Source organism: Miscanthus floridulus, chromosome 15, assembly GCF_019320115.1.
Source record: "Miscanthus floridulus cultivar M001 chromosome 15, ASM1932011v1, whole genome shotgun sequence".
In the NCBI taxonomy this organism is placed as follows: Eukaryota; Viridiplantae; Streptophyta; class Magnoliopsida; order Poales; family Poaceae; genus Miscanthus; species Miscanthus floridulus.
This window is the reverse complement of record NC_089594.1, coordinates 9,985,465-10,057,331: the sequence shown is the minus strand read 5'-3', so window position 1 is coordinate 10,057,331 and position 71,867 is coordinate 9,985,465. Positions and strand designations below refer to the sequence as shown.

The 71,867-nt window shown below is 46.5% G+C and overlaps 4 protein-coding genes and 2 long non-coding RNA genes across 6 annotated transcripts; 2 read left to right on the top strand and 4 right to left on the bottom strand.

Moving 5' to 3' along the window:
• Positions 1 to 12,376: 12,376 nt before the first annotated feature.
• LOC136506971 (protein LURP-one-related 8-like) lies at positions 12,377 to 12,893 on the bottom strand (the record flags this gene model as incomplete). The annotated part of the gene is given in 2 exon segments (XM_066501841.1): positions 12,377 to 12,836; positions 12,838 to 12,893. Coding segments are annotated over 2 exon segments (516 nt in total), but the record flags the coding sequence as incomplete, so codon positions are not given.
• A 15,992-nt stretch (positions 12,894 to 28,885) lies between these two features.
• On the bottom strand, positions 28,886 to 29,568 carry LOC136508145 (uncharacterized). Its single transcript, XR_010771891.1, has 3 exons — positions 29,392 to 29,568; positions 29,104 to 29,298; positions 28,886 to 29,021 (listed from the first exon to the last, which is right to left on the bottom strand). It is a non-coding gene; the product is annotated as an uncharacterized lncRNA (long non-coding RNA).
• An 8,625-nt stretch (positions 29,569 to 38,193) lies between these two features.
• On the top strand, positions 38,194 to 38,790 carry LOC136506970 (uncharacterized). Its single transcript, XM_066501840.1, has one exon. It carries the CDS (start codon positions 38,194 to 38,196, stop codon positions 38,788 to 38,790), a length of 597 nt encoding a protein of 198 aa, XP_066357937.1.
• A 115-nt stretch (positions 38,791 to 38,905) lies between these two features.
• LOC136506969 (uncharacterized) lies at positions 38,906 to 42,424 on the bottom strand. The gene is made up of 5 exons (XM_066501839.1): positions 42,319 to 42,424; positions 41,952 to 42,128; positions 40,912 to 41,046; positions 39,688 to 39,827; positions 38,906 to 38,914 (listed from the first exon to the last, which is right to left on the bottom strand). Exons 1-5 carry the CDS (start codon positions 42,398 to 42,400, stop codon positions 38,906 to 38,908), a joined length of 543 nt encoding a protein of 180 aa, XP_066357936.1. The 5' UTR covers positions 42,401 to 42,424.
• A 2,288-nt stretch (positions 42,425 to 44,712) lies between these two features.
• On the bottom strand, positions 44,713 to 45,857 carry LOC136506968 (protein LURP-one-related 8-like). Its single transcript, XM_066501838.1, has one exon. It carries the CDS (start codon positions 45,855 to 45,857, stop codon positions 44,970 to 44,972), a length of 888 nt encoding a protein of 295 aa, XP_066357935.1. The 3' UTR covers positions 44,713 to 44,969.
• Positions 45,858 to 48,063: 2,206 nt separating this feature from the next.
• LOC136509417 (uncharacterized) lies at positions 48,064 to 48,598 on the top strand. Its single transcript, XR_010772346.1, has 2 exons — positions 48,064 to 48,207; positions 48,293 to 48,598. It is a non-coding gene; the product is annotated as an uncharacterized lncRNA (long non-coding RNA).
• Positions 48,599 to 71,867: the final 23,269 nt, after the last annotated feature.

Sequence of the window (71,867 nt, the reverse complement as noted above, 5' to 3'; positions counted from 1 at the left end):
TGTGCACTTTTGCCGCCGCCTAATCTTCTCCCCTCCGTCCCATCGTCCTTAGCTTCCGACCTTGCGTGCATGAGTACTTGATTAGACACAGGAAGGGACAGAGAGGCAGGAGGCAAGCAAGTCGTACATGCGTCTGGCTTGGTGCACGCTCGCCGGCGCCTGTGCATACATGATCCGAAGCTCGCCGGCCGCTGCCTTTCCGGCCGTCAGCTTCCAGTGCATGCTGCATGCATTTGCAAGGTACGTGGACATCAGCTAAGACCAAACGTGGTCAGTGCAGCACGCCACGGAGAATTTTACTGCATGATGCTCACGTTCCGGAAGGTGGCAATACACACATACTGACATACATGTACACATACTGACTATGGCAAAATCGTATGTATACGACCCAGCTCTAGCTCTTTGGCAATACACACATACTGACAATGACATACATATAAAGGCCGGCAAAAGATATAGGTTGCTATTGGACAGGACAGATGTCTTGGTTGGATGGCCACAAGTCAACATCAGCGCATGAATAACGCATGTCAACGCAACACTAGCCTGTGGGCAGGCTAACAGCCTTTGTATATACCAAGCAATGCATACCAGTGTACCACTACCTACTACGGGATACAGGAGCTTTGCCGGTGACACTCAAACGGTTTAACGGCAAACGCTGTTTTGCCGAGTGTTTTTTGTCTGGCACTCGGCAAGCACCAGCCACCGGCCGCCACCACCACCCATGCCGCCACCCCGCAGCCGCGTCGTCCTCCCCGCGACGCCCGACGTAGCCGCGCCACCTCCCCATGGTCCCGCCGTCCTCCCATGCTGGATCTGCCGCTACCGTGCTAGATCCCGCCGTGCTCGCCGTTGTTGAAGCCATCGAGCCAGATCCGCGCCGCCACCGAGCGAGGGAGGGAGTCTGGGCCCGCGCCTCCGTGCCGAGCGACGGCGTGGCCGCCTTCCCTACCCTGGATCTGCGGCCACCTTCTCTTCCCTGGATCCACGCCGCCGTGCTGAGCGAACGAGGGAGGGAGCTGGATCTGGCCACCCCGCTCGCACCGGCGCTGGCCACCGCCTCCGTGGGTGGGGGTCGCCCCGCCATGGATCTGCACCGCCGACGCTGGTGGGGGCCGGCCCGCCCTGGATCCGTGTCGCGGGAGACAGCTGCCGCGAGGACCCATGCTCGCCGCCCACCGCCTCGAATTTTTTTTAATTTTAACCCTTTTTTGAATATAATTTTAAATCTAACACTGTCAGTTTTTTTTAAACTAACACTTTTGGCCGCGCCTATTGCCATGGCGCGGCCAAATGCAAGTGCCGCGCCATGCATGGCGGCGCGGCAGACGCGTTACGTGGCGGCGACCATCACCGTTGACTGCAGACGTGGCAAGGCTTTGCCGCGCCACCGATCTTGGCGCGGCAGAGCCCGGTATAAACGCCGCCGCTTCCTCTTGCCCGAGCAGTCGGCGTTCCGCGAGAAATAGAGCAAGGCAGTGCCGCCGCGCCCGCCTTCGCCCGCGCCTGCCCGCGGCCGAGGACGCCGTCCGCCGTGGCCGCGGCCGCCCATGCCAGCTATCCCGCCCGCGCCAGCAAGCCAGCCGAGGCAGTAAGCGAGCCACGCCTGCTAGGCCGCCGGCCGCCCGGTGCAGCCACCGCGCCCGCTCACAGGCGCGCCTCCCTCTCCGGCCAGAACCTCCGGTCACACAGGGCGGCTGCCCGCCTAGGTGCTGCAGCGAGGTACTCCACTAATATAGTTAGCGCAGTTAATAAAGTTAGTAAAATTATCAAAGTATAGCTAATATAGTTAGTAAAGTTAGTTAGTTTAGTTAGTATACGTAATATAATAAGTTAGTATAGGTAGTAAAGTAAGGTAGTTTAGTTAGTACAGTTATTTACTATAGTTGTACATTGGATTTAGTCTAATAAGTTGTTGTAGTTAGCCTTGTATAGATGTTAATATTTGATTAGTTAGTATAGTTATAGTTAGAAAATGTAATAATGTTAGTATGGACATTACGTACGATGATTTCGACGACTTCATGAAGTTTCTTTAAATGCTTTTGCAGATGGATTGTTGTATTAGAGTTTTGTTCGGAGGAAGTGTTAGGAGAGAAGATGGTATGTTTGAGGATATGGAAGAAGAATTGGAATGGTTTGATGAACCTCCTAGCTTCAACGACCTTTGTGTCTGTTTGAATACAAAGTTTGGGGGTGATTTCACACTCAAGGGGAGGTTTGATACTGGGAAGACTAGGGCACACTATGTCCTTATGCCCTTGCGTGACCTTGCTCACTGGTCCCGCTACACAAGGGTTCTTCAAGGTTCCAATGTGCCCATGGCTGAGGTGGTGGTGGAGAATGGGTACAGGATGTATGGTGTGCAGGACGGCCCGTCCATTGATGGTTTTGAAGGCAATGAACAAGAATTATGTGTCGAAGGGGAAGCAAGTCAGGATAACATGGATTTAGACGGTCAGTTGACGCAGGAACAGTTTCATTCAACTGCAGTAGGCTGTATAAGCAATGACTTCGATGTGAATGAGTTCGAACAGGAAGAGAAGGAGCAGGAGGAGGAGGACAGGATCAGTGATGTAGTTAGCATTGATTCAGACGATTCTGATGATGACCAAGGAGGTACAGATGTTGTGGCAACACCGGCTGATGCCATGCCAGTACCGGTTCATACTATGCCATTACCAGTACGAACCGAGGTTTTACATGGTGTCCATGTTCAGGGTAGACAAGTCACAGATTTGGCTGCAGATGATAACCCCTATGATTCATGGGCCAGAATTAGCGAAGCGCAACAGTATGTTCCACCACCACCTTACACAGCGACTGAGCTTGAGCAACTAAGGTCCAAGAACGTACCTTTCAGGGCGTTCCGAACTATAGGGATGTCAGCATGATGGATATGGCAGTCTGTGATACCGATCTCCAGCTGTGTAGGAATTAATTGTATAACCATGAGAAAGAACCCCTTAGGAAGGGGATGATATTCAACACAATGCCAGAGATGAAACTCTTCCTTCAGGACTATGCTGTGTACCATCATAGACCGTACACTATAACTCATTGGGACCAGGAGTTGAGGTACCACTTGATATGCAAAAATGGTTGTCTATGGAGGTTAAATGCACGAAGGAGACAGAGTGATGGCAAGTGGAGGATAACTAAAGTTGTTGAACCCCACACTTGCCTAGACAATAGGGGGAAGGAAAATCATCAGCAGCTCACTGCACGTTACCTTGCCCGTCGTATATTGGGCCTCATTGATGACAATAATGAGGTGTCTTCTTTACAACAGTCCATATCTAGATCCATTAGGTACGATGTGTCGTACAGAAAGGCTTGACGTGCTAAGCAAATCGCTCTCGCGATTCGATGGGGTACTTGGGAGGAAGCATACAACAGGGTGCCCCGCATCTTATGTGCAATGCATTATTACAACCCTGGCTTGAAATGGTTTGTGGACACTAGAGGGATGTATTTTCGGGACCTATTAAGGCATGTCCTCTATCGTGTGTTCTGGTCGTTCGCGCAAATAGAACATGCATTCCAGTTTTGTCGGCCAGTCATACTTGTTGATGGCACTTTTCTGACAGGAAAGTATAGGGGCACCTTGATGATGGCTGCTGCTGTTGATCTTGAGGACCAGATAGTACCCGTGGCTTTTGCTTTGGCAGAGGGAGAGAACAATGAATCGTGGTCTTGGTTCATGCGGCTACTACGTGTCCAAGTGCTTGGCCCAACTCGCACTATATGTTTGATCTCCGGCCGTCACGTAGGGCTTCTTACTGCTACAGGTGAGCAAATAGATGGGTTCCCGCCTCTAGTACATAGATGGTGCATGAGACACTTTGCCGTAAATTGCTGGCGGCGTCAACGGAAGAAGGAGGTATGTGACAAAGTAAAGGCTCTATGTTGTGTACGTACAGAGCACGAGTTCAAGGAGACAAAGAGAGAAGTTGACAAGATGGTAAATGCAGCGGGAAAGGCCTGGTTAGAGGAGCAGATGGAACTGAAGGCTCAGTGGGCGTTAGCATATGACGAGGGGGTTTCAGGTATGGCATCATGACTACTAACTCCTCAGAGTCCTTCAACCGTGTATTCAGCAGAGTTCGATCGTTGCCTGTGTCTGGAATTGTTGAGTTCTCCTTTCATAAGTGCAATGAATATTTTGTGAAGAGGTGGGAACTTGCACAGAGGAATATAGCAGAGCAGGGGCGTTTTGGAAAGGCCGGAGCTAAACATTTGAAGGAGGCCGAGGAATTGGCCAAGCAGCACACCGCCGAGCCGTATGGACCCCGCCGCCATATCTTTAGTGTACGGGGCAAGGGTGGCACAAGTTTGGACGGCGAACGTTATGGTGGACGAAACTACCGAGTTGATCTTGAGAAGGTAGAGTGCAGTTGCAACGTCCCTCAGATCATGTATGCCCCTTGCTCCCGAAACATGTCTTCCATAACTGCTCCCGAAACATGTCTTCCATCTAATAAAACGGTTCAAATTAAACATCAATCAAAACAACGCAAATTAATGAAAAATGTAATCATTTGCAATGGAACTAAAATATTATAAACAACAATTATAGCAACAAAAAATTACATGGCAAACATACTTCTAACTAAATAATTAACCTTAACATTGACAAACTCAAACTTATATCTTCACCATAGTTCCCAAATAAAAATTTTCTGCTAACCTTAACACCATTCATAATATCATATCCATTATTCAAACGAAAATAAAATATGCATCAGAACCTTAAACGAGAACGAGGAGGGATGGAGGCGGCCGGAGGGGGAGGCGCGCCTGCGTGCGGGCGCGGTGGCGGCGTCCTCGGCCGCGGCTAGGCGCGGGCGAAGGCGGGCGCGGCGGCACTGCCTTACCTTGCTCTATTTCTCGTGGAACGCCGACTGCTCGGGCAAGAGGAAGCGGCGGCGTTTATACCAGGCTCTGCCGCGCCATGGATCAGGGCGCGGCTCTGCCACGCCAAGATCGGTGGCGCGGCAGAGCCTTGCCACGTCAGCGGTCAGCGGTGATGGTCGCCGACACGTAACGTGTCTGCCGCGCCGCCATGCATGGCGCGGCACAGGCATTTGGCCGCGCCATGGCAATAGGCGCGGCCAAAAGTGTTAGTTTTAAAAAAAATGACAGTGTTAGATTTAAAATTATATTAAAAAGGTTAAAATTAAAAAAATCACCGCCTCCGCCCGCTGCCACCGTGGATCTGAGCACCGGCGAGGTAGAGAGGCCGCGCCATGCCACGCCATGCCCACAAAGCCACGCCGCCGTGCCGCGCCTGCAACGTCGGGCCACCCCTCCACCACGCCTGCGAAACAGCCCTGGTGTGCCCGCGCCGCCGTGCCCTCCACCGAGAGAAGTGAGGGAGAGGAAAGAGTGAGAGAGGTGATGGAGAGACGGGGAGACGGGAGAGAAGTGAGGGCGTGACTGGGAGACGGGAGGGGTGGGTTAAGTACGATATTTTTTGTTTGCCGAGTGTTCCAGATCGGGGCACTCGGCAAAGTTTTTTTTATTTTTTTCTTCTCCTTCTTTTCCAGAAAAAATTTTTTATTTCTTTGCCGAGTGTTCTAGATCTGAACACTTGGCAAAGTTTTTTTTTCATTTTTTTTCTTCTCCTTCATTTCTAGAAAAAAGATTTTATTTATTTGCCGAGTTTTTTTTTGACACTCGGCAAACCCCCACTTTGCCGAGTGTTTTTTTTGACACTCGGCAAACCACATCTTTGCCGAGTGTTTTTAGCGCAGCACTCGGCAAAGATCTTGCTCGCCGAGTGTCCGAGGAAATACACTCGGCAAACATAAAAATACTCCGCAAATTTGAGGATTTCGGTAGTGACCACAGCAGCGGTAGTACTGTCCTTTTCAATATATTGATTCTCTGCTGACTGGATGCATGCGAAGAAGGGTGCACTTTCAAGAAGTCCATTTTTTCCTGAGTGGAAAGAGTGACTTATACGTTACCTTCATTCTGATTGTTCGCACACAAAAAAAACCTTCGTTCTGATTGGAACAAAATTAAGATTGTACACAGATGCGTTCTCCCCTCCCCTGTATTCCCCACATGCATAATGGCACGGCCAATTGGCCCTGTTCGCTTGAAGTTATCAGCCTGGCTTATCAGTCATGATACAGTATTTTTCTCTCGCAACAAATCACTCGGTCGTATATAGAGGGACATAAGCTAAGAACCATCAGTCAAACAGCTCCGTGCCATCGATGTCCGCTGCCTCCACCATGGATGTGTGCCATGGATCCACTTACCATGGACGACACACACATCAAGTTGTTGAAGCCGCCCATATCACAAGCCGGGTGATGTGCAGTATATATAGAGGGACAGAGTGAGGGGGAGACATATATATAGAGGCGACCGTCAGCACAAGACACCGCCGATCCAGAAGGAGACTAGGATGAGATAGGGAAGGGAATTGCAATGGTGCCATTAAGAGCTGTTGCCGCCACTAGATCTATGGTGGTGGCAATAGAGGAGCGTTGGTGGGGCCAGAGACTTAGAGATGGCAAGGCGATGTATATAAAACTACCTATATAAAAAATAAACATGGGGAGGACGCCGTCTGGGTTTTTTTACTACTTCTCCCATTTCATATGGAGAAGTGCAAAAGTGTTTCCTCAAAAAAAATGCAAAAATGCAACACCTGAAAATGATGGTTCGTTGCTCAAAGTCATGCATCATGCTCGTATATTTCTTTGGCAAATGGAATCATCTAACCTATATACTAATCGTTCCACGCACAATTCCATTTGTCATGATTAGTCATCGCATGCACGGGTAGCTAGATTAATTTGCTTGGCTAAACTGCCATTGTATGTAACAGCCCTCTGTCGGTCCTACTTAATTCTGCATGATGTAACGTGTACCAGCCACGTCCACCAACAAGGCCCCTTTAGTAGTATCCTCCCTTCTAAATTATATAGTTCACTCTATCTCTCATAATAGGTAAAGCTTTTCTAATTTTAACCAATTTTTTAGAAAAATATATATATATACTAACATCTATAAGCTGAACCAAATTTTCATAGAGAATTTAAGGAAAGTAATCTGATGCTCTGGATGTTAACATCAATATTACTGTAATTTTTCCACAAACATGGTCAAAATCGAAGAGATGCGACTTAGAACCAAGCCAAAGCAATTTGTATTTTAGATTGGAGAGAATAAAAGTTACATGACTGACACGATCATTCCTCTGATTGCAACATGCGCGAATGGTGCAGAATTGCTGATGCAAGGCATTGCTGCTGTTTTTTGAAATATCTGCTGCTGGTTACATATGCATATGCATGCATGGTGAACAACTCGAGACACATTCATTTTGTCCATGTCATGCTGCCATGCGCTCATAATAATCAGGAGGCATAGTCATTTGGAAAAAGGAAAATCCATATATATATATATATATATATAACTCAAAGTGGCTATAGAATAAGTTATTCTGTAGCCAGCTACAGGATAGTAGTTCTATATATATATATATATATATATATATATATATATATATAGAACTACTATCCTGTAGCTGGCTACAGAATAACTTATTCTATAGCCACTTTGAGTTATGATAATTACTATATTAATTTACGAGATTATAGTAACTCCTTACTAAGTGGTTTAATATAACGTTATGGTAAATATCCCCATATGTTATAGTAACCCAACTATCGTAAATATGTATTGACATTATGGTAAATTAGTATATAAAATTATAGTAAATAGAGGTGGCTACAAAATAACTTATTTTGTAGCCGGCTACTGAATAGCCTCTCCATATATATATATATATATATATATATATATATATATATATATATATATATATATATATATATATATATATATATATATATATATATATATATATATATAAGCGAATGCGTCGTTGTTCCTCCTACTACGTACGCATGGCATGACGCATAATGACACACATTGCAGGACTTTGGATGCACCTCAGCACGTACACGGGAAACAAACCTTGAACGTGAAACTAACCACCAGCTGTGTTCTTCGTATGTACGTGGTCCTTGTTGACACGTTTGTTTCGTTTCAGGTGTCCACTATATATACCTTGTGAACAGAGCTCACTCTTGGCACAACGTACGCACTCAAATATGCAAGCATGCAGTTTCTTTCGAGCTTCATTCCGTCCGCATCACAGGACAGCTTTAGTTTTCTCAAGACAAAAGTTATCAAATTTGGCCCACATACTTGAAGAAGTTCAAAAGATTACACCATCGAAGGTACAATACGGATGGACATGCAGAGAAACTGTGGCTACAAGAGAACCAAGGCCACGCGGGTTAACGTCTCCTTCCTTGCACAGAGCAAAGGACATGTGTACGAGGATCACGGACAATATGTTAGGCAACAAAAGTGCACGCACTTTCCTATGCAAGTTCATCCATTTATTTAGTAGGCTAGAAAAAAGTGCAAAAGTTCACCGCCTAAAAACGATCACTATGCCATAAAAGCACATTAGTGACGCATCTAGACAACACGGAAAAAATGCGCCACTTATATTGCATCTGATGTGAACATACCAGTGACACGTAAAAACACGTCACTAATGACCCTTCATTAGAGATGCGTTCAGACAATAAGTGTCACTATGATCCACCAAAAGTGATGTGTTCAGCTAAGACGCGTCACTGATGACCCGCCAACAGCGATTCGTTCATCAGCTAAGCCACGTCATCATCTAACGATCGTTGCATGTTTTTCTTTATACACAAACACAGACGCCCATAAATGGGAATGTGCACTCATTCTCTATGAACACATACACGCAGACCCTATGTCCTCACTCCATGAGACTGGGCCAATAGAGTTTGAGGTTAACAAAGTCATCGCAGATGTCTCATCGTTGATGGGCAAGTCATCTATCACTAAAAGATAACACGGCTGGACTAAAAAAATATAGGCACCCATATCAAATAGGGATTCATACCTGGGTAGATAATTATGGTGTATTAACACTAGCAGGTCCCAGGTCGTGTCTTTGCTATTAGAACTTAATTATGAGTTGTAAACACACGATCATAATCCCCTAGCTCCACATAGAACTCCTAGATCTTAGACATTAGAGATTTCGCTATACTTAGCTCATACCTTTTAGATCAGAAAGATGCCCAGAGGGCCGCTGACGTCCACGTGTGAAAGGTCCTAATGGCTAGAGAGGGTGAATAGCCTATTAAAAAAATCTACAACAACACTAAACTAAGTGATTAGTAAATAAGATGGCGAAGCGAGTGTTGCGCTAGTCTACTACAAATGCAAGCCACCTACCCATAATTCTAGTTGCTATGATCACTATATCATACAAAGGTTAAGTCACTACTCTCTAAGTTAGTGAGCTTTCAAAGACTAACTAAAGAGCCTCACTAACCAAACTAACAAGCTCTCAAAACTAGTTACACTAAAGAGCTTGACTAAACAAGAATATGAAAGTAAGTGCAAGAGAGGTAGTGAGGGTTATACCGCCGTGGCAAGATACAATCAATCAATCACAATGAATACCAATGAAATCCTCGAGACAAGATGACAATGATTTTTCACCAAGATTCACTTGCTTGCCGGCAAGCTAGTTCCTGTTGTGGAGATTCACCCACTTGGAGGTTCATGCGCAAATAGGCATCACACGCCTAACCCGCAAATCAGGTGCCGCACAACCAACACAAGATGGGGATCCATAAGCCACGAGCAATCCACTAAAGTACCTTTTGGCTCTCCACCGGGGAAAGAGGTCAAGAACCCCTCACAATCACTATGATCAAAGCTGGAGAAAATAACCACCATCCGCTCGATGATCCTCGCTGCATCAAGCCATCTAGGTGGCGGCAACCACCAAGAGTAACAAGCGAATCCAGCAGCGAAACACAATCACTAAGTGCCTCTAGATGCAATCACTCAAAGCAATGCACTTGAATGCTCTTCAATCTCACCAAATGATGAATCAATCAATCTAGATGAGTGAGAGAGGAATGGCTAGGCTCACTAGGATGTATTCTCAATAGAAATGACCAAGAGAGTGAGCCCAAGCTGGCCAACCACTATTTATAGAGGGCCAAACGAAATAGAGCCGTTGGCGCCCCACTGCACTGAATTTCGGGGCGACTAGACGCGCAGGTCAAAGTGACCAGACACACGGCCCCACAGCAACTGGTCACGCGATGCAAGCCACATGTCCCTACGTTCAATCTTCACCGCGCGATTCCAATGGTCGACTTCACCCGCGCACACGCGTTAAGTCAGGATCGAACGCACCCACGCGGTGACCGGACGCACCCGAGCCGCGTCAGGTCGCGCGTGCACCCGCGCCCTCGAGCCACCGAACTAACGCACCGTAGAATGTCCGGACGCACCCGCGAGCAGAGTCTGGTCACTTCCAGTAAGCATCCAAAGAGGAATTTTCATGGCCAGACACGTCTGGTCAGGGGTGACCTCACGCGCTCAGCGTCCCATCCTCTCTGGCCGATTTCCTGAGCGCCACGTCACATCGACCGGACGCGGTAACAGTGTTCCCCGTGTGTCCAGTCGCTTTCCTTCTTCAGCGTCCGGTCACTAGACCGACAACGCCCCTCACTACACAGAGAAGACCGGACGCAGGCACCGAGTCCGGTTACTGTCAATGCAGCGTCCAGTCACCTCAAGACACCTCCACTTCTCAAACTTCAACACCCTCGCTCCCAAGTGCTAACCACCAAGTGTATCACCATTGTGCACTTGTGTTAGCATTTTCACAAAGCATTTTCAATGGTGTTAGCACTCACTAGAATCTAAATGCATATGCAATGAGTTAGAACATCTAGTGACACTTTGATAACCACATTTCACGACGAGTTTCACCCCTCTTAATAGTATGGCTATCTATCCTAAATATGATCACACTCACTATGTGTCTTGATCACCAAAACAAAATGGCTCTATCAAATATACCTTTACCTTGAGCCCATTTTGTTTTTCTCTTTCTTCTTTTCCAAGTCCGGAGCTTGATCATCATCACATGTCCAACACCATCACCATGGTCTTCATCTTTGCTCCACACATGGCTTGGACCAACCTATCTCAATTTCACACTTAGAGCATAGGGTTAGTCCAAATGGGTTTTATCAATTCACTAAAACCAAACTAGAGCTTTTAACGTGCCTGCTCAGGTATATAGCAGGCGTAGGTAGATCTTCTCGAGTGGGCGTCGGCGATGAGGACGCCGGCACATAGATGGCCGGCGGCTGGCTCCTAATCTTTAGGGGATCACCGATCTTACCTTGACCGTAGGTTGTTAGGGAGGCTAATCACAGTTTTAGCACGCCTTAATTAGGTACCATGACTCGTATCTTTTAGCTCGGGAACCCTGGTACTAGGCCAGTGGACATTGAGTCCATTGGTCATTGACTGGTTAGTGGACCGTTAAGTCCCTAAGACTGTCTCCAACAACCGTGACCCAAAATACAAGACACATTCGTCCTTTGAATAGCGCTATAGGTAAAGCGTTCAATACCTATTTTTAGTCGTCTCCAACAACAAGGCCCAAAAGACAACACTTTCTGCAAATGGGTCTTTAGGAGAGAGGATACTCAGATTTGGGTTATGCCTCTCCTGGCACTTAAAATGGGTCTTCCATATAGGTACTATGTTAGAGGCTATAGGTATTGTGTTGGAAACCCATTTTGGGTTTGGGTTCCGCAATGAGTCTCCTGTTGGAGACAGCCTAATAACTCGGTCAGTCAAAAGACTAAGCCGAGATCATTCCAACATTTGCTTCCACTCACTGGTCACTACTACAGTAGACGTGGAGTTGAGCAGCATTGGAATTAATTGGATGATGGTCATACATGGCGGGCGATTTCCCAATTCGCATGCATTCCTCATTGGTCATTGTTATTTCCTAAAATTAGTTTGTTGGAACAAAAAGCAAGGCAATTGCAAGTTAGTTTGAGGACATCACGAAACAAAATGAAGAAATTACATGTTATGTGAACAAAAAAAAATTAACACCTAACATATAGGAGAAGTGAAGAACTTAATTTTGTTATTGAAAGCAAGTGAGGCTAGCTTAGCTGGTTGAGGTGAAAATAAAGTGTGTTAGTCGTACACAAATCTTAGCATTCACGTTCGATCCATTTTCAACTCTGAATTTAGGCACCGTCGAATGTAGAGTACTAGCTGGGCGGTTTGGGTGAAGTTCAAATAACTGGAGTAGTCTTTCTTATCTTGTCTCAATTTAAAAAGTTGAATCGATTAACAAATTGAATCTAAAAAATGCAGCCTGCTGCGCTGACTATACCGCTGTATACATGCAAGCAGGGGACCTTGGCAGTAGCGTTTCGCTGCTACGCCTACGCGGCTACGCCGCATGTCCTTCCCAGCAGGGACAGCCGGACAGGGACCTGCTAGCGGCCGAGCGCCCACCGGTGAACATCTCGTCGAGGGCGATGACAAGGCCCATGGCGAGCATCGCGCCGAGGCGGGGGTCCGCCACCAGGTCGAACACATCGTCGCCCACCACGGCCTCCTTCCGGCGGACCTCGGCCACCACGGCGTCCCCGCGCGCGTGCTCACGCGCGGCGCTGGCCCGCAGACCGTACGAGCCCTCCACCACGTACGATGCCTCGGCGGCGGTGCGGCGATAGCCTGATGACGAGGAGGAGGCTGGCAGGGGCGTCACGTAGGCCAGCGCCTTCTTCGACGACCCCCTTTTGTGGCGGCGCACGGAGAGGAGCGGCTTGCTGTTGCTGCCCTCCGCCTCCGCGTCGTCCGCGGCGGCGTCGCCGTCCTAGATGACGCAGCGCTCCGCCAGCACGCCGCGCGAGCCTCCTCTTGCGGCGCACGGTCAGCAGCGGGGTACCCGAGGCGTTGGGAATTTATACAGGATCGATCGTCGTCGCGGTGGTGGGAAGCTGGGGAAATTGGTCTCGGTCGGTTGGGTGCGTGGGCGGCTGCGGCCACAATAATTCTGGGGAAACGGGTTCACTGAATCTTAGATAATAGTCAATTTAGTGGAGTATAAGGGATCACAAATCTATATTGATGGCTCTGAAGGGATTGCATAGTTTATGATGGCAAGTAAGGGATGCTTATAAGTTTTAATGGCATACAGGGGATTTTCTATCCATAGCTCTAAATTGTGACATTTTGCTCATGCTTTATAGCCCGTTTCATTGTGTATATGTAATCTGCCTTAGGGCCGGGCATCCTTGTAATATGTGTTCCCGGTCCTAGCCTTAAGCTGATACACACACGTGATGAGTATTTCTCTTACGTACAAAGGTTCATGTGGGTGTTAAGGTGGGAGGAAAAAGTCTACTTAACCCCCACCTTTCATACATGGTCTACTTCACCCCCCAATTATGAAACCGTCTGTTTTACCCCCTCAATTTTTCAAAACCGTCTATTTTACCCCCCGGGCGGTTTTTGACAGCGGTTTTGCTACAGTAACAGTGGGTTTGACTTTTCTTTTTTTTATTTTCGGTGAATCTTTGAAAAATCACAGTAAATCATAGAAAAATCATAAAATAAAAAATCTAATTTTGTTGAACTCCACATGAGTAGATCTACATAGTGAATATATAATACGGTATACTTTAGCACAAATTTTTTACTGTAGCCTTAGATTAATTGGAAAATCTAATTTTGTCTGTAATTAATTGGAATAATTCATAGCTGCAGCTTCTATGGTCCAATTGTGGTGAAATTTTTATGGTACGCTAATTATTGTATGCTTGAACTATAGTAAAAATTTCATACTCATTGGACTATATATAACTTAGTTATAGATAAATTCTAATTAATTACAGACAAAATTAGATTTTCCAATTAATCTAAAGCTACAAAAAAAAAATTTACTAAAGCATACCATATTATATATTCACTGTGTAGATCTACTCATGTGAAGTCCAATAAAATTAGATTTTTCGTTTTATGATTTTTCTATGATTTTTCAAAAATTCACCGAAAATAAATATAAAAAAAGAAAATTCAAAACCACCCGCACTGTAGCAAACCCACAGCTGCTGTAACAGACCCGCTGTTACTGTAGCAAACCGCCGCTGAAAACCGCCTAGGGGGTAAAATAGACGGTTTTAGAAAGTTCAGGGGGTAAAACAGACGGTTTCATAGTTAGAGGGGTGAAGTAGACCAAGTATGAAAGGTGGGGGTTAAGTAGACTTTTTCCTAAGGTGGGATCCACATACATGCACGAAACAATCTCCTCTTCCTCTTCTCGTCCTCATATCATCACGACCACAACTGCACTCCGTAGGGCAGAGGTGGCTCCCTATAGAGGGCCCTGTCAGATCCACCAACCGCGAGGTGCCTCTGAAAATATATTTTTAGAGACGGCTGCTCGCCTTTCAGAGACGATTGAGATTCTCAATCACCTCTAAAAATGGCAATTACTATAGGCTGCTGGGAACTATGATGATGGCCTTCATTTTAAGAGTCGGTTGGGATTCCTAGCAGACTCTAGAGATATACATTTCTATATACCCTCCTCTATTAATGTCTCCACTATAAATTATAGTCTCCTTCTCCCCCCTCGGGACATATATACTATAGTCTGAGAAGGAAGGAAGGAGGAGTTTGGACAACTTTCGAAAAAATATAGATGTAAGGGGAAAGGTTCTGACTTTGATTCCTTGGGAGGAGGAGACTCTTAGGGGTAAGTAAATGCTATTATTAACATGTTTTTGAAGGTTTAGTGGAAGATTACTTGCTTAATTAGGTTTTTTTATTTTCTCCCTCTTGCATGGTGGTTGAGGCATTCATAAAATAAATTAGACCAAAATTTTAAGGTCCTAGGTTATTTACTAGGAGAAAAAGATTCTACCCATATTTAATGGGCACGTCTTAAGTTTTATGGTCTATTAGTTAGTTTTTAAATAGGGATTAGATTTAGAACTAGATCTAGATCTAGATCTTGATGTAGAATTAGTTTTTTTTTTGCTCAACATCCATAATATTTTTGTTTTACAAAGATGATTAAGTGCATCAACAATGGGTATATGAGTTGGTTTTTATGGTCCATTATTAGTTAGTTTTAATGGTCTATTACTTTGTTTTTAAATAGGGATTAGGTTTCTATGAACAATCTGTTCAATATTAATAGTTTTCAACAAATTTATTTCAATTTTGTTGATTATGATTGTAAAGTGCATATTAAATAATTATTTAGTTAGGTGTTATTATTTGTGAACTAGTTATTGTTACGTATATGAATTATTTTCTCTTTGATGTATTAAAAGATGGACAAGAACTCATGGATGTATGGTTTTAACATGGTGGAAGACACTTTTTTGTGATGAAGTGAATAAACTCATTAAAGCCGCAAAGAAGTATGCGGTTTGGCCAAGAATAAAACTAAAATTCATTGTCCATGTATACGGTTCATTTCAGAAAGGATTGCAGCCCTGCCCTTGCACCCGTGTAGTTTTGGAGGTGGGGTGCGACTCGACTAATGACTAACAAAGAAGAAGATTAGATACCAATTACTAAACTACCCATCCTTATACAAAATCAATTTTTTTACAAGAATCTAGCCAATTTTAGACGAGAGGAGCCAAGGTAAGAAGATAAATTGATTGTATCTTGATGCTTTTACCAACAGGGGCAGATCCGTCCCCTATCCATCAATAGAGAGGGCGTTGGAGGGGAGATGATGTGGTGGGCGAAGATCACATTGGACTGCGTGCTGGTAACCACCGATCAACACCACCTCGACAGATGACGAGCGGCAGTGGGTACGACGTTTTGTTTATTTTTCCAGTATACGTCGCAGTGGGTTGTGAGCTGTGACTGTGGGAAAAAACTATTGTGAGTTGTGAGCTGTGGGAAAGCTGCTGTGGGCTGTAGAAAAGCTGAAAGCTGTTTGGTTAAACAAGTATAAAATATACCTTCTATCTTTATCTCTCTTAAAACAACTATGGAAGAGCTTTTTATTCTACCAATTTTAAAAAGCAGAAAGCCAAAAGCCAAAAACAGGGTTAAACCAGCTTTCAAAAATGTACTACGGAAAAGTTGATGCTTCGGAAAAAAACAGTCTTTAAAAGCGGCCCCTTTGGTTGAGCTTTTGGCTTTGAGGGCCAAAAGCCCAACCAAACGGACCCTTAGAATGTGCATAGTGCCTGTGTACCAATATATATTGTTTATTTATATTTATATTGGTGGAAATCCCTGTTTTCTGTTCATGTACACAACTAAAGACATGGGCGTCGCCGCGTCGGGGATCAAGTGCATGATTTACAAACAGTTATTGACCTTGTTCTGCAATATTTTGTTTTACACATAAAGAGAAATTGATGGTCCCCAGAGTTTTACTCCCTTCCCGTATGTAAGGTCACATCGATGAATGTTCATCTTTGTTAACAATTGGGGCGAATCCAACTTGTTTGGATTTTTTTCTTTTTGTTGTTGTTGTTATTGGGGCCGGCTAGGCCAGTTTTTACAGGCAGCCCTGCAATACCATATATGCAAACCGGCTTAGGCCAGTTTTTATTGTCTGCTTATAAATTTGGCCAAATTTATCTGTTTTTATTGTCTGCTTACAAATTTGGCCAAATTTAACTTCTTTTTATTGCATTTTGTATATGCACGCGACTTTTCAATCCATCTTCAACTCTTCAATCATATATTTTTGTTGTCAACAACATGTGTCGGGGTTATGATACCCTAGGTATCTCAGGACACCGATTAGTTAGCCGCATAGGCGGCCCAAGACAAACAAGCTAGTACACGGCCAAGCAACCGTGGCCCAACTAAGCTACGCAGGCCTAGGCCAAACGCTAAGATAGGGAGTCTGCCACGACCTCTTCCCTCTCCCTTCACTACGCGCCGCCCAGTGCTGCACGACCTCTCCTCCGTCCCGACCCCTGGAGGGAACGGAGAGGGATCGAGTTCCACCAAGTATGCTTGTCCTGACAAAGACAGGCACGCTTGCTCAGTCCGCCAGGATCGAAGGGACAGCCGTCTCGGAGCAGGCGCCATCTCTACGCCACGCTGCAGACTAGACAGGACCGCCGAGCGGTGACGACAGGTACGGTGAACCACCGTCCAAATACGGCACGACGAGATGGGCGTACGGCTACACCCACTATGGGATGAGGCTCATGACTACGTTCTTGATTTTCAAGGCCAACCGAGCGAGCGAAGGCTGCGACCCCGGAGCTCAGGATCATGGTCAATGGCTCCACGACCAGCATGACAACCGATGACCCGGGAGCAGCTACCTACTCCTATACGACGCCCCCGGGAGAATATGAGACAATGACGAAGGGCACGGCGAGACCACATCGCACAGGACGGCTGGCGAACCACCACCATGCCAACAGTGCCATCACAACTGGCACTGTAGCACCACACCACCCCATGCCACGACGTGGGCACAAGACCATGACGACAACCACGTTCGGGCATACGCTGACACCAAGACAAGATGGCCTTCTTTGCGAGCCAAGATAACTAGTTTCACCTCCCTCAGGCTCACGATCACTCGGTCGGGAGAACCTAACTCTTTGTACATGGCCTGGCCCCTGACTCTATATAAGGGCAGCCAGGACACTCTCGAGACTTCATTCGGGCAGTCCCTCTCCACTCTTCTACCTCTTCCACACTTCTTGCATACTCCATTGTAAGAACTTCATAGCATTCAACCGAGGAACACGCACTCGATCTTTCTCTGAGACTAGACGTAGGGCTTCGGCCTGAACTAGTATAATTCCTTGTGTCTTTGGATGCTACCATCGTCTTCCTAAAGCAGCGCGACATACATATTGGTGGGACAAGCGTCCCGAACAGGTTGGAGAGGTGGAGGCTCCTTGGTGCGGAGAAGGTCAGCCGATGAAGGCTTGGCCGGAGAAGGCTCCGACGAAGGCCCGGCCGGAGGAGGCTCCGACGATGGCTCGGCCGGAGAAGGCTCACGACGAAGGCCTGGCCGAAGGAGGCTCCGACAAAGGCCTAGCTGGAGAAGGCTGGCGATGAAGGTCCAGCTAGAGAAGGTTGGCGATGAAGGCCTGACCAGAGAAGGCTCCAATGAAGGCCTGGCCAAAGGAGGCTCCGACGAAGGCTTGGCCGGAGAAGGCCAGGAACGAAGGTTTAGGACGAAAGTCCAGGGCGAAGGCCCAAAACGAAGGTCTCATACGAAGGCCTGATGATTGTTTTGTATAAGGCCTCTACGGAGAAGGCTCCATGATGGAGGCTCCATGGAGAAGGCTCTATAATGATGGTCTAGTGCGGAGGTTCCGCGGACAAGGCCCTTCAACGAGAGTCTAGTGCAGAGGATCCACGGAGAAGGTCCACCGACGAAGGCTCCAACACGCGAGGAGGGGAGAGTGAGGCGACGGCTAGGGTTTGCAAAAAAATAGTGGGAGAAGAGAGAGCCCCCCTCGCCCTGATGTTCTTGGCATTATATAGGCAAGCGGAAATTTACAAGCGACCCCTCGGTGGGGGTGGGTTTTACATGCCACTCCAATGGTGCTAGTTGGTCCTCTTCTAGGGGAGTTAACCTATATAAATATGACATGTCCCAACAGTAGCACCTCATCTACTAGGTTATGGCTGGTACTACATGACCTAGTAGAAGCTCATACTAGAAGAGGTACAATACAACTCCAACCTTGGTTGCGAGGACTGCCCTTCGCAAACCACACGTGCACGTCTCACCAAAAACTCCATCCCAAAAACCCTTTGGGAAAAAAGGGCATGGAGAAAAGAGCACGTGCACGACTCTAACCTATACATGTTCTAAGTCCTGAGGTGTCTACCTCTGAGTGCCTTGTTCTTCCAGGTGTCTTCACCTTTGGGCTTTGGCTTCTTTCTCCACCTCTATGACATGGTTCCTTGGCTTTCCTTAGCGCATAGGCCTTCTTCTTCAAGGCCTTCTCCTCCAACATCTTCCCGATGCGCAGGTCTCCACCTTTGAGATCTTGGCACATTGGTTTTTATTTGAGCCTTTCTCGGTATGGAGGTCTTTATCTTCAAGGCCTTCTCATGAGCGTCGGGCAAAAAGACTTCGCATTCCGGAGTTGTTGGGTCCTCCGATGTGCTCCCCTAGCCCCTCTTGGCTGGTGCTCGTGATGAAGGTGTAGTCGATGTAGTTGTAGTAGTGGAAGTGGAAGTTCGGACTAGAGTTGCCGATGAGCCCCTTGAGTCGAAGTGGTTGACGAAGGTATGGTAGACCTTGGTGTTGAAAGAGTTGATGAAGCCCCTTGATCTGGCGATGATGATAAGTCATTGTGGGCATTGATGCTGGTGGTGTAGATATTGGTGTTGACGACGAAGGTGTCGGTGAAGCCCCTTGTGACGATGTATTAGCAGAGGCGAGTCATCCTGGTTCACCATGACTATTTGCAAAGACCCTCCTACAAAGGTGTTTGGCGGAGGCGAGGTTGGTGTAGATGCCGAAGGTGATGGTGAAGGCCCTCCTGCAAAGTTGTTTGGAGAAGGCCCTCCTGAAAAATGGTGATTTGGCGGAGGCGATGTTGATGAAGTCACTGAAGATGGTGGCGAAGCTCGTCATGCCGGAGGCGATGCCAATGTAGGCACCGACGTTGCATGCCGAAGGCCGGAGAAGTCGCGTGAAAATGCACTTGAGTTGATCTCCAGCATTTTTTAGGGACTTAGGTTGCGAGTTATAGCTTCGTCGAATATCAACTTGCTTGCAAGTCTTTCAACACTCAAAAAGACACTGGCTTTCTACTAGCTGCAAAAGATGGTTAGTCATTCATATAATATGCAAGAGGTGAAGTTTTTTTTGAAGCTTTTGAAAGAGCGAAGGTCCCGATGCCTGTTGCAGATAGGTCTTCGTCGGGTAAAGCTTTTTGAAGATTTTGAGAGTGATGGTCCCGATGCCTGATCATGGACAGGTCTTTGTCGAGTTATCGCAGTATAATGCATTTATGTAATGCATGTATGTATGTGATGATGCAAGTAAGTGCATTTGCATGAAAATATTAAAAGGAATAAACATATCATACACCCTGCAAAAAATGATGTTATGCTTGAACAAAACATTGGCTCTGCATATAAGAAATAATACCCTCGAATGAGAGGTTGTAGTTTTGGATGGCTAGCGAAGGCTGCCATTCAAGAACTTGCATGGGTATAGATGTGACTTGTAACATTGAAAATAAAGAGGATCAGTTCCCTACGAAGGTTAGCTTAGATAAAATTTGGTTAATGCATATTTTAAAATCCTAAAAAAATGAACAATATAACCTGCAAAAAAGAGAAAAACATGTTGGTGTTTGTGGGTACGAAGGTTGGGTATGTATCGAAAGGCTACTAACATACGAAGGCTGCTGAATGACGAAGGCTGCCAACTGACTAAGACTGCTGAACAACGAAGGCTGCTGACAGACGAAGGCTGCTGAATAACAAAGGCTACTGAATGACAAAGGCTGCTGAATGACGAAGGCCAATTACTGATGAAGGCTACTGACCGACGAAGGCTTCTGGTTGATGAAGGCCAATAACTGACGAACGCTGCTGACGGATGACACCCAATGATAGATGAAGGCCACTAACTGATGAATGCCGATGACCGACGAATGTTATATATTGATGATACCCTGTGATAGATGAATGCCACTGACTAGTGAAGGCAATTGACTGACGAAGGTTGTTGACTAGCGAAGGCTCCTGAGAGCCAATGATAGATGAGGGCCACTGGCAAATGATGAAAGCCAATAATTGACAAAGGCTGCTGACAGACGAAGGCCGTTGACTGATGAAAATCATTGACTGATAGAGGATCACTGAGATATCTAATGAGGGTTGAATATTTCATGAGAACCGCCGATTGATGGAGAGTACTGTCTGGCGAAGGCAAATGATTGACCAAGACCACTGACTGACGAAGATCAATAACTGATGAAGACCACTGGTTGATGAAGGTGAAGCCACTGACTAACGAACGTCACTGACTGATGAATTCTGATAACTGACAAAGGTCGTCGACTGACGAAGGCTGATAACTAACGAAGGTCGTTGACTGACGAAGGCCGGTAACTGACGAAGGTCGTTGACTGACGAAGGCTAATAACTGACGAAGGCCATTGACTGACGAAGGCTGATAACTAACAAAGGCCGCTGAGTGACGAAGGTTGAATTTCATGGGGGCTACTATCTAATGTAAACTATGTATCTTGGGATTGTAAAAAACGTGCATACAACGAAGAAAATATACTCTATGGGAGAGTTAGTTTGGAAGTATAAGGGATACTTATAGTGGTGATGACCTACATGTTAGTAACAAAAAGAGATTCAACAAAAATTGGAAAAGTGTTTTATGTTAGCCAGGTTAGGGCCAAGCATGTATAGCCATTCAGGCCATGCCTTTGGTGTGACAAAAAAGTCGCGACAACTTTGTTGGTCACATTGGTGACAAGTTGTGTGCACGAAGGTTAACATTTGAAAAATTGCTCCGAGGTTAGATTGAAATTGTGTCGAAGTAAATCACAAGTGCAAAAATTATTAGACATTACGAGCTGGTGTGAATTTATATGTTGATGAGAAATACTCACTTGTATTGACTTGGTTCCTTGTTTTAGAGGCGTACGTACGTGTTGCTGCGAAGGACATTCTCAATTAAGACATGCACACTTGATGAGTAACTGATATACATAGTATATTCAAATGCAACGTCGAAGGTTAGACAATTATATCTTGGTATAACTGGTTAGCGCCATATAATATATGATCAAATGTTATGTCACGAGATTTGAAACATATGGTTAGATTACTTACTAGTACTTATATCTGCCGAAGGGCCAAGTGAACCTTCGGGAAGGTGAGAGCCTCCGCCATCAATGGACGGGCCAGGACTCCTTCATCAGGTTTGTCAAGAGACCTGAAGCTTCGCAAAAATTGTCTTCGCCAGGATTCAGCGAAGATGTTCCAGCTTCACAAATGAAAAATTCTGAGAATTCCATCCACGCAAGAAAATGAGCTTCCAACGAATCAGAGTGATGAAAAATCACGAAGGTATTCCAGCTTCGCGAAATAAATAGCTTCCAGCTTCACAAATAGAAACCCAGCTCGCAAATGACAAGTTTCAGCTTGTCAAAATCAGGAGCACGGAGGTTTCGGCTTCTGGTGCCCAATGGTCTTAGCAAATAATCTGCAAATGTCAGGGGGAAAACTTGCATGGCCTTTTGGTTAGCACATAAAAAAGATGCCTATGCTGGAGGTCCCAGGCTTGAAGCTCGGGTGACGCTATTTGTTTTAGCAAGCGATGATACGGTATATATAGTAAACAATAAAAAAGTACTCCGTTGCCGCGAGATACGAGAGTTCAAACCTTGGCTTGTCGGTTGGCAAATAGGCCAGCTTACCTTTGGTGGCCAGGGCAAAAGTGTGGAGCAATATCAGGGAATCGCACCAGCCTTCGGTGGCCAAGGCCTACGGGAGGTCGGAGTTTCACGGCGCACTGCGTCTTCACATGCGCGGGTCCTTGGCGGGTAGCCCGGGGCTGGGCCTCCGGCTCGACATGCTGGTCGATGTCGGAGGTCAGACCGTGCCGTCGCTGCGAAGGGTCTGTTTGGCGGCTAGGCACGAGGTCGAGAGTGCCGTGGTCGACGTCGCTCGGCGCTTCGGGTCATCGTCATGCGGCGAGGTCGAGCGAGCTTGGCTCGATGAGGAGTGCCTTCTCCTCCTCGGCTTGGGGCGTCCCGCCTCACCAGGCGAGCTCGGCGCCGCTGCGAGGGCGTGGACGGGATCGTTGAGGTTGTTGCGACGCTTGGAGTTGTCGCTCGAATTTGTTATGGGCTCAGGTTCATGATCGTGGTCGGCGTTGTAGACAACGCTCCTGAAGCAGCGTCCACAGATGACGCGGCACCTTCGTCGGGATGACGCGGCGCCAGCCTACGTGCTTGCGTTCTGGCCAGAGGCCCTGCCGAGGACGACGGCCGTGTGAAGTTGCTGGCGGCTCGGAGTGCCCAAGGCCTTTCCTTGACATTGCTCCAGGACGGGAGAGAATGAAGATGAGACCTGCATATTCTCAACCAAAAGGCTTCGCCCGAAGGTTCTTATTATCCCCCGAGGTTCTCACAGATTGAAACCTTCGTTCTGCTGATGAAGGCTGCTGAAGAAGGTTGGCTTTACCAACGAAGGCGGCTGATGAGTTGCCGGTTCGGGTCTTCTCACAAGTTCAAGCTCTCTCTCAAAAAGTTTACTCAAGCCGAGCACGGTGGGCGTCAATGTTGGGACAAGCGTCCCGAACAGTTTGGAGAAGTGGAGGCTCCTTGGTGTGGAGAAGTGACCACCGCCCAAGGTCCCAAAGCAACACGGCCACATGCGCCGAGGTGACCACCACCTGCCCCCGCCCCATCTCCTCCTTCCCCGTGTTGGCGAGTGTCAAAGAGGGGCACAGTCCCTATCTCCTTTCCCAAAGCTTGCTTTATGCCCGATCGAGATGATGGCACCTTCTGGCTAGCTTCCACGGCTTCTAGTCTTGCTCAACTCAGCAAGTAGGATTGCCGGAATCAAATCATGCTATTCATGTGTACCTTCACCTGATTCAATGGCGTAGCAATTGGAATGTGGGGGACGAGCTACTTCTTTTGTACATGTGTTGCTGGTTTTGGAGACCGTGTGCTTGATGATGCAAACGCCATTCCCTTGGTCTACTTCATGGTGTTGGATCGACATGGGTTGTCGTCTTCGCCCTTGCCACGCGCCTCCCCATGCAACTGTCAACTTCACAAGGGCAACGACTTGCATCTCGTCAAGCTCATGTGAGCGGGAGACTAGAAGCAGAAAAGAGGGTGGGAGGGGAAGAGAGGTGGCGGGACGCAAGCGAGGTAGTGGCGGCGAGCGCGGTGGTGGGAGGGGAAGATGAGCTATTTGTGTCTTGCAATCAAATTGTAAACTTTCAAAAGAAATGGAAAATTTTCAGAAGAAATGGGGCTCCAACAGTTTTGTTATCCAGCGTTCCAAAATAAAGTCGTATATCTCGAACTTCTCGCTTCCAACATGTAAAGGGAGTTAAAGAATTTAAAGAAGACGGTCAATCTCCATAGGAGTCAGACGAGAACTCACAATAACAGGATATGTATTATCAGATCCAAGAAACTCATATCTCAAATGCTCAGGAAGAGGTTTCAGATCTACCTTAGGAGCTGAAGATGGTATAAGATCATAAGTAAGAGAAGCCTCCTGAGAAGAATCAATTAGAGCTACAGGAGATGGATCAATAGAAGTAAGTTCTCATACCACTGCAATAGCACTTCTCTCTAAGCCTAAAAAACATTTTGAGGCTCCCCAATATAACTTCTTTTAGGGCAGAGTATTCTCAGGGGCATTTTGGTAGAGCTCTCAAATCAGCTTCCATGCTGAATCCAGGAGAAGCTCTGCCAAATATTTTTTACTAAGAATTGATTATTTGCTGATTCTGTAAAATGATTCTCTGAAATAAACTACCTATCTGGGAGCTAGAAAAAATAGCTTCTCCTGATTCACTAAGCTGCTGTTACACGTTTTGTAGCCGAGGAAGCCACGCAGTGCGCGGAGGGTCCGCGGTCTGGGCCAGCTTTGCACGATGTCAATCTTGGCCGGATCCATGGCCACACCTGCCTCAGAGATGAAGTGGCCAAGGTAGTCCACCCGGCGCTCTGCGAATGAGCACTTTGAGCGCTTCAGGAACAGGCTGTGGGCACGCAGAGTGGTGAGGATGGCGCGGATGTGTTGCAGGTGCTCGGCGAAGGAGTTGTTGTAGATCAGAATATCGTCAAAGAACACGAGCACAAAGCGGCGAAGAAAGGGGCGAAGAACCTCGTTCATGAGGGACTAGAACATCGCCGGGGTATTGGTCAAGCCGAAGGCCATGACCACGAACTCGAAATGCCCGTGGTGAGTCCAAAACGCTGTCTTGTGGATATCATCGGCGTGCATGCGGACTTGGTGATAGCCGCTGCGAACATCGAGCTGGGTGAAGTAGGTGGCGCCGTGGAATTTGTCCAGCAGCTCATCGACGACGGGGATGGGGAAGACGTCGCGCACTGTCTTGGCGTTGAGCGCGCGGTAGTCGATGCAGAACCTCTAGGAGTCGTCCTTGCACACGAGGAGGACGGTCGATGATAATGCCGAGGTACTCGGGCTGATTAGGCCCTGCTGGAGCAAGTCGGCGCACTGCCTCTCCATCTCATCTTTGAGCAGCTAGGGGTAGCGGTACGGACGTACCGCGACGAGGCCCATGCCCGAAAGGAGGTGAATCTGATGATCCCAGGCACGAACCGGAGGCAGTGCTGATGGTGTGTTGAAGATGTCGCCAAACTCCACCAGGAGCAGTTGTAGGAGGTCTAGGCGTTCAGCAGCGTGGAGTGCAGGAGCCTTGGTGGCTGTGACGCCGGTCCAGTGAATGTGGCGATCCTGGTGCCGGAACGCCGTGGTCTGACAGTCGAGGTCCCAGAGAGTGGGGCCCAGCGACTGAAGCCAGTGGCAGCCCAGCACAAGCTCGTAGTTGGGGAGGGGCAAGACGAAGAGGTCGATACGGAACTCCTCGGTGCCGATGGTGACGAGAACGCCAGCGCAGACCCCGACGGATGGGACATGCTCCCCGTTGGTGACACCTACTGTGAGGCCGAGATGCGGCACGAGCTGGAGCCCGAGGCGGCGTGCGGTGTCCGCGGCGAGGAAGGAGTGGGTGGACCCTGAGTCCACGAGGGCGCGGACGGACGTGCCTGCAATGGAGGCGGCCGGATGCATGGTGTTGGCCGTCTTGATGCCTGTGAGGGCGTTGAGGGAGATCGCGATGTGTGGAATTTTTGCATTTTGTCCTTTTTTAAAACATTTTTTATAAAAAGACCCCTGCCAAAACTTTTGCTACAAATAGACCATTTTTAAGCGTCTTAGGAAATCACGCTGAGGTATGAAGGTCGGCGTTGACTGACATGACACCGAGTCCTTGCCATGTCACCGACGACTCCGGGGCTGGTGCATGGGGCCCAGTACGTCGGCGTCGTGTCAGCCAACGCCACAGGCCTAACTTCGGCGCGGTGGGGAGTCACGCCGAGCTCTTGGCACCATCTGGCGTGCGGCCTAGGCAGCCCAACAACGCTTCGTGGGCCAAGAGGTCGGCATGCGATCAGCTGACACCGAGACGCTAACCTCGGCGCGACCCGACTCAGCGCCGAGGTTCGGTTAGTTGAGGCCGCGCCGCGACCCCCTTCTTCCTCCTCACTCCATTCAAAACCAACAGGTGGCCATTCAGAACCAACAGGTGGCCCTTCTTCCTCCTCCCTCCTTCAATCTCCTAAGGCATGCTAGGTTTAGTTTGCAACATGCCATTGTTAGTTTTCATGTGTGTAATCGTAGTACCTTTGCAACGTCTGTGTCACTTGTTTTTTTCAATCCCATAAGGCATAGTAGGTTTAGTTTGCGACATGCCATTGTTAGTTTTGATGTGAGTGTAATCGTTGTGCATTCGCTATTTCATAAATTGCAGTTTACCTATCTCTAAGTTTCATGTACTATGGTTGATTCCCAAACTAAAAAAAAGATTTGACCCTCTCTAAAAATAGGGGATTGAAATCGAACCAACCTTTGGTTTTTCCTACAGGAACAAACATAAATATAGCATGTCTACTCTTATTAGTATAACTCATGTTAGTAGAAGAGGAATCGTTGAGAAAGATTTTTCATTTGAATCATGCAAATAGGATTTCAACTTATACCAAAGGTTTAGAAGACCTCTGTCTTTAATACTTTATTCTTTCTTTTTTATGATTTATAGTCTCGACGTCAAGTCGGACGACGCCGAGGTAGACCATGGCGTTGATTCAGCCCACGCTAACCCTAGGGTTTGGCTCGGCCGTTTACGTGAAGTGTTGGGCTGAGGCTCGGCGTCGAGTCGGCCCACGCCAACCCTAGGGTTTGGATCACCAAGGCCCACGCTAGGTTTGGGCCGAACCTCGGCATTGAGTTGGCCCACGCCGAGATCGGACAGCTAGGCACCGAGTCGAGCCACGCTGACGTTTGGGCCACGGGCGTCGTCGGGTCAGCCCACACGCCTACCTCGGCGTTTAATATTTTCACCCCGAGATTAACGGCTCGGCGTCAATTTATGGAACGCCGAGCTTGGGCACCTCGTCGCTTCGAGGCAAAGGATTCTAGTATGCACCAGGGGTCGGCGTCAATTGACTAAACGCCGAGGTGTCCACCCTCGGCGTGTGTTCAATTGACGCCGAGCTCCTGGGTTCACCAAAAAACAATGAACTGAGCATACACATAACACATAATACACAGAATACATGACATAATACATGAGCATATAGAATTTCACATAACAAATGACCACACCGACATACACATTCATTCAACATCCATACATACATAAGGTCCAACACATTCAACATCCAACATAGTCCAACAGATTCAACATCCATACATAGTCCATACATATGCTTCATCAATCATCCAACATAGTCCAAACATAGTACAAGGTCCATACATAGTGCATTACAAAAGGTCCAATGCATACATAGTCCATGCACAAAAGAAGCATATGAAGTCTTTGGATCTTTTAGCTCGCTCCTTGTCTAATGCTCCATCATTTTCTCATTGTCTCTCTGTTTTCCTACAGTAGTCCATTTTCATAACTTTTAGCGGATATTGAGCTAAGTTAGAAACCATTCATGAGACTACCTTCACATAGCTATTTGGTGTTTGCTAAAACCTGAGCCAAGTATCATGATTACCATATCAAAAGATGTACCTTAATGTGGATGGTCAGCGCAACGCTTTCCCCTCCCAAACGGATAGGTACCTGGAGTGTACCTGTCCACTGGTCTGAGCATCCTCTGTGGACGTCCAGAACCGGAGGGGCCTTGAGTTCCTTGGGGTGCATCTTCAAGCTGGGACATGCCAATCTCATCATACTAATGCTCATACTCATAGTACTCTCCCTGTCCTTCATCATCTTCTCCCTGGTGTTCTCCTTCATCAACATAAGGACCATGTCCTTGACCACCCTCTACACTAGTTGCTGCACCATGTGAAGAAGAAGTCTCGCCAACATGTGCACCATGTGAAGATGAAGTCCCTCCAACATGTGCAGTAGAAGGTCCAGCACCAAGCTGTTGTGGGACTGCCACATTCGGGGCACGTCTACATCCAAGGCGTGCAGCTACCTTTCGGAGGCGATGCATGGCACACTGCATTTTGAAAGCACTATTAGTAAGTGGGGTTGGTCGCAAAACTATATAAAGATGTAACATCAACTGAATGACAGGAGACTACCTGAATGTGCTGTCGTAACATGGAGGCCTCATCAGGATCACCCACATGAATCACCAATGCCCTTCCTTGCTCGGCCATTGTCCTCATTATCTCCGTGCTCTATGCAACAAAAACAAGAATTTAAGTCTCCATCACAGTAAAGACCTCAGAGATGGAAATAGTTGTATCACTTACAGCTCTGGCTAACGCAGGGGCGATCTCAACTTGCCTGCCTTCTCAGGTAGCTTGGTCATATGGGTTGTTGCCCTCATCCTCGCTCGCAATGTCAGCAATGTCTTGCTCCGTCCAAGCGGGCCTCAATTGAAGCCTTGTTCGTTGACCAAGCCAAACAAGGTAATCATCGAATGCCTTGTCACGATGGACGGTGTGGATGCCCATGTTATTCTGCTCCATCAACATCCACTCATCAATGTAGCGCTAGTGCTCCAGCTGCCAGTTGGTGATCTTCTTCTTTTTTTGTCTGCTGAACCTGCAAATTTTACACCATAGCGGCAATATGAAGGCCTACTCAATGATTCATTCATGTGAAACGAACAAAATATTGCATGTTACGTACTTGTGGAACTGCCAACCAGTGGAGAAATCCTCGGGCGGAGAAGGCTGTAGCCTACCAAACTGCCGTGCTACACGGTGAGGGAGATGGTACTCCACTGCATAGAAACAAATAAGGGGGTCCTCATCGTCCAGATGTCCTCGTCTGCCGTACACAAGGAGCTCAAGTTGAGATCCATGACTTGCCTCCGCCGATATGGGCGTCATTCAACCTGTACACAACGTCGTCATCAACTAGTCGACGCTCAATTTGTGCACATATCCTCGATTAGGCCAAAAGGGTGGGAAACATACATGATGTGGCAAAAGGGTGTCTAGCTCAATGGTGAAGCTGATGTACGCGTGACGTGACACGTGGTAAGTTCCGTGGGCTCGCTCGTAGAGGTGTGCCACGGTAGGGGCGACCACTGCGTCTCCTTGAGGAAACCAAGGTTGTGGGGGATCAAGCTGATGCGGTCTCCCAACTGGAAGCCTCTCCCACATCCAAATCTACAAAAAAGAGGGGAAACTTGCATGTCAATCACTTTTGTTAAGAAAAAACATTGAATTGTAGTGGAAACTTATACAACTTTGCTTTATTACCTAGAATAGTGTGATGCACCCTGACATTGTAGCGTGCGCGCCTCTAGGACGGCGACAAGCCTCGCAAAGCTGACGGTACAGGAAGGCAAGTATAGCCGAGCCCCAACTCCTATTGCCGGCATCCTCCCAGTTCCAAAGGCACGGGATGTACATCCAGGACGCCGTGTCTCTAGTGCCGTCAGGGAAGAAAATCGTACCAAACAAGTGCAGGACGTAGGCCCGACAGTAGTATGTCATGGTCTGGGCGTCTACGTTGGGTGGGCACTCCCGAAACTGCTGACGAAGCCACCTCAGGGACACCCCACTGCTGTGTCGTTTCTTGCCAGCCTCAACTGAATTTTTTGCATTTTGGTCCCTTTTGAAAACATTTTTTACAAACGTTTGCTGAAAATAGACCATTTTTTAGGCGTCTTAGAACATGACGCCAAGGTATGAGGGTCGGCGTCGACTGACACGACGCCGAGGTCTTGCCACGTCACGGACGACCCTAGTCGACGACGACACGGTGGCGCATGGGGTCCGACACGTCGGCATTGTGTCAGCCAACGCCACAGGCCCAACCTCGGCGCGGTGGGACTACACGCCGAGCTATTGACACCATCCGGCGTGCGGCCCAGGCGGCCCGACAACGCTTCGTGGCCCAATAGCTCGGCGCGGGGTCACTTAACGCCGAGCCACCAGACTCGACGCGGCTCGACTCAACGCCGAGGTCTGGACTCTTGAAGCCGCGCCGCGGCCCCCTTCTTCTTCCTCCCTCCATTCTGAAAGCGCCAGCTCTGCTCTCTGTTCGTCTCCCCCATGGCCCCCATGAAACCCTTACCCCCAAATGCGACCCTAGGTGCCTGTATCTCGTCTCCCGAAGCTTCCTCGAGGTAATGGTCCCTCCCCTCCTCCAATCTATCCACGTAGATGTGCTTGCATTGTGTCTAATCATGTGGAATCATGGGTGTATGGTGTTTTGGTATATGTGTATTTGCATTTGCAAAATGTATGGCTTAGGTTGATTGAGTGCATTGTTGTTTAACTATTTTATGTGCTGAACATGTTAGGTTAGTTTGGTTTCTAGTTATTTTGGTCATTAGGGTTCTTTGTTTATTGTAGGTGTCATTAGGGTTAGTTATTTGTTGGTCATTAGGGTTAGTATGTATTTTAGTTATTTGTTGGTCATTAGATTTCAATTTTTTATGACTAGAAATGATTATGTTGTTGGGGTTGAAAAAGATGAAATGATATATTTTAGTTTATACTTATTGGATTGAAACTCGCATGATATATTTTAGTTTCTACTTATACTAATGCTTTGGCATTCCTTATGTTGCAAGATGGATCGGTTCCCCCTTCTTGATCCAAGGTTCGATGAGCACCACCGGGCTCGGAGGATCGAGAACGGAGAGGTATATTCAATAATTCGTATGAAATAGTGCATTGTTCATCTTTTGCTCTATAGTACATGCTCTTTATAAAGTGACATGAACTAATACTTTTTCATGCTTGTCTTTTTTTTGCAGGTTTTGAATGTGCTGAGGCCAATGACACATGAGGCCTCTACGACCATGGTCTATGATGAGAGGTACATGCCCCTCCTGAAGCTGGTGAACCTTGCTACCGTTGCTCGTGTTTGTCGTCGAGGCACGCCACCTTTCAACCCAGCGGTGCTGACGGTGTTGATAGATCGGTGGCATTCGGAGACACAGCTTTCACCTACCGTGTGGGGAGATGACAGTCACGCTCGAGGACGTTGCCATGATCCTTGGAGTCAAAATCCGAGGATTCCCAGTGACAGGAGACACGGAGTCTGAAGGATGGCAGCAGCGGGTTGAGCACTTCTTGGGACGTCCCGTAGCGCCAGTTGAGGCTGGCAAGAAACGACGCAGCAGTGGGGTGTCCCTGAGGTGGCTTCGTCAGTAGTTTCGGGAGTGCCCACCCAACGTAGACGCCCAGACCATGACATACTACTATCGGGCCTACATCCTGCACATGTTTGGTACGGTTTTCTTCCCTAACGGCACTGGAGACATGGCGTCCTGGATGTACATCCCGTGCCTTTGGAACTGGGAGGATGCCGGCAATAGGAGTTGGGGCTCGGCTATACTTGCCTTCCTGTACCGTCAGCTTTGCGAGGCTTGTCGCCGTCCTAGAGGCACGCACGCTACAATGTTAGGGTGCATCACACTCTTCCAGGTAATAAAGCAAAGTTGTATAAGTTTCCACTACAATTCAATGTTTTTTCTTAACAAAAGTGATTGACATGCAAGTTTCCCCTCTTTTTTGTAGATTTGGATGTGGGAGAGGCTTCCAGTTGGGAGACCGCATCAGCTTGATCCCCCACAACCTTGGTTTCCTCAAGGAGACGCAGTGGTCGCCCCTACCATGGCACACCTCTACGAGCGAACCCACGGAACTTACCACGTGTCACGCCACGCGTACATCAGCTTCACCAACGAGCTAGACACCCTTTTGCCACATCATGTATGTTTCCCACCCTTTTGGCCTAATCGAGGATATGTGCACAAATTGAGCATCGACTAGTTGATGACGACGTGTACAGGTTGAATGGCGCCCATATCGGTGGAGGCAAGTCATGGATCTCAACTTGAGCTCCTTGTGCACGGCAGACAAGGACGTCTGGACGATGAGGACCCCCTTATTTGTTTCTATACAGTGGAGTACCATCTCCCTCACCGTGTAGCACGGCAGTTTGGTAGGCTGCAGCCTTCTCCGCCCGAGGATTTCTCCACTGGTTGGCAGTTCCACAAGTACGTAACATGCAATATTTTGTTCGTTTCACATGAATGAATCATTGAGTAGGCCTTCATATTGCCACTATGGTGTAAAATTTGCAGGTTCAGCAGACAAAAAAAGAAGAAGATCACCAACTGGCAGCTGGAGCACTAGCGCTACATTGATGAGTGGATGTTGATGGAGCAGAATAACATGGGCATCCACGCCGTCCATCGTGACAAGGCATTCGATGATTACCTTGTTTGGCTTGGTCAACGAACAAGGCTTCAATTGAGGCCCGCTTGGACGGAGCAAGACATTGCTGACATTGCGAGCGAGGATGAGGGCAACAACCCATATGACCAAGCTACCTGAGAAGGCAGGCAAGTTGAGATCGCCCCTGCGTTAGCCAGAGCTATAAGTGATACAACTATTTCCATCTCTGAGGTCTTTACTGTGATGGAGACTTAAATTCTTGTTTTTGTTGCATAGAGCACGGAGATAATGAGGACAGTGGCCGAGCAAGCAAGGGCATTGATGATTCATGTGGGCGATCCTGATGAAGCCTCCATGTTACGATAGCACATTCAGGTAGTCTCCTGTCATTCAGTTGATGTTACATCTTTATATAGTTTTGCGACCAACCCCACTTACTAATAGTGCTTTCAAAATGCAGCGTGCCATGCATCGCCTCTGAAAGGTAGCTGCATGCCTTGGATGTAGACGTGCCCCGAATGTGGCAGTCCCACAACAGCTTGGTGCTGGACCTTCTACTGCACATGTTGGAGGGACTTCATCTTCACATGGTGCACATGTTGGTGAGACTTCTTCTTCACATGGTGCAGCAACTAGTGCAGAGGGTGGTCAAGGACATGGTCCTTATGATGATGAAGGAGAACACCAGGGAGAAGATGATGAAGGACAGGGAGAGTACTATGAGTATGAGCATTAGTATGATGAGATTGGCATGTTCTAGCTTGAAGATGCACCCCAAGGAACTCAAGGCCCCTCCGGTTCTGGACATCCACAGAGGACGCTCAGACTAGTGGACAGGTACACTCCAGGTACCTATCCGTTTGGGAGGGGAAAGCATTGCGCTGACCATCCATGTTAAGGTACATCTTTTGATATGGTAATCATGATACTTGGCTCAGGTTTTAGCAAACACCAAATAGCTATGTGAAGGTAGTCTCATGAATGGTTTCTAACTTAGCTCAATATCCGCTAAAAGTTGTGAAAATGGACTACTGTAGGAAAACAGAGAGACAATGAGAAAATGATGGAGCATTAGACAAGGAGCGAGCTAAAAGATCCAAAGACTTCATATGCTTCTTTTGTGCATGGACTATGTATGCATTGGACCTTTTGTAATGCACTATGTATGGACCTTGTACTATGTTGTATGATTGATGAAGCATATGTATGGACTATGTATGGATGTTGAATGTGTTGGACTTTGTTGGATGTTGAATGTGTTGGACCTTATGTATGTATGGATGTTGAATGAATGTGTATGTCGGTGTGGTCATTTGTTATGTGAAATTCTATATGCTCATGTATTATGTCATGTATTCTGTGTATTATGTGTTATGTGTATGCTCAGTTCATTGTTTTTTGGTGAACCTAGGAGCTCGGCGTCAATTGAACACACGCCGAGGGTGGACACCTCGGCGTTTAGTCAATTGACGCCGACCCCTGGTGCATACTAGAATCCTTTGCCTCGAAGCGACGAGGTGCCCAAGCTCGGCGTTCCGTAAATTGACGCCGAGCCGTTAATCTCGGTGTGAAAATATTAAACGCCGAGGTAGGCGTGTGGGCTGACCCGACGACGCCCATGGCCCAAATGTCAGTGTGGCTCAACTCGGCGCCTAGCTGTCCGATCTCGGCGTGGGCCGACTCAGTGCCGAGGTTCGGCCCAAACCTGGCGTGGGCCGTGGTGATCCAAACCCTAGGGTTGGCGTGGGCCGACTCGACGCCGAGCCTCAGCCCAACACTTCACGTAAACGGCCGAGCCAAACCCTAGGGTTAGCGTGGGCCGAATCAATGCCATGGTCTACCTCGGCGTCGTCCGACTTGACGCCGAGACTATAAATCATAAAAAAGAAAGAATAAAGTATTAAAGACAGAGGTCTTCTCAACCTTTGGTATAAGTTGAAATCCTATTTGCATGATTCAAATGAAAAATCTTTCTCAACGATTCCTCTTCTACTAACATGAGTTATACTAATAAGAGTAGACATGTTATATTTATGTTTGTTCCTGCAGGAAAAACCGAAGGTTGGTTCGATTTCAATCCACTATTTTTAGAGAGAGTCAAATCTTTTATTTAGTTTGGGAATCAACCATAGTACATGAAACTTAGAGATAGGTAAACTGCAATTTATGAAATAGCGAATGCACAACGATTACACTCACATCAAAACTAACAATGGCATGTCACAAACTAAACCTACCATGCCTTATGGGATTGAAAAAAACAAGTGACACAGACGTTGCAAAGGTACTACAATTACACACATGAAAACTAACAATGGCATGTTGAAAACTAACAATTACACTGACCGAACCTCGGCGCTGAGTTGGGTTGCGCCGAGGTTAGCATCTCGGCGTCAGCTGATCGCATGTCGACCTCTTGGCCCATGAAGCGTTGTTGGGCCGCCTGGGCCGCGCGTCGGATGGTGCTAAGAGCTCGGCGTGACTCCCCACCGCGCCGAAGTTAGGCCTATGGCATTGGCTGACACGACGCCGACGTACTGGGCCCCATGCACCAGCCCCGGAGTCGTCGATGACATGGCAAGGACTCAGTGTCGTGTCAGTCAACGCCGACCTTCATACCTCAGCGTGATTTCCTAAGACGCTTAAAAATGGTCTATTTGTAGCAAAAGTTTTGGCAGGGGTCTTTTTGTAAAAAATGTTTTAAAAAGGGACCAAAATGCAAAAATTCCACACATCGCGATCTCCGTCCACGCCCTCACAGGCATCAAGACGGCCAACACCATGCATCCGGCCGCCTCCATTGCAGGCGCGTCCATCCGCGCCCTCGTGGACTCAGGGTCCACCCACTCCTTCCTCGCCGCGGACACCGCACGCCGCCTCGTGCTCCAGCTCGTGCCGCATCTCGGCCTCACAGTAGGCGTCGCCAATGGGGAGCATGTCCCATCCGTCAGGGTCTACGTTGGCGTTCTCGTCACCATCGGCACCGAGGAGTTCCATATCGACCTCTTCGTCTTGCCCCTCCCCAACTACGAGCTTGTGCTGGGCTACCACTGGCTTCAGTCGCTGGGCCCCACTCTCTAGGACCTCGACTCTCAGACCACGGCGTTTTGGCACTAGGATCGCCACGTTCACTAGACCGGCGTCACAGCCACCAAGGCTCCTGCACTCCACGCTGCTGAACGCCTGGACCTCCCACAACTGCTCCTGGTGGAGTTTGGCGACATCTTCAACACACCATCAGCACTGCCTCCGGTTCGTGCCTAGGATCATCGGATTCACCTCCTTTCGGGCATGGGCCTCGTCGCGGTACGTCCGTACCGCTACCCCTAGCTGCTCAAAGATGAGATGGAGAGGCAGTGCGCCGACTTGCTCTAGCAGGGCCTAATCAGCCCGAGTACCTCGGCATTATCATCGCCCGTCCTCCTCGTGTGCAAGGACGACTCCTAGAGGTTCTGTATCGACTACTGCGTGCTCAACGCCAAGACAGTGCGTGACGTCTTCCCCATCCCCGTCGTCGATGAGCTGCTGGACAAATTCCACGGCGCCACCTACTTCACCCAGCTCGATGTTCGCAGCGGCTATCACCAAGTCCGCATGCACGCCGATGATATCCACAAGATAGCGTTTTGGACTCACCACGGGCATTTCGAGTTCATGGTCATGGCCTTCGGCTTGAACAATACCCCGGCGATGTTCTAGTCCCTCATGAACGAGGTTCTTCGCCCCTTTCTTCGCCGCTTTGTGCTCGTGTTCTTTGACGATATTCTGATCTACAACAACTCCTTCGCCGAGCACCCGCAACACATCCGCGCCGTCCTCACCACTCTGCGTGCCCACAGCCTATTCCTGAAGCGCTCAAAGTGCTCATTCGCAGAGCGCCGGGTGGACTACCTTGGCCACTTCATCTCTGAGGCAGGTGTGGCCATGGACCCGGCCAAGATTGACATCGTGCAAAGCTGGCCCAGACCACGGACCCTCCGCGCACTACGTGGCTTCCTCGGCTTCACAGGCTACTACCGTTGTTTCATCCACAATTGCAGGACGCTTTTTGCTGGACCGACGCTGCCACCACCGCCTTCGATGATCTCAAGGCAGCACTGACCTCTGGGCCGGTGCTGCAACTCTCGGACTTCACGGCGCTCTTCGCCATCGACTGCGATGCCTCTGGCTCTAGTTTCAGTGATGTCCTCCACCAGAGTACCGGACCGATCGCATTCTTCAGCCGCGCCGTGGCTCCCTAGCACGCCAAGCTAGCTGCCTATGAGCATGAGCTCATCGGCTTGGTGAAAGCCGTGCGGCACTGGCAGCCGTATGTTTGGGCGTACCCATTCACCATTCGCATAGACCACTTTGCCCTCAAGTTCCTCCTGGACCAGCGCCTCTCCACCATCCCCCAACACACTTGGGTAAGCAAGTTGTTTGGCTATGATTTCAAGGTGGAGTACAAGCCCGGGCGCCAGAACGCAGCTGCCGATGTCCTATCACGCCGTGACGAGGACGCCGCTACACTATCCACCTGCAAGCTCTCTCGGCCAGACCTCGATTTGTTCAACGAGTTCCGCGCCGAGGCTGACACCCTGCCGGATATCATCACCAAGCGCCAGGAGATCGCCCAAGTCCTTGCTAGGGTGAATTGGACGACCGCCGACGGCTTCGTTCTACATCGGGGCCACATCTTTGTCCCTGACACATCAGCTCTGTGGCCTCAGATCCTAGCCATAGCGCACGGCGTCGGCCACGAGGGCATCCAGAAGACACTGCATTGCCTGCGCACCTCCTTCTACAGCCCCCACCCAACCGGCTTGTCCGTGACTTTGTGCGGGGTTGCTCTGTCTACCAGCGGAACAAGACGGAGCACCTCGATCTGGCTGGCCTGCTGCAGCCGCTGGACGTTCCACACACTGTCTGGGCCGACATCCCCCGGATTTTGTTGAAGGGTTCCCCAAGGTCAACGGCAAATCAGTGGTCCTCATGGTGGTGGACCGCTTCTCCAAGTATGTGCACTTCATCGCCCTCGGCCACCCCTACAGCGCCACGTCCGTCGCTCAAGCATTCTTCGATCAAATTGTATGGCTCCATGGGCTGCCATGCTCTATCATGAGTGATAGGGACCCGGTCTTCACCAGCGCCTTCTGGACCAAGCTCTTCCGCTTGTGGGGGGTCACACTACGCCTCAGCTCCTCCTTCCACCCCCAGACCGATGGATAGTCGGAGGTGACCAACCGTGTTCTTGGCGTCTACCGGCACTGCCTCGCCGGCGATCGTCCGCGGAGCTGGCTGCTGTGGCTAAGGCTGGATAACGAGCTCATTCGGCTCGTTCTGGCTCGTTAAGATAACGAGCTAGCACGGCTCGGCTCGTTATCCTAACGAGCCAGAAAGCCAGCTCGGCTCGGCTCGTTAAAAAGCTCGAGCTGGCTCGTTAAGCTCGCGAGCCAGGTATAAAAATACACAAAATATAATATTTGTATTTATTTAAAGTTTGAGAATAATAATAATATAAAAGAAATGCATCTAGACTAGTTACCAGTCAATTTATAGGATCTAGACCAGTTGTCGGTCAATTGTAAAGTGCAAGACATGAAGTAATACAAAAACTAATATAAGTTTTGATACTTTTTTTCCTGGAAACTTGGCTCGTTTGACTCGCGAGCGGCTCGCGAGCTGGCTCGAGTTGGCTCGTTATAGCTAACGAGCTAAAATTTTGGCTCGGCTCGGCTCGTTATCATAACGAGCCGAGCCGAGCCGAGTCGAGCCAGCCACGAGCCGAGCGAGCTAACGAGCTTCGAGTTTTACGTCTAGCCTTAGCTGTGGCTGCCGTGGGCCGAGTTCTGCTACAATTCATCACACCAGATGACACTGCAGACGATGTCGTTTGAGGTGGTTTATGGCCGGCCTCCACCGACCATGGCTTCTTACCAGCCGGGCCTCTCTAGGGTGGCTGCCTTGGACAAGCAGCTGACCAACAGGGATGAGTTCCTGTCTGCTACCCGGGAACGGCTCCTTCAAACTCAGAGCATCATGAAGCTAAGCCATGATGCCAGTCACCGGGATGTCTCCTTCAGTGTGGATGACTGGGTGTGGCTTCGTCTACACCAGCGGGCTGCGACGGCCAACAAGAGCAGCCATAATGCCAAGCTTGTTCCACCCCGCTACTACGGGCCCTTCAAGGTGATCGAGTGCATTGGCTTGGTTGCTTATCGCCTCCAACTTTCCGACAAGGCGTGCATCCACAATGTTTTCCATGTGGTGTTCCTGAAGAAGTACCACGGCACTGCACCAACGGACATTGTTCCACTGCCCATGGTCGTCCATGGCCACGCTGTTCCGGAGCCTGGTCATATTGTTCGCACACGCCTAAACCATGGTGTGTGGGAGATTTTGGTGCACTGGCTCGGCCAGAGTTCCGCTGATTCCACTTGGGAGCTGCTCAACGACTTCAAGACCACCTACCCCAAGTTCTAGCTCGAGGACGAGCTGTTTCGAAAGGAGGGTAGAAGTGTTGTGGACGCTTTCATTGGAAAGCAGTACACTAGGAAGAAGAAGAAGGCGTCAGCTGCCTCTAGTGGCTAGAATTAGTCTAAGCTAGCTGAGATTAGACATGCAGGAATAACAGGACTAAGATTAGACATGCAGGACCAATACCAGCCGCATGTGGGGGATTATAACCACTGTGCGGCTGGGCATTAGGGGCAAGCATAAGGAGAGTTAGTCGATCAGTGCCTCCCAGGGAGGGCGATCCCCTCTGCTGCTGCTGCTGCTATCTAGTTCATCCAGCCTCTGTAATCTCCACCAGTTCATCAATCAAGAGCACCCAGATTACTACCCATATCAAGAGCAACAAAATCAAAGGAAGTTTAACTGAAATGGATCATGTTAGGCTTATTAAATGTGCTATTGTTCAATTCAACAAGTACAAGTTTTTGGTTCAAAAAATAAGTACAAGTTTCATAACTTCATTAATGTTTCCTCATTATTTGTCGCAAAGCCATGTGGACCAGACAAGCATTGGGAAATGGAGGTAGTACTAGATTTTTATTCTGAAATACTATTATAAAAGTATAATTTTATTAGTATGTATTGATACAAGCATATAAAGTTTAGTTCTAGAAGACATAAAGAAAGTGAAAAACATCAAATAGGTGTAACAATGTACAGAAAATAAAGATAGATTATACAGATTAATTAAACAAACCAAATGACCATAATTATATTCATAGCAGTAACACATTTCTGGCAAAAAGTTACTAACCATTCTTTCATAAACAAGGATGAAAACAATTTAGTATAGTTGATGACATGGGTAACCGTATCAGCACGTGAAAACAAGAAATGTGCAATTGTGAATGTCATAAACCTTACATCTGCATTGTAGTCTAGTAAAATCTTCATAACAGCACTATGATTTTCCATTGCAGCAACATGCAGCGGCGTCCCGCCGCAAGACAAAGAATTAACATCAGCTCCTTTTGAGAGCAAGAGCTCTACCATTACACATATTCCTGTATTAAATATATACATATAAACGAATATTAAGGTTTAACGAACCATTATGCCACATCCTCATATAACCAAACATGCACATTTGAGCACGTGTTTCCAATGCCACTAGATCCAATATTTATTAGTTCTAGACAGATTATTAGAAAATCCATAATTAGCATCAACTAAAGCTATATAGTGACAGTGTAATACAATACATGCGCTAAAGTTGAACAAAATAAACCATTGCGATATGATTAGTAAGAGAAACATATTGAATACTTGTTTGAGTAGATTTTTTTAATTATTAGTGGTTTTGCAACAACCTGTTATTATTTATAAATTTCATGTGGATTCATTGAGACATATCTATTATTCAATTATATGTAACCTGGATCGGCATATTAAATCAAATAGAAGACAATGATGTTTAAGCTGGTGTCCTGCCTATATGTACCTAGACATTGAAAGAATGTCTTAATTCATTAAGGAAATTAACTATTGATGGTAATAGTGACTTAAACATTCTAAAATTTCAAATGAACCCAACGGTCATAGTGTCAGAAGGTTTAGCTGAAAACAGTGCTTTATTCTCTTGCCAAGTTTAGATACTTTATGGGTTTGGATAGGAATTAAAATGTTGGGAAAGCTAAGATTGTTACCATCCACTAAAGAATTTGATATTAGCTAACAAACAATATTTTTTCTACCACAGTGACACTAAGCCTTTCTTCTAACAATCTGTGCACAAAATGTATGTAACTGGATTGGATTAATAACATACCAATATTATTATCAGATTGATTTAGAGACGTTAAGCAATTCAAGTGTTAGTAAAAATAAGAATTTTTTGCTCATTTGTGGGAATCTCTCTCTCTGAAAAAATTGGAACCAATAAAACTAAGTATATCCTAATTAAATGTGACATATATGGCATGCATTCTCTGTTTTGGTATCCATGATGGATATCCAACAAGTTGTGTAGCACATTCCGTGAGCCTTTTAAAAGGAATTTATTAATTAATACAAAGTTATTAATAAGTAATGACATAACCACATATAATACATAAGAACAATGAGATGTGTATGCATGATATGTTGTACCTTTTCCAACTGAGATACTTAGTGGGGTACACCCATGATGCACATGCTTATTTGGATCAGCATCATGATCTAGAAGATACCTCACAGCATCCACATTTTTTTTGGAACGAACTGCATAGGTGAGAGGTGTATCACCTACAAAATCATCATTACAATAAAGTTTCATACAAAATCATCATTAAATCTCCTTAATTATAACAAATAAACATCAGCAAGTTTTCTATGATGACATGCTATGTACACAAATAAAATAGAAATCTAAAGATTTTAAATAACAATAACATGTTGAGAGATTAAATGACACCACTGGGACCTCAAACATTGCATTATATTCATGCTAAACGTACTTTTCAGCTTGTTTTTTCAGCCGGTACAGTGTTTTTCTCTCACAACAAATCAGCCAGAACAGTGTTTCGGCTTGTTTTTTCAGCGAAGCGAATGGGGTCATAGTCCATGAAAAACATCATGATGCATTGCATAGACATTTTTTTTTTTGCATTTGGTGTGCTTCCATGAATGAAGTATGTATTTGTAGTTTTCAGGTGCATAAATACACAAATAATATATGAAAACAATATCTTAAATACTTGGAAATGTGCCTAGCTATTTTATGTAAAGCGCACAACCATGTTCAAATATTTGGGTTATAAGAAATAATGAACAATTAATGAGAGCCTGATTTCAAAGTACGTGCAACACAAGAGGAATGTGGAATTAGATAATTTATTAAGCTGAAGTTGAATAAGCCGGATTCAGAAGCCATTCGCGATATATATAGTGGTTAATTTGCAAAAAAAAAAAAATGTGACGCTGTGTATATGTGAATTGCATAAAGAATAGTACTTTCATTCCATTTCTATGTATATAATTCCAAAATAGGGCCTACTTAGCCTAGTTTCATGTATAATCCCAAGAATTCTTTGCATTGCGCGCGGCGGCGTCCCCGTCCCCGGATGAAACATCCACCTCAGCATACTGCTTGCCACCACCTTGCATCGCTGAGAGTAAGAGTAGGACATCAAGATGGAGTGGAGTAGCACCTGACAGGACGGCAGTATCGTTGACATCCATCTGAAGCTCCTCTACTAGGTAAGCACACACCCGTGTCCTCCCGTGCGCGGCGGCGACGTGTAGTGCTCCGGCGCCGTTGCCGTCCCAGACGGCCTCCACCACCTCCCTGATTCGGCCCTTCCCGCCGTCAAGCGCGCTCGCGATCCCTGATCGAGAGGCACGAGACGTTCGATCGACGATCAGATAGTAAAAATAATAAATTTACATTCAAAAAGTAAAAATAATAAATTAAATCAGCTAGCGCCCTGTTAGCTCGTTCAATTCGCTGAGCACACAAAATTAAATAAAAGAACACGGCTGGCCGGCCGGCCGCGCGCGAATTCGAAGATGACGCACTCTTGAAGCGGCGGAGGTCACCATAGGCCGCCGCCCGGAGGAGCCGATGGTGCAGCTTACCACAGACGAGGGGCGGCGCCATGTCTGGCTGTTATGTTAATTCGAGAGCGAGGCAGGTTGGTTGGTGTGGAAGGGATTTTGGTGGGGGAAGATAAATCGATCGAGGAGCTAGCGGTTATGTACTGATGTTAGTGGTGGAAGTGGAAGAGGCGCGCGGGAAGGCCAGCGGTTCGTCGGAGGGGTCGTGGTGGCAGGCGTTTCGGACGGAGGAATTGCATCGATCGTTTCCTCTCCACGTACGCTGGCCGTCTCCGTCTGTTCATCTCCTCCTCCGCATGCAAGCAACACGTCGTCCCAAGTTTTATCTTTGGATTTCTCATTTATACCGGAGACCAATTTTTTTACTATTAGTATACCGGAGACCATTGAGAGAGGATTGTCTCCATTAACAGTTACTTCCTCCGTTTTATTTACATGTCACATTATCTTTATCCTAAGTTAAACATTACTATCTTTAACCATCCATTTCAAAAAATATTTATAGTTTCACAATATATAAATTATAGACTATGAAAGTATTCCTTGTAGTGAGTCTAAAAACATAAATCCCGCTATGTCATGAATTTATTTAAATTTTATGAAATCGATGTTTGACTAAGGACATAGCTAACATGACATGTAAGTTAAAACAGAGGGAATATCTACTCGCAATACTTACCACGTTGATTTTTACCATGGCCTTGCAAGCATATGCTTGTTTGCTTGCCTCTTATCTAGGCTCCAACAATACAGGTTGGAATTGTTTGGTTGCTTGATACCGACCACACTAAAACCAGGCTCGCTGGAAACGCGATGGATAGGTTGTGCTAGAAAGTTGTACTGCATTGCCTCACTGCCCACTTATGCTCCTGCACCATGCCGCTGGCCCGCCCACCCGCCCTTCACACCCCGCTGCATGTGGAATCACTGGCACACCGGATTCTGACCCGCCTGCCCCAACACATCCGACGAGTCAGCGGAGCACATAAGAGTCGTGGTCCTCGAGCAACATGGAACGTTTGTGCACACCAAAGTGTTCACCGCCCAAGGTCCCTACACTAATAGAAAACAAAATATCCTTGGGGCTAGCAATTATCTTGAGGGGTGAAATTGAAACCCCAAGGATATATCATTACCATGGGGTCATATGAAACCTCCAAGAAAATGCATATTCTTGAGTGCTAACCCAAACCGCCAAGGTAATATCACATTTCGTTGATTGCTAGTCCAAGCCGCCAAAGATAATTCCATGTTTCCTTAAGTGTTGTTACTGGCCGCCAAGGTATTTCCTCATTTGCTTGAGTGCTATTTAAAGCTGTCAAGGTAATTCATATTTAATTTCCTTGAGTGTTATTAGAAACCACCAAAGTAATCCACATTTCCTTAGGTGTAACTGAAAACCGCTAAGGCTGTGAATTAGAGAATGCATATTGGCGTACAATTTTATGTTGTTATGCATTAGAGAATGCATATTGGCACTTAGCTTGAGATTTCTAGTTAGTTTTTTAGCTAGGATGCAACATATTAATATCATATGAAGGCAAAGTTTATATCAAAGTTATGGATCTCGAAGCCATATACAACTTTGCAGTTGATGGCTTTTTTATTTAAAATTAATTAAAGTCCACAAACTATGTTCTAAGTTCTTAGAGTTTCAAAATCCAATTTGTTTTGAATTTGTTAAACGGCCTCATATGGTCATATTCCAAGATGTTACATTCTTGTGTTATCATTTATGCTAAAGGATATATGATAACATTGTGTTAAATATTACAAATAAACAAGTTGCGATCAACAATATACCACTTGGTATAATTTGTCCGTTGTTCATTTGAAAATTGAAACATTATTACTCGCATCTGCTCAAGACATTTTGTAACGTTCAGGGATGTTCAATGCGTATTCATTCCATCTATATATATTTGAGGATATCAATGAGAAACCATGCACATCCAGAGGACTCTTTGAATCGTGTAAGTGCATTGTAAGTATACCTTCATTGACATATAGGTATATCAACAGTAATATAAATATGAAAAATTATTGACTATGCCATGTACAATGCTAACCATGCAGATCCGTGCTACATGGACATGGTTCACTACATGTGCATGAGCATGAAGTTGAACAACAAATATCTTGGGAGTGTTCGGCTGCCATTATAAGCTATGGTACAGTATTTTTCTCTTCCAAAAAATCAGCCATTCAAATCAGCACAAACGGCTTTACGAGCAGCCGAATAGAGCCAAGGGTAGAGTTTAAGCATGCGAACATAAAGCATAGGTAGAGTGTTGTAATAAAAGAAAAAAAAAAGAGCAAAGATAGAGAATTTGACTCTTCTGCGCTTTAGCCGGATGAATCTGATACGGCATACTTTGGGTTAGCCTAGCTGCAGCCTGCATTATCAACTCTGCTGACGCTGACAACTGGGGCCGGTAGGCCCCATCTCTGTGTAGAGAGGTCCACACTCTACACTGTACGGTAGGATACAGACTTTGCCCTGACACTGACACGTTGGCTCCCTTGGCTTGTACTAAGTGTACACTACCTATCCTAGCACGCGCCTGTACATGGGCGCCTTTCGGTTCTACATGTACACTGCCTATCCTATCCTAGCACGGGCCGCGCAGCCACGAGCGCGCCGAGCCGCGGCCGCCGAACATCTCGTCGAGGGCGATGACGAGCCCCATGGCGAGCGGCGCGCCGAGGCGGGGACTCACCACGAGCCTGAACACGTCGTCGCCCACGGCCTCCTTGCGCCGCACCTCGGCCACGACGTCGCCGCGCGCGTCGCGCACGGCGCAGGCACGCCGGCCGTACGAGCCCTCGACCACGAACGCCTCGGATGTGGCGGTGGGCATGACGACGCGCGCCAGCGTCTTGCCGCTGCCGGAGGAGTGGAGGCCGCCGACGTGGCGGCAGACGGAGAGGAGAGGGCGAGGCGGCGGCGTGGTGCCGGCGTCGGCGCCGTCGTAGATGAGCCAGCGTTCCGCCAGGCTGAGCCTCTTGCGGCGCACCGTGAGGAGTGGCGCCCCCGCGGCGTCCATGAGCACGACCTCGGCGCGCCTCCGGGAGGCGGCGTAGCAGTCGACGCGGAAGGCGAGGTCGCCCCTGGCGTCGTAGACGGTGAAGCCGTCGCAGTAGAAGAGCAGCGACTTGCACCATACTGTCAGCACCGTGGGCGGTTCCGTTTCTTGGTCCGCAACAGGTCGGGTGGTGGTGGTGGTAGTGGGTGTGGCGAGCTCTGCCGCGACGGCGGCGGCGTTGGTGGTAGTGGGTATTGCTCTCCTCTGCTTCTGCTTGTTGGAACTTGGGATTGCTTGGTTGGAGGTGCAGAGATGAGACGTGGGGGGATTTATCCCCGACGAGTGGCATGCGTGGGTGGCTGGGCTTGCGCGGGCGCGGCGGAGACGGCGAATGGCATGTGGATGTGGCCTACTGGCCTCGGCCTCTGTCTGCTCTGCTCCTGGCCCGGTGCCAGTGTGCCACTGCCAGAACATATCGAGCTGCAGATATACTAGTACCCGAGTAGTAGTAGCTGGTAATTCTTAGGCATTCAGCTAGCATTTAGGTGGAAGGAGAATTGATTCTTGGCCACCCCGCACCGCATACCGACTTGTCAATATAATGCTCCGTCCACTTTTGTTTCGTCACTTCACTTCATCATGCACGTCAAGGTTACGCTTTCGGCCATCCCTGTCCACACGTCCATCGCACTTTGCCTCTCTTCTTGGGCGATCAATTGCATCGACAAGCTGCTGCGGAGAGCGTTCTTTTGGGCGGGCGCAGACTCGGTTTCTAAGGGCGTTGCAAGGTCGCCTGGCCAACGGTCTGTAGACCGCGCGACCTAGGTGGCCTCGGCATAGCGGACCTTCGCCGCGCCGGTGTGGCGCTCCGGGTTCGGTGGCCATGGCTCCGTCGCATCGACTCTGAGCGTTCTTGGGGGTCCCTACCAGAACGCGATTAACGCATGGTCGCAGCAGTCTTCGAGGCGGCCACGCTCTCTGTCTTGGGGAACAGCGAGTCCACACTCTTCTGGCTGGACAACTGGCTCCAGGGGTCCAGCGTGCGACGCATCACGCCGGCGGTGTTCGCGGCGGTGCCAAAGAGAAGACGACAAACCTCCGTCGCTGAGGCGCTCCATGGAAGAGCCTGGGTGCACCACATCACCGGGCCAAGGACCATGAGGCTCATCACTGAATTCATCAACCTATGGAACATGGTGGAGCAGGTGCAGTAGTCGCCCCGCGTGCCTGACACGTTCAGCTGGCGGCTCACGGCGGACAGACAGTACTCCACGTCGTCGGCCTATGGCGCGATGTTCGTTGGTTCTTCTAGACCGCTTGGGGCGAAGTTGATCTGGAAGACGTCGGCGACTCCGCGTGTCAAGTTTTTCTTTTGGTTGGTCATGCATGGGCGCTGCTGGACGGCGCACAGGCATGGTTTGCAGGACAGTGACACCTGCATTATCTGTGACCAAGCTGCGGAGACGATGGACCATCTAATCCTCAGCTGTGTCTTCAGCCGCGAGGTTTGGGATTCATGCCTCCAAAGTTTCCTCCTGCATGATCTGGTCATCGTTCAGCAGGAGGACATCATGTGGTGGTGGACGACACTACTGGAAAACTGTACTTTGCCGAGTGCCTGATACTTTGCCGAGTGCAAAATATCGTGGCACTCGGCAAAGCAATATTTTGCCGAGTGTAGCACTCGGCAAAATTTTGCACTCGGCAAAGCAGGCTTTGCCGAGTGCCAGACACTCGGCAAAGTCAGGCACTCGGCAAATCTGGACTTTGCCGAGTGCCTGGCACTCGGGAAAGCCAGGTGCTCGGCAAAATTTAGCCAGACCGTGACGGCGGCCACCTACCGTCAGATTTTGCCGAGTGCCAGTCATCATGCACTCGGCAAATTTTTTTTTTTAAAAAAAAACTTTGCCGAGTGCCATCCTTAGGCACTCGGCAAAATGTTTTTTTATTTTCTGAAAACAAATTTTGCCGAGTGCCTCCTGGGCCCGGCACTCGGCAAAGACATTTTTGCCGAGTGCTTGCCATGGCACTCGGCAAAATATATATATATATTTTTTGATTTTGGACCCAATTTTTTTTGTGTAGCCTTGTGACAGTATTTAAAGCTCTACTCTAAAATTTGGTGAAATTTTGACTTTTTAGGTATATTTTATTAATTTATTTCGTTTCGTTGATTTTTTCGGCGTATTTCAAATTTGAACTGCATGGAATTTGGTCATCCAAAAATTGATATTCATGATATTTAGCGTATGTTGAGGCCATATGCAGGGAGTCACATGAAATCTCGAGCATCTCATTGACGTAACATGTCGAGTTAGTTGCGGGAAAAGTGAATTTAAATTATATAAAATCTAAACGAAGTCCGAAAATCACGAAACTTGTGGAGGCATCGTGTTATCGCATGTGGAGGTTGTGGTAAAAAATTGAGAAGATTTCGAGCAAGTAGTGACGTCGGATGCCAAAAACCCAGACATCTCCACATGTGATCACTTCGTTTCACATGTGATCACTTTGTTTTTGGCATCCGACATCACTACTTGCTCGAAATCTTCTCAATTTTTTTACCACAGCCTCCACATGCGATAACACGACGCCTCCACAAGTTTCGTGATTTTCGGACTTCGTTTGGATTTTATATAATTTAAATTCACTTTTCCCACAAGTTATATTATATTCTATGATGATGCCATGACGTTTCTTATTAACAAGTGATATTACTTGTCAGGATGGTCCTCAAGCTGGCCAAACAGTTGCACATGTCCACATTCACCTCATCCCGAGGAAGAAAGGGGATTTTGAGAAAAATGATGAAATATATGACGCGGTTTGTGGCCCATTTTTCTATTAATCTGGTTATTTTATTACAATATCCAATCAAACAAAGCTTACCCTTTTCCTTGCTATGATAGATTGATGTGAAAGAGAAAGAACTGAAGGAGAAGCTTGATCTGGACATTGAGAGGAAAGATAGAACCATGGATGAAATGGCTCAGGAGGCCAATGAGTACCGTGCTCTTTTCTCCTAGAATTACATGATAGTATAGTAGTTAGTTTCTAAGTTGAGCTGACTGTTTGCTAGAAATAAGGCTTGCTACTTGTCCTTCGTTGTTGCAGTTCAGTTATGATTGCGCACTGACATTGTGATGGTGTCCAGTTCTGGTGTTATGTTCTGTACTGTGGAGAAATAATCATTTGTTGCAAGGAATGCATTCCTAGTGCCAACTCTTTTAGATAGATTAGAAACTATTTTTTTGTGTGTACTACAGAGCGTCAACTGTTTTCTGGAAGAATTATGTCTTTACTGCAATCTTTTTCTTTGTGGAATTGTAAGAGAGGATGTACCATTAGTCACAAATTACCCCTTCAGCAGTTTATGCAGGATTAGTTAAATTAGATGTCCATCTACTGTTAAACAGAATTGATTAGGACAGAAAGATTGTGTTTAGTTCTTTAGTAGCGTGCTAAAGTTTTATTCTAGTGCCAACTGTCCATTATGTTTTGTTCTGTGCTAGGAGAATATTGGTTGACTGTAGCCTTTTCACTGACTAAGTTATTTATTTGGATGATGCTACTGTCCAAATATCAAAAGTTGATCTGATTCATGAATGCAAGATTCTGATCCTCTCTAGCTGTTGTAGGCCTAGTTAAGCTTTATTCCATGCCCCCTGCTGATGCTTATGTTGTACAGTAAGTTCTTGACAACTCAAATGTTCTGATTAAAATCATGCTGATTGTTTCAGCTTTATGTCTTTTGTAGCAGTCCTTTGAAAAACATTGATCATAGCTTTTCACTTTTTGTTTTCTTTGTCTTTATTGTTGTCTTATCCTGAAAACTTTTTTTGGGGGGTGGAGAGGTTATGGTCCGTTGATCACAGTTGATGTGATATAAGAATGTAAAGAGGGCACTGGCTTTGCTTTGTCTTGAATGTTAACACTTGGGTTTGCTTTACACATACGTGAGCACATCTCTTGTAACTGGATAGATCTTCAACACCCCCCCCCCCCCCCCCCCCAACTTTTACTGATTTGCGTCTTGGATTTCATTGACTTTAGTCACTTTCATCCTTTCCGTTGCGCTCTGTTTGCTTGGTATCTGGAATTCGAACTTTGTTTTATTGGATTGGATGCCCCTTGCTGTGCAGGCCATTGTCCATTGTCATGATGGGATGGCCTGGGCTAAATAACTCTTAATCCATCAAGCTTTGTGTCGCGAATAGCGGTCTGGCACCATTTGTAGTGATGAAAATGTACATGTTGCCAAATGGCCAGTCTATTGGTCAGGGTCAGGGTGTTGCTATGCTGTCTCCTGTCGCCATCAGAAGACATTGCCGCTGGACTAGGTCACCTGCAACTGCAAGCCTGCAACAACTAGTTTCTGGTTACAATTGTGTGCTTGCCCTGGCGTACTTGACATGTGCAAACAAGTGGTTGCTTTTGTGGTGGGAATCGCAATGGAATGTAATTTTTTTTTTGCAATTCTCGGGGTCTTTGCCGAGTGCCATGGGCAAGGCACTCGGCAAAGATTTTTCAAAAAAAATATATATATAATTTCTTTGCCGAGTGCCTCGCCGCGGCACTCGGCAAAGTATTTTTTTAAAAAAAATTCAGAAATTCTTTGCTGAGTGCCTAAACAGGGGCACTCGGCAAAGAAATTATTTAAAAAAATAAAAAAAACTTTGCCGAGTGCCTGGGCAGGGGCACTCGGCAAAGTAATTTTTAAAAAAAATAAAAAAAAACTTTGCCGAGTGCCTGGGCTGGGGCACTCGGCAAAGTAATTTTAAAAAAAATAAAAAAAAAACTTTGCCGAGTGCCTGGGCTGGGGCACTCGGCAAAATAACAGTTAACGGCCGGTGCCGCAACGGCCGAAAATATTTTGCCAAGTGCCACCCCAAGCACTCGGCAATTTTTTTTTTATTTTGCCGAGTGCCCCGATAAAAAGCACTCGGCAAAGACCCTTTGCCGAGAAAAATTTTGCCGAGCGGACTTTGCCGAGTGCTACACTCGGCAAAGCCTTTGCCGAGTGCAAAGGGATCTTTGCCGAGTGTAAAAACACTCGGCAAAGCCGCGGCCTCCAGTAGTGCGACCTCCAGGAAGCGGCTGCCCAAGGAGTTGCACCGTGGTTTCGACTCATTTTTGCTTCTCGTCGGCTGGCTCCTGTGGAAGGAAAGAAACGCTAGAACGTTCAACCACGTCGCTTCGTCACCGGCGCAGCTGTTGGAGTCCATTGAGCAGGAGGTCTCGTTTTGGTGCGCGGCCAGGTACAGGCAGCTGGGAGCACTTGACTCGCGGCGCCGATCCGTCTGTTTATGTAGTTCTCTCTAGTCGCAAAATTAGTGCCATGTAACCACAATCACGTGCGAGTTTTTGGAGGGCGAGGGCTTGGGCTTTGGTAATCTTAGGTTTACCATATCCCACACTTTTGTAAGAAAACTTCTCAATCCTGCTTAATGAAAAACGTGCCAATGCACGCTCTGGAAAAAAAAACTTCATCGTGCACTCAGCATATACACAAAGTTATTCTCAACTGATAATGGTCGGCAAAAATAAAGCAATAATGCAACAAAGGAAGCTATGACATAACCCAAGTAGCGTTGTGGGGGAGATCGAGTAAAGCTGTTTCATTCCGAATCAATTACAGGGTCAACTGATAATGTTGTGCTTGTTACAGTTCAGTTAGATCTACCTTTTTGCTTTTTGTGATCTCATTAGGTCATGACCTTTAGGTTTGATAAGGATTTGTACGTGATTCGGGCTTAAGATTGTTGTCACTGTCACAAATGGGTTTGTGACATGTAAGACAAGATGCTGAGAAAAATTATGACCTATCATAGTTGCGGCGGTCAACATTCGTGTAAGATCAAGATGTGGTGATGGCATCGACAAATTAAAACTAGGTAGGCATCCACATGTTATCGTGTGCTTTGTTGGGATGGCTGCTAGCAGCGAAGCATAGAGGCTGGCTCCACATATGGCACGGCAAATGCAGTGAGGAACTACATCAAAAGATGGTGCTTGCAACAACGATGGCGTAGAACTACAAGGCTTGCAGCAGACTATGACGACTACATGGCTAGGGTTATCGTCGAAAGACAGCTGATGCGTGGGGACATACGTAGGAAATAAAACCTATTGGCAACATAACTGATATGGTAGGTATCATTGGCAACCTATATCAAGTCTTATTGGTATTGTTTTATTTATAATTTGTCAGCGATTTCTTCCTTTTTGTACTTAATCTAGGTAGATACTATATGTTTTTCAGATGTAACCTATATCAAGTCTTAGTGGTATTGTTTTATTTATTAGTCAGCGATTTCTTCCTTTTGTACTTAAACTAGGTAGATACTACATGTTTTTCAGATGTAATCTTGACCATGAGTGGAATCACTGGATCCATCGACCCAACATGCTCTACATGCAAAATGAATTATGCTTAATTACTTTGGCTACGTACCTAAGGCCATCCGCAATGTTGTTTTCGAGTGAATCTATAAAAGGACAAAGAGTTTAGTTATCACTTGACACGTTGTAAATAGTAATACTAGAGCTAGCAAAACTAGAAGCGGTGAAGGTCCTTGGGCCAAATGCCTACGCAGTAGAGAGAGAAGTAGAACCGGGATGTGGAGAAAAGCATCTGACGACTTTTTGGTAGAGAGAAGAGCATGCAACAGCCTTTGGGTGATGCTAGCACATAGTACTGACATACCGTGATCTTTGATACAAGATGCCGACACTTCTTCTTTGTGGGACCTGTTTTTTACACTGCACAACTAGGGCACTAGGGCCTAAAAGGCATATGCATGTCCATGATGGATGGGCTATCTCCGTGCCTCCTCTGCCTGCACACATACCGGTGAATAATGGAAACACGCATATCCGAATTTTTGCGTGAAAACTGAAAAAAAGGAGAGGCTAGAGCATACATGCATACCACCGGAGATGGATGTACAAGTTCCCCTCCTCTAATAATAATAAATTAAGCCATGCTAAATAGAAGTTGTTGCAATTAATTAAAAAATTGCACCAAAAGAAAAGGGTGTGATGAGTACTACGTTTTTGATTCGTATAAACAACCAGCTTGATCTGCACAGGAGTTGGGAAGGGTGGCTACACATTTTGAGGCTACCTAGTAGTGTCCCTCCGATCCGACCCGTTCCATCGTCGGCGGCTCCATCTTAATTTATTTGCCCAGCGAACAAGTCGCTGCTAGTTACTAGACAAATAATGACACACGTGTCCAGACTTAGACAAGGCGGCGGCACACGCGAGAGCTTTGCTGCGTTTATTGTTCCCTTGCAAGCAAACACGCACAGTCAGTGATGTCGACTTGCCCAGCTAACAACACTGCAGCTAGCTAGACAAGCAAGGACCTTTTTCCATGTTCATGCATGCGTGCGTTGCCAAAGTTTGCGCGACTACATACTCCGTACATGTGCGTTTTGTATGCAGTGATATGATCGAACCGATTGGCACCTACTCTGTCTCTGTACAACAGAGGTTCCAAGAGATCAGACCTGTCGCCTGCCCAGCTAAACTTCCAACAACAGTCACATGTAAGACAACTGGACAAGCAATACACAGAGCACACAGCATGTAAATTTGGCAGGGAACAGAGGCTGAACTAGCTAACCACTGCGAGATGCTAGCTGTCAACCCAAGCCCATGTGGCCATTCCAACAGTTTTTTTTTTTTTTTAAACGGAACACAGAACAGAGTTCCATTAGCCACGTGTTCCTGGCAAATCGCCGAAGATGTTCCAGAAGGGTTGGTAAGATAGCCAAACACATCTATGCATGTGTGTTTGTGTTACTTAATGCTCTTCTGTGTTGCAAAATAGCCGTCAGTACCACAAATTTGATTTTAGGAGATAGAAGCTTACTACATACGCATAAAAAGAAATATAGACTTACCAAGTGGGATATTCTTTGTAAACCAAAGTGCGTGGGAGGCTGGGTATCTTGAATTTGGAAGTCCAGAATACATGTCTTCTTAGTAAGTGGTTGCTTAAGATGATGAACGAGGACGGTCTTTGGCAGGAGGTTAACAGCATTTGAAAAACAAAACTTTATCACAAATAGTAACACAACCAGGCGATTCTCACTTTAGGGCTAGGCTTATGAAAGTTAAAGACCCTTTTTTTAGAAAAAAGATATATTTAATGCTAATAATGGTGACCAAACAAGATTTTGGGAATTTCATTATTAGTTAGTACTGAACCCTTAAGTCTTAGGTATCTAGACCTTTAGGTGGTGTTTGGGAAATATAAAATGAGGATTGGGATAGGGAAAGGAAGGGTGGGATAAATTTTATCCAATGTTTTGAATGGCTATACTCGTTCAATCATGGATATTGGAGGCCAGAATGATTTTTTTCCCGTTAATCTAAAAATATGGAGCGCCACTTCTAGAAATAAAGATACTTGTTTTGGTATGTATCCTTAGTTTCATGTTTGGCCCAGTTTCAAATTTAGATTCAAATAATTGTAGGCAAGGGATAAAAAGGCACGGCATGATTTCAGGGAATATTTCTATGTGTTTAAACTAAATTTCTATGGATTTTGTAATATTAAATTAGTTTTTTAGTATTTTTAAATGCATATTATTCTAGGAAAATATTTAATAACTTTTTGAAAAATTATTTCTACAGTTTTGAATAAAGTCTAGTTGATCTTCCTGAACTATTGCAAAAAGTCCGATTTACGTTTCTGACGTGCCGTCACGTTAGCCAAAACGACCTTCAAAATCGCTCAGGGGGGTTAATTGGATGGTTTTAAATTAGAAGAGTCTAGTTGATCCATCCGTGGCCCGTAGCCCGTACGACAGGCTCAGAATATGATTTAGAATCCATATATGCATTTCGGCAGGAATATACGTGCCATACGGCCTGGCCCAATACGTCCTCCCAACTCCACCGGATCCGCCTCCTCGATCGATCTCGCTTCACACGTCGGCGTGATGGGGCTCGTGGCCGCCGCAACCTCAAGAGGAAGAAGAGGACGAGAAAGGAGGCGATGGTGGGGAAGGACGCAACGGCGTCTGCGTCGTAGGGGGTTAACATGTTACAAAGCATTCAAATGTTAAACGTACGTTGCAAGTGTTATATATGTACGTTGCAAAAATAGATTAAAATGTTACATATATTGCAATGACTATATACGTATGTTGTAAACATTTATTCTAAATGTTTTATCTGTTTTTTCGACATAAGTTGCAAGTGTGTTTATCTGGATGTTGCATATGTTTCACACATATGTTGCAAGTGTTTTATCCGAATGTTGCATATGCTTGCAATGGCTTTCAAATGTTTTTAAGTGTTTTGTTAATTGTTTCAGACGTATGTTGCAAGTGTTTTATATGTGTCGCACGTATGTTGCAAGTGTTTTATTTGATGTTGCAAAAGTAAATTAGATGTTACACATGTTGCAATGCGCGTGAGAAGCGGAGGAGACACGAGCAGTCCCCGCACGTGGTCTAGCGGCGCGGCAACTTTTGGACAACGCGGGCCCCGCGTGAGCGCGTGAAACGTAGGCGTGGGCGAGGGCGTGCTGGCGCGAGGGCGGGTGTGGAGTGCAAACACGCGCGGGAAACGAAATGCAGCGTGAGCGTCTGTCCGAACGTCCGGACGCTAGCACTGTCGTTTCTAAATACACAACTTTATCACGTATCTTGACATATCATATATCTAGTTATATAGTAATAAACGCTAGGTATCTTAAAAAAATATCAATGTTAAAACGATCTATAATTTGGAACATAGGTGCTAGCATCCCAGTGCACGTGTGGATTACTTTTAAATTCTAGCACGGGTGTTTCAATCACTGCTGCTCACCAAAGCACTGTAAAACAATAGAATGGACGGAAACAAGATATGCTGCCGACAGTGAGATGGGGCCACTATCGATGAGAAGGCGCGGCTGAGCATTCCTGAAAATACAAGATTGGGTCCACCGGCCAACCGAGTGCAAAAGATACAAGATTGTTGTCACACGCACGAGGGGGAACGAGTGCATTTTCGAGCTGACTAGCATGCTCTTCAGAGAGAGGAAAATGCCCAAGGTGAGCGTCACTTAGATCATCGAAACAACTTTGTAATTATGCCGAACTAGAAAGAAGGTAAAATTCGTCAACATGGAAATGTCAAATGATCATTAGTTCTTTTTTTAGCTAAATTCAAATAATCATTAGTGGCGTTGGCAACTAAAATTACATAGACCACGCTATATATATATATATATATATATTTTGCGAGTTATTCGGTTGAGTCATTCTTTAGGCACTGCAGGCCGCCCAGCCTTAATTGGCATGTCCGCACTACAGCCCAGAAGAAACGGCCCGCCACTAAAGAATTAAGAAGGAAGCAGAAGGCAGCGGCAGCCTATCCGTGGCCCATGGGCTTCGTGACAGGGTCGGAATGGGATTCGGAGTCCAGATGCGTTTCCGTTTCCCTCCGAAGGTATATACGTGCCATACGGCCCAATACGTCCTCCCAAGTCCATCCGGATCCACCGCCTCCATCGATCTCGCTTCCTTGCCGCCGCCGCATCCTTCTTGCTCATCTGGCGGTGCCGGAGACTGCAGTTTCTTCGACGGGTCCGCCCGGACTCCGAAGAGATCGTGAGTTAGTTGGGGCTCGCTCCGATACATCTATCGGCGGCAACCGCGCGCGATGGGAGCGCGTGGCCGCCGTAACGTAACCTCAGGAGCAAGAGGACGAGCAAGGAGGCGACGGCATCGGCGTCGGCGTCGGCGGAGGGGGGTGACCACGGCGAAGATACGATGACGAGGAATAGTAAGAAGGATCAATTCCCTTCGACGAAGCCCACGGCGCAGGAGGAGGAGGATGCCCAGCCGCCCGGCGCCGGCAAGAAGGAGAAGAAGAGGGTGGTGAGGGAGAGGCTGCCGCAGGGTCTCATAGACGGAATGATTGCAAATTCCTGGACGGTCTACGAGATCCCCAGCGAGACGTTGGCCCAGCCTTTGCGGACTATGCCGAAAGAAAGGCTGAAACCGAGAAGACGGTGGCCTACGAGCAGGCCCTGATCGACCAGTACCTAATCAATGGCTACGCTGAGGACGAGAAGGAGGTCACCGACAACGAGGACGAGGGCGACGACATGGCGGACAAAGATAGAGATAATTAGCTAGAACACCAAGCGAAGCGAAGGGATTCGCCTGTGGTGTGGACAAAATGTGTCTGTGCTGTGGAGAACAATCGGTGAGTGCTGCCATCTTGTCTTGTAAAGGATTAGGGGATAAGGGAAGCAAACAAAAGGGAGGTGGGAGAGCTATGGAACAATCTGCACAATTTCAGCAGTTCAGTTCTGTTTGGATGTAGTATTCCTTTGCATTTGACCTGATGTGGAATATTATGAAGTTTCTGCATTGTTGTGCCTCTGCTTCTCTGGACTTGTCAGGGAGCAGCAAATATATATGTTGGCTGCTGAATCTTTATAGTAATGTTTATAGTAATCTCTGGACAAGTCCCTTCAGTACTGCTTGCTGGAACTACATGGGTATACAGGTATACAGTGGAACTTTGATTTACCACCACTGGATATGATCATAGAAGCTAGGACAGTTTCCGGCTCAAGCTACTTCAGAGAAATTCTCATCACCGCCTGCTGGATCATTTCGACTTAAAGAAATCGGCTGATGTTTGATGCTATACCCTACTCCATTGATAAATGGAAAGAGGACTTCAAGAAAGAAATTGGCTTGGTTTGTGTCAAGGCAAAACCCAACCTTGCAGGTTGCCTAAATACTTGGCTGGAGAATCTGCCTTGGAGTTTTCTACCTTTTTTTTCTTTTTTTTCTTTTTGAGCTTTGCAAGCTCCTTGTATGCACATCTTGTGCACTTATACTTCTGTTCCACCAATTTTAATAAAAAAATAGGTGGGGGAATTCCCCCACTGAGCCCCTAAAAAATGTTTATAGTAAGATGCTGAGACGAGCAGACCACATTGTTTTTGTTCCCGTTACTGTGTGTGCGCGCCTGCTAAAAAGGATGCTGAGACAACTGGTTTTATGGTGTTGAGATGGTCTTATTCTCTTGTTTAGCAAGTACTGTTTCATGATAGTCCGGATGCTTCCCTTTTAGTTAGAATAGAGATGGTCTTCTGATGCCCACATACCACAACCACTGCTAAAAAGGAAGCTCAGTAGCAGACATGGTCAGAAAGTTGATGTATGGTAGGTCCGGAAGTGGAATCATAGTAGTATAGTTCAGTTACCAAATAGCGGGTTATAAGTATTACTTACAGATTGGTGCAACTACAAGGCCAGGTGCTCAAACTTGAGTAACGGAGACTCGGTATCGTACAAAAGTGCTATATATTCTGAGACTAGCCACAATGTTGCCGGTGCTAGAAAATTTCTCTCTCTTCCATCTCATACAGATGCCAAGATTCTAAATATAGCCACAGCGTGGGCACCGATGCTTGGTTGACTGTGGACCCCGCCAAAAAAAAAAATCCCGTCCTTCTCCCCATCCGTCCCCTCCATTCCAGCGGACGGCGTGCTCCTCTCACCTTCCTCGTAGTTCGGGATTGAATTTTTTATGTTTCAGGCACCGTGGAACGAACATGCCCTGATGCCAAGATTTTTTGAAACTGGGCACCGGCCACAGCGTTAAGCACCGGTGCTTGAACGCTCTCTTTCCTTCCTTGGCACCGGCAAAAGCCCACATTGTGGCCAGTCTAACGGTAACGCTTTGATCGGAGCATCCGACTCTTTATTAGATATTGGACTGACGCGGGGCGTGGGGCCATATCAATTTTAATTCTCGTCTATCTACTCTAGCCCAACTAACACAACCTTTGTTTAATATCCCGTCAATTCGTCACCCATCCATCTCCCACTCTACCGTCCGCCTCGCCACTCCTGCTGCTGCTCCGCACGCCCACCCCGTTGCTCCTATTGCTCACCGCCGACGTAAAGCAGACGCCCCACCACGGCACCGCCGCACCATCCCCATGGCTATGGCTTCCACCGTCACTGTTGCTTCTTCTCTCTGCCTTGCCTTTCCTCTCCTCTCCGCGCCGTCCTCCTCATCCTCCAATGCCTTTCGCTTCCCTCTCTGTCGCACGCTACCTCGCCGCTCCTGCCACTACTCCGCACGCCCGCCCCGCTGCTCCTACCGCTCGCCGCTGACATAAAGCAGACGGCCCACCGCGGCACCGCCGCACCATCCCCATGGCTATGGTTTCCACCGTCATTGTTGCTTCTTCTCTCCTTCTTGCCATTCCTCTCATGTCCGCGCCATCCTCTTCATCCTCCAATACCTTTCGCTTGCCTCTCCGCCGTGCGCCGCCACGCCTCTTGCCCCCTCACCGTCACTGCCTTCAAGAAGGCATCCCTCATGCCCATACCTCAAGAGCCCACGCAGCCCCTGGTCGACGAGGACGCCCTACCCCAAAGCTCGGAGTCTACGGTGTCTATGACCCTACTGGGGAGCTGTAGTTCGTCAGGATTTCGCGCAACGTCAGGGCCAACGTCAGAGCCGCACTGGGATAAGATGCATGTTGCAAGTGTACATTTCAAATGTTTCAGATGTTTTAGAGGTATGTTTAAAGTGTGTTCATACGGATATTGCAAAAATAGATCGGGATGTTGCACATGTTGCAATGGTTCTACACGTATGTTGCAAGCGTCTGCCCCCAATGTTTTATCTATTTTTTCAGACGTATGTTGCAGTTGCAAGTGTTTTATCTAGACATTGCGTATCTTTGTAATGTTTTTCAATTGTTTTTGGAAGTGTTAAAAATGCATGTTTCAAGTGTTTCATCTGTCTTTTTTTGTATGTTGCAAGTGTTACATCTGGATGTTTTAAAAGTATATCGGGTGTTGCACATGGGATGCGTGTGGGAAGCGGGAGGGTGCGTGAGCAGTCCCGCTCGGGCGACATTCGGGCGATGCGGGCCCCCGTGTGGGCGCGGGTGACACAAGCGCGGTCGAGCGACGTCCAGGCGGCATGGGCCCACGTGTGGACGCTTGCGAAATGGAGGGAGAAACCGATTGTAGCCACACATTCGGACGGGGCTGGGGAGCCACTACCCGACGGGGAGTTCCCCATTGCCATCTTTACCAAAGGGGCCTCAAAGAAGACAGACGGTACATTTCGAAGGGGGCCTCAAAGAAGACACACGGTACCTCGGTCGAGTGGTTGCCCCGAGTAAGCGGGGCCATGGAGAAGAACTCCGAGCATCCAAGCGGCATCCCCGACGCTTGAGGAAGATCCTGCGGTTCTTGGTGCGGAAAGTGCGGATCCCGGCCCTGGAGGATCCCGGCGCTGAAGTTCCCACGTACCGGCTGTGGAGGTAGGAGGCGCTGGAGGAAGTTCCCGTACATGGACCGGTTGTAGAGGGAGGAAGAAGAAGCTGCGACCCCGTGGCAGAGCCGATGTAGGCGGATGTCGGTGACGGCGTATGGGTGATCGCTGAGGATTTTTCTTGGTCTTGGAACTGGGTAGCGTATGGTTTTGTATTTGTATTTTCGAACGTTGCTCGGTAGAATTGGGCCTACGGACTGGTCTATTAGGCGATCCAGTGGGCTTTTTTGCACACTGGGCTCCTATGCGGGCGATCCGGTGGGCTCTGGTGCGCGCTGGGCTCTTCTGCTGTGCGGCGGTGGGCTATGCGCAAGGAAGGTGAAAAGAATACCGAATCGATGCTAACTGAATCTCAAATCTACTCACCGTCACATCTATGAGCAAGTAAACACGGGAGAAGTAGCGGATCTAGGGAGGAGCTAAACCCGTGGGGAAGATCCACGGGGCAGATACATGAAGGCGCTGCTGACTCCACCGCCGCCGCCAGCCTATCCATGGCGCCTGACTCTCCCTCTCTCTCTGCGATGAGAAGAATGGGTACGACAGACAGGGAGGCAGAGGGAAGCACAGAGGAGGATAATATATACTAGTAACACCAAAACCTTGAGGTACGTCTTGTTCACTTAGCTTATAAGCCGTATTTTTTTAGCCAACAAACAGTATTTTTCTCTCATAATAAATCAGCTAACAGTACTTTCAGCCATGACTTATCAGCGAAGCGAATAAGACAGTAGTAGGTGCAATTTTTCAAGTTGATCCCACTAGCTTCACTGAAATTGTTTTATGGTACACAATCAAGATGCGGTGGAAAAGATAAAAATGGGTTGAGTTGTCACGTCACATCGCGGCGCATGCTCAGTAGCCGTCGTGTTCGGCTGGGGCTGGCTGGCTGGCTGGCTGGGCTGGCCAGCCCCCTCACATGGACACTATTCCAACGAACCAACCAACAGTATTTCTCTCTCACATAAACGAACCGGCAACGATACGAACCAACCAACCGAACAGGCGTAGCATTGGCACCATCCAAATTCAAATCCACCCCACGGGCGGACCCAACACAGGGTATGCATGGGGCCCAGCAGTAAGTCACAGATGGGTGTAAAAAAAGAAGGAAAAACTTCTGCGCTGCGGGCTGCGGCACGCGTGTGCGGGAAACGAGGAGAGCGGCGTTTGCGTTCGAAAATACCTGGACAGCGGCGTAACTCCTCCTCGGCCTCGAAACTACCCTCCCATACCATTGACCAGCACCCAACGGTCCATCACCATTACTCCTAGGCCATGTTTAGTTCCCAAATTCCTGAATTTGGCACTATGCAAAAAAAAGATTCCCCGTCACATTAAACTTGCGGTACATGTATGGAGTACTAAATGTTGACGAAATCAAAAACTAATTGCACAGTTTGGTTGTACTTTGCGAGACGAACGTTTTGAGCCTAATTATTCAATGATCGGACAATTATTACTAAATACAAACGAAAATGCTATAGTGCACTGGGTTTCCGGCGGTGCCGAATCCGGCCGGAACTAAACATGGCCCTACCAGTGCTCCCATTAGCCATCACGCGGCGGTGGGCGGGTCTTGTTTAGATGCCATCCAAATTCCAAGTTTTTTCACTCTCTCTCCATCACATCAATTTTTAGCCGCTTGCATGGAGTATTAAATGTAGGTAAAAAAAATAACTAATTACATAGTTTAGTTGGAAATCACGAGATGAATCTTTTGAGCCTAGTTGGTCCACGATTGGACAATATTTGTCAAATAAGACGAAAGTGGTACTATTTATCGGGTTCACTTTTTTTGCAAAGTGAACAAGGCCCGAGTCGAGCGTGAACCTTGGGGTCAGAGCGAGTTACCCCGGCTGGCCTCCAACAGTTGTCATATGTATATGTTAGCCCAGTCTTGACAGAGAGTTTCGCTGCGTTGTTTATAAGACTGCCATATCATATATAGAATAAAATAAAATTGGGATAAAACACTCAATCTCAATGTAAAATTTTATTCTAGAGTTTCATAGACATTTTATCCTAAGACTCACATAGAGTTGATAATCGTGCTAAGGGAGTTTCATCCTTATAAAACTCATTTATTCTCTCTCTTCATTAAAATATTGTCAGGTCATCAAAATATATATGTGTCAGGCTATTAAATATAAATGAAACTCCCACCAAGACTAGTCTCGATTACTCGTACTCGTTGGTTAACATGACACTAAAAATAGCTCCATTGTAGTACGTATACTTATGTTTATGTGGTCTGACGGGTAAAACATATGGGAATAACAAACATGGCCACACATTACAATAGAACAAGTACATGCCACGATTCGTATATATATTATTGTCATGAGAATTGGGTGGTTTGTTTATGATTCTTATTTCCTAACGGGATTTTTTGAGAGCCACAAGGCTACCACACGAAATTCATTGGTTTGCCTGACGTGCAGTTGAGTGTGTTTTTGCTTTTGATTTGAAACTCTCAACATTTCGATGCCCCTTTTATCTCATTTCATATACTTAGTCATAGATCATTACCTTCAAGTGTCACATTGATGATGATCCCTTTGCTGGGCCTTATGACTTGACATACTTTTTTTTAATTATCTTTAAAAATAATTGGATCATGTGTGATCAGTGTTTTGCATATTGGAATCATCGTCCCATAACCATGGATGGTTAAAATGATTCTTTGATAGCAACACATAGATGTATCACAATCTCGAAACATGATCATTGTTCTCGATCTGTTTTAGCGCTCGACCTTGGTTTCTTAAGCAAAGTTGTAGCCTAACCTGAGTAGATGAGTTTGGCAGTGATTAGAGGATGATGAGTGACGCTTTTGACACCCAAAACCGAGCCCAAAACCCCACACCCTGTTCGCTTGATCGTTTCTGTGGCTTATAAGTCGGCTGATGCTGTTTTGTTGTGAGAGAAAAACACTGTATCATGGCTGATAAGCATGGCTGATACGATCAAGCGAACATGGTCAGTATACTCACTGTCAGTCCTGTTCTTAAAACCCTGAAATCAGCCTGACGCTGCAACCTTTGCAGCCTCATTACTCTCTAACCATTGCTCGTTTGCTCGTTTAACCTATATCCTTAAAAGCGAATGAAGAAAATAAAGCAAAAAAAAAAAAAGCAAAAAGAGAGTTGGCTAGTGAATTACTGTACTTTTCCTCTTCTTTTTTTTAAACTGACACTTTCCTTGTCCTTGGTATAGCCATACATATAATATGGTTGCCTCTGAGTAGTTAAAGCATTACTGTAAATGATATTGGGATATAGTTGTGCAAACTTGTGTTGTCTTATTAGGCCGTCGTGAGAAAGTTTCTCGATCCTCAAAATATCTGACTCACTCCATGTGTTTCTGCCCCCAAACATGTATGTCTTCTATTATTCATTAGGAAACCATGTTCCTTATTTATTTTCTCAGAATGCACAACCTAGCACCTTATAAATTGTTTTAAAATAATTTACATCAGTACATAAATAATTAAAGTATTAAAATCATTTATGATGATAACAAATATATTAGGTTTAGACTAAATTAGGAAATACTAAAATTTATTTAATCTTTATGTAACATTAATAATATTAGAAGTTTTTTTATAGATATATACTATTAAAAAGTTTCAATGCATCATTACTAGTATTAAAATTAAATTATTAGTCACTGCTCATATAGAGAAAACTTCTTAAATAGATTGATTATACCTTGTTTTCTCGTGTGGATACGGATAAACGTTATGGATCTGAAATCGGATAGAGAAAAATATCGAAAAATGAATTCCGATACAACCATTTATTATGCATATTAAAAACAGATACGAATACAGATATCTATATTACAAGCAGTTTTAGTAGATACGAATGTCGGATATATATTTTCATTTTCCATCCTATATATATATATATATATATATATATATATATATATATATATATATATATAAGGGGTATCCATATGTTATTACAAGTTCTAATCGGTCAAAGGCTCAAGGCTGCCCCATAGACCGCACTAGCCTGGCTCGTGGGTTCATTTGATAGAGCCTGTCATTTTTTCTTCTTTTCTCTCAAAATAAACTAGAAGCGATGGAAGCCTTAGGAACCGTTTGGCCGGGCTTCTGCCGGCTCCGGCTTCGGCACTGTAGCAGGGTGTCGGCCGCTGGGCGGCCGACAGGACCGGAGCCGGTGGAGCTCGAATTTCTGGCTCCGGCCGCTGCGACGGCGTCCGTGAGTGGGGAGGAAAGGAGAGAGAAAAAGAGCTTCGATGAACAGTGAAATACGTATATATGAACAGTGATGTCGGCGCAGGAGCCGGAGCCGCCCGCAGCCAGCCAAACGGGTGTAGTTTCACCGGCTCCTCACTGTACCAAGAAGCAAAGAGCTATTTGGAGCCAGGCCAAACAAAGACCTAAGTATAGTACATAGAAAATACTTGTCTATATAGAGCTTCCTTCTATTGCAGCATCAGCAATAGATAGGAAATACAACTTTAAAACATTTGGTAGTTCGCAGCGAATTTATTGAGGAAACATAATGAACATGAGCATAAGATTACCCTTAGGTCTATAATTGGACAATGAATATATTGCAGCATGATAACATGGATCTTTCCATAGCAAGTTAGCAACACGCGGACATAAAACCAGTTAATAATAACTAGTCAAAAGGCAAAGTAGCACGGTAGCACCACCATTTGTGTCGAGCTAGCTACTTTATTTCACCACCGTGTCGTCGTCGTCGTCTTCATCGTCGGTGACCTCGGCCTCCGACTCATCAACGGCATAGCCAAACTTATCGTACTGCTCAAGGAGTGCCTTCTGCCAGGCACGCATCTTGTTCATGAGGTCCATGTTCTCGGCGTAGGATTCCTGGAAGTCCTGGGAGTGTTTGGCGAGCTCGTCTTCGGTGAGAATACACTCGTCAGGGATAATCGTGAAGAGCCTCGCCTTAAAACTTTCCATGACCCGCGTCGGCACCACCCTCTTGATCACCACCTTCTTGGTCTTCTTCGTCTTACCGTCCGGCTGCGCCAGGGCCAGGGCCGCCGCCTCCTCCGGCGTCGGCGCTGTGAAGAAGGGAATCCTCTCCACTGACGCCTGGTTCGCCGCGACGAACTCCTTCTTGAGCTTCAGAATCTTGCCTTCCTCCAATGCGCCCGCCTCCTCCAGCTTCTGAATCTTAGCTTCATCCGTGTCTGACGCGCTCGGCGCCTGCTTCTTTCTCTTGAGGACAGGGACAGAGTCGCCGGCCTCCGAAGACGTGGACGCGGACGCGCGAGCCGCCGCCTTCCTCTTCTGGTATCGACGACGGGACCCCATCGCCCGCAATCGATGGATCGATCTAGCTACGTCTCGAAAAAGACGATCTGGATGGTTTGCGAGGACGCGACACGGAAGATGGCAGGGAAGAACCGAAGGAGAGCCGCAGATATACACGGAAGATGGCAAGGCGGTAACCCTTTCGGATTCGGATGCAACTATGCAAACGGAAAAACAATTTCTATCTAGTATATATACATATATATATAAATAAAGGCGACGCGACGGCGGCGCCTGTCCGCATCCGTATCGAGGCTGACTTGCGTTAGGGTATGATCGATCGATGGCGTCTGCTGCGACGGGGGACGGTGATGATCGAGACCTCAACCTCACGACGACCAAGGAGACCACAGCGTCGGAGGACTCTGAGAGCGGCGACATCCTGACGAAGAGGAAGGAGGCGATGATGGACTTGGCCGGCGGTTTGTTGGCGACCAACAAGCCCACGGCGGAGGCCCAGCCGGCGGGGGCCGGGACGAAGAGGAAGGAGGCCACTGGCGCGTCGTCGGAGGCCGGTGACTAGCATGACCGTGATCCGAAGAGGAAGGAGGCCAGTGCATCGGAAGACGACGCAGCTGCTGCCCTCAAGAAGAAGGTGGGTGATAGCTTGTGGAAGGAGGGTGAGATGCTGAAGCTGAGGGAGGAGTTGTGGGAGGCGGAGCATCTATGGAGCGAGAAGCTTGTCCAGGGGGTGTTGGATCACTGGATGGAGAGGAAGACCACGCAGGTGCCCACGGTCGACAAGAAGAGCAACAAGAAGAAGAAGGTGGTCAGGGTAATTTTGCCCGATGCTTGCATCGATTACATTATCGCAAATGATCCCTGCATGATGAGAGAACTCTCTGACGAGGAAATGGCCGAGTGCCCCGAGGAATACCGCCAAAGCTATGACATTGCCAAGGTCATCAATGCTAAGAACCTTGCATATCAGCACGCCCTCATCGCTCAGTACTGTGCTTTTGGCTATGCCTATGATGAAAAGGAGATCACTGACGAGGAGGAGGAGGAGGAGGAGGTGGTGGTGAAGAACTAGGCAGGAAGCAAAGGGGTGGTTCAATAATTTACAAGCAGCCTGTGTTTAATTTGTCAAAGATCAAGCTACCCTAACTCCCTAAGTAGTAGTAGTAGCAGCAGTATCATGTCTTTGTCGTGATCCACCTATTCTAAGTGTTTGGTGTCTGCTCATTACTATATGGTGTAAATGTAATCATCATCTTGGTGTTGTCGTCCTGGACCTTATTTGCTACTATTGTTTCCTATATAGTATCTGTATGGTCCTGATGTTTTGCTATTTGTATGGTTATCCACTGTTCCATCACCACAGCAGTGCGGCACACGTTTCTAGCGTTTGGTGCATGGATCTTTTACTAGTTTTGTTGATTATATTACCCCATTAAGGCATTAATACTTGGTTACAAAAAGTGTGCAAGCTCATACATAATCCAAACCCCAGTCAGTTGAAAGTCAACCCATATGCTGTGAAGGGAAAAAACATGCATAGTAAGTATCGAATGGGCTTTCAAGTCATTTCTGTTAAGTTCTTAAAAACATGATGAGCTACAAGTGGAGCAGGAAGAGCTGGAGGAAGAGTTGCCTCCACCTCCATGTAGGCTGGTACAAGTGGTGTGTGACATCAGCGGCCTTGTTCATCCTCTCTCCACCTTGCATGGTCCGTGGCCATTCCATCCCTACTCGCCGCTGCAATAGCCCTACATGCGCATGTACATGGCCAGCTTCTTCGACATGATGCACTGCATCCACTACACATGCTGCTCCAGGTTCGTGCCCTTGGGGACGAGTTCATTGTTGGCGTAATCAGCAACAACGGAGATCAAGGCTATAGATTGCCAAACGGGCCCAGCCTAATGGGCCCGCATGGGCCTAGTCCAAAAAACCATGACACGGGCCTGGCATGGCACGTCCATAGTACCGTGCTTGGGCCGCAACTCTAGCGGGTAGGGTTGGCGTGGGCACGACACGGATTTTGGGCCGACGCGACGTGGCTTGATCCTTTCTACTCATTGGATGGCCTCAGGGAATTTAGGACCATCAGATATACACAAGAGAGTATATAAATGCCTTTAGATCCTAGCTCTCAAACACTCTCCTTATCTAGCCGTCTCCTCCCAGACTGCTGACTCCCATGTAACGCATCAGCTCCCGCATGATGACCTCGGCTCAAGGGAGCAGTGGTGCGGTGTGCTCAATGCGAGGGAGCTGGGGATGAGGCCGAGGAGGACTAGAGGAGGCGGAGAACATACCCTTTTCAGGCGCAAGCGATGGCAGTGTCGTGTCACCGGCAGACCTGGCGGTGAGTCGGGAGCGGTGGCAGTCGCGTGCAGTGGGAGCGAGGCTCATGACTCGCGAGCACGAGAAGGGAGCGCAGTCCCAATCTCCGGTGAGGATAATTCTTTCTCCCTTGGATTGAAGTGGATCAGGCGGGTTTTTCTCCAACCCAGCGTCACCCAAATGCAGTTATGTGCATCCAGAGGCCAGGACCCCCCCCTCCCCAATCCCCGCTGATCCAAACCTATCCAAACAAAGCCTAGAAGGGATCCATCTTCCAGTAGCTCCTTCATGCGAAGTTCAGCCTTTGGACATGCACAGTGGTTTATCTAGTATCCCGTATGTTGGTATATTTTAACACACACAGATAAATCCGCAAGCACATGGATACCGCTGTAGCTTTCACCCGGAAGTATTCCAAGTATCGTATCCACAGAGAAATGTGTGAGACTAACTACAATCTAACTTAACTAAGGGTAGCAACAAGGTTAGGATAAAATAGGAGCGTAGAGAGGAAAACAAAGGTTCTCTATTCTGACTTGGGTAAGCTATGTCTTCTACTATTCAACTGGGGACATTACTAGAGAAAGACACCAGCAGATGATGCTTTTCTTTGTAACCGTGTCCTTCATGCCCTTACAAACTGGAGGTGGCCTACAGAGGATTCAACAAGGCTATGAGTCACCCTTGCGAGCTACCACTGATCCGGAATGTAGGATGCATCTACAATTAACCTAAGTCTAAGCACCACGCTTACACTTATGATTAATACTTTACTCCCCCTAGGAAGAGAATAAAGCACTCAAAAGATTCGCAAACCTGATGAACAAAATAAACAAGTTGCTTACTTGGATCTGAAGTTGATTACCAGAGAAATCTCAGAGGCAAGCTCAGATAGAACTTGGATCCGCCAAGGTACAAGCCGTAGAGAGAGCGCCGACAGGTCGACACCTCCTCCAAACTCTTCCCTCACTCTCTATCTCACTATTATTTACAAGACCAGATCCTAAAGAGGACTAATCTTCTCTCGATAGCTGGCTCTGATCCTGACGAGGAGAATATGAATTAGGGTTTCAGGATGGCTCCAGGGAGGGGGGCAGAGGCTGGTATATATAGGGCGAAGCATCAATTATGGACCCTCGGATCAAACCGACTTGAAAGAACGACGTATATGCAATCTAGGAGGCGGTGGGAAATTGACGTACGAAGGAGAGGCTGATAGGTGGGCCCAGGGGACCGGTCGGCCCCACATGGCAGCCACCAACCCTTCACTTCGGTGGTTTGCCTTCTAGAGTCTTCCCAGGTCGGTTTGGCTGCAGATAAACATGATTTGCTTTGACGAATAGGTCCTCCTTGCCGATTTTCTGGATAAACCCTGCTGAAAACATAGATTCACCAAAACTTATGTAATTTATCAGTTTAAACCCGTAAACCTATCTTGGTGATCATTTTCATGCATTGATACAAGTTATGTTGACGGTTTATAAAGCATGTTAACAACCGTCAACAAGCTCCCCCACACTTAATCTTTGCTAGCCCCTGAGCAAAGCTTAAACTCAGTAATGGATCAGGACTTTGCTACAATGCTTTCACTCCTCAGAAGTACACATGCGTTCAAACAAGAATTTTCCTCCGGATTAGAATAAACTGATTTGACTTTCAAACTTACCCATATTACCTTCAACCATGGGGCTTTTTAGCCTTCATTTGGGTCTTGAGCAATTGAAAGACAGAACGATCAAGCCAAGCACTATGTCTCAAATTCTTTGTTCAACCATCATTCTGGAGTTTTTATAAATTTTCAAAGTAAAACTCAGAGATCCCATTGTATGACACTCTCAAGTCTCTCAATATATATGGTACTTGTGGATCCTCACCAAGGCAATAAAGATGTTATGTCCTTTTTTTCTTCCTACAACTAAAGCTTATGTGGAGTTCATAGGTAGGGAGAAAATTAAGGCATACTTGCAATGCATATATTGTAAAGTCAAACAATGGATCCAAAGAGAGTTGAGTCATACAATCAAATCAAGATGTGCCTGTGTGTGGAATATATGATGGCTAATCATAATTCTACTTTGCTCCTTAAAAGCTTATCTCTCTTTTGAAACATGGAAACAATTGCTAGAGAGCAGGGGCTATCTTATTCATCTCTTTTTTTAGGCAGGCATCTAAGTACCCATTGTTTTAAATATCTCGGACACTTTTGTGTCCAATTTTTTCAACTCTTTTTTTTGAATAACTTTTGCATAGTCCCATGCCTCTTTTCTGCAACAAAACTTTTGAGAGATAGCAACAAAAACTTAGAGCATTTATTTGGTGGATGAAAAACCTATCAAGCATGTTTTTGTGTTCACTCTCAGTATAGGAGTAAAATATTTTGTGGTGGATCTAAATGGAAGGCATATTTTTGCGCCTACCCCTAGTGTAGGAGTAGTGCATATGTGGGTGGTGTGTACGTGATCTTGATTTTAAGAGCATGACAAACCTCTCATAAGGGTCGACAAAGCTTGACAAAACTCAATGCAAAAGCAAGCAGCATATATGTGAAAGTTTTCCTAACCTAAATAACATGTATGGCTCTGGTAGGAATTCAAACTTTATCATACATAAACTCATCATGTAGTATGTTTTTTCAAAGATAAATCTCTAGAACTTTAGTTTCACTTGAAACAAAATAAACAGCAGCTCAGACCTTCTCATATCATATCTGTCAATTACCTAGACTTAGATCAAGCATATGCTACCCATGAGTTTCAAGTTCAGAGTAAACCCTGATGTCAAAACAATCTTATCCAAAGCTCAGGAGAATTCAAGACTAAAAGCTAGGTACTTGAAAGGAATTGCAACAAAGCAACTATTCATCATTTCCATTTAAGAGATCATTCTGAGTCCTCTTTATTTGCTCTTAAAAACAAATTAAAGCAAACTAGACATATCCTTTTATTTTGTTTTCCATTTTACTAGATCACACATTATTACTATGGCTATATATATTTATTATAAAGATAACTTTTTATTTTGTTTCATTCATCATTTTTTAACTATATAAAAAATACTAAAAACTAAAACAAAAGGAGAAAGAATGCTTACCTGGATACATGGGAGTGCTTCTCCCCAAAGCTAGCTCTTTCGGTGAGGGTTCAGTATTGTAAGTCCTTTGAATTGGACTTCTCCTTGTGAAGTTCATTGATCGAGTACTTCGGTTTGTTCTGAAGACGAAGATTCTTGTGATGACACCTCTACTGGTGACGTCACATTCTTCCGCCAAACCTATCTTGGTTTTGAGTTTTGATTTTGGTTTGACAGATTCATGACCTTCACTTGTAGAAATTGGGGAATCGACTATCTTCCCCCACACTTTGCTTGAAGTGTGTCCTGCTCATAAGACAAGGTAAAGATTAAGTGCATGGGCTCTATTGGTGGGAAAACACCAATAGAACCAAAATTTTATTCATTGTTCTCTAACCTTAGGTATATGGAACAAAATGAATTTGATGTTATGTGCTTTGTTCAATTACAACATAGTTTGGTAAGATCAGAAGATTGAACATGAATGAAGCATTTAAGAACATTTGCAAAGAGGGTTAAGCTGCTCAGCCCATGGAAGGATTGTCTATCTGTGCATAACGTATTTAATGTTTACATGATTATGACTATCATCTTTCAGAGATAAGATGAGCAAAGTTTTAGCTCATTTGGTTAAGACTATGGGATCAAGAAAATGGTGCTAGAAACAAGCTTAACATGTTGAGTTAATCAGGTTGGATCAAGTAATAGAGTTGTAACCCAAACATGTTTGTTTCTTATTTGTGTGCCTACCAGAATCAAGGAAAAGCTTTTTAAGTAATGATCATTTACCTTAGGATGTTACCTTTGTCATTAGAGCATGAAGACACCATATGACGAAGGGTAGATGACTCGTGATGGTCCTTCCCATTTTGCTTGAAGTTTTCCTTGTCCGGCTAGCCTCACAGCTTGAGTGGTTCATGAGCTTCTTGTTTTCTAGATCGCACCTTTTTTTTCTTATCCTTTTGTCATGCCATCTTTTTGCTCTTCGATCTTTGACACTTTGTTGGATCTTCCGCTTAACTCATTGTTTCATGCCTGCAAAGGATTAGTGGACAACACATATCCGAAGGATTGTACAAATTTGAACTATGGGTTGTTGTCCCTAGATTTTGTAATTTCCCTCTATGCTAATGAAAAGATGGTTTTGTGATTACTTTAGTATAGAGATCATGTTTTATACAAGCATGGCTCAAGGTAAAGGTAACTTGCAGCAAAAGACAAGGTGAATGAACTTTGGTACTTATAGTTCTTTCATCCATGTTGAATGAGGTATAGTTCTTATATCTATGATGAATGAGCTGTGTCTTCTTTTGCAAAGTTATTGAAGTTCGTCATGTGCCTTGCTTCATCTCTGATTTGAATTAATCTCGTGACTTACCCATATTGAATTGAGAGTTTCCTGTAGGGGTTAGTCTAACAAAATATCTAGCATCCGCTAAGGCAATTTTTAGTTCAATAACCAAACTGGACTCCATGTC

What these genes read in the sequence shown, in the direction of transcription:
- LOC136506970 (XM_066501840.1), top strand. Translation starts at nt 38,194, where the DNA reads ATGTCGTTTGAGGTGGTTTATGGCCGGCCTCCACCGACCATGGCTTCT.
- LOC136506969 (XM_066501839.1), bottom strand. Translation starts at nt 42,400, where the DNA reads ATGGCGCCGCCCCTCGTCTGTGGTAAGCTGCACCATCGGCTCCTCCGG. An exon ending in TGACCTCCGCCGCTTCAAGA is followed by an intron (nt 42,129 to 42,318) that starts GTGCGTCATCTT and finishes CCTCTCGATCAG; the next exon opens with GGATCGCGAGCGCGCTTGAC. An exon ending in AAGTATCTCAGTTGGAAAAG is followed by an intron (nt 39,828 to 40,911) that starts GTACAACATATC and finishes TATTTAATACAG; the next exon opens with GAATATGTGTAATGGTAGAG.
- LOC136506968 (XM_066501838.1), bottom strand. Translation starts at nt 45,857, where the DNA reads ATGTTCTGGCAGTGGCACACTGGCACCGGGCCAGGAGCAGAGCAGACA.